At 37.5% G+C, this 72,089-nt stretch overlaps 1 protein-coding gene and 1 long non-coding RNA gene across 4 annotated transcripts; one reads left to right on the plus strand and one right to left on the minus strand.

Annotated features, from left to right (window-relative positions):
- Positions 1-15,561: 15,561 nt before the first annotated feature.
- ARRDC3 (arrestin domain containing 3) lies at positions 15,562-30,854 on the minus strand. 3 transcript variants are annotated; one of them, XM_069085088.1, is made up of 8 exons: positions 30,304-30,852; positions 26,136-26,217; positions 23,873-24,020; positions 22,793-22,895; positions 21,997-22,253; positions 21,399-21,561; positions 20,473-20,627; positions 15,562-18,437 (listed from the first exon to the last, which is right to left on the minus strand). In XM_069085088.1, exons 1-8 carry the CDS (start codon positions 30,581-30,583, stop codon positions 18,381-18,383), a joined length of 1,245 nt encoding a protein of 414 aa, XP_068941189.1. In that variant the 5' UTR covers positions 30,584-30,852; the 3' UTR covers positions 15,562-18,380. The 3 variants fall into 3 exon arrangements, with proteins under 3 accessions (XP_068941189.1, XP_068941191.1, XP_068941190.1); XM_069085090.1 differs by lacking the exon at positions 23,873-24,020 and having other exon boundaries at positions 30,304-30,361; XM_069085089.1 differs by lacking the exon at positions 15,562-18,437 and having other exon boundaries at positions 20,568-20,665; positions 30,304-30,854.
- A 46-nt stretch (positions 30,855-30,900) lies between these two features.
- Positions 30,901-49,754, plus strand: LOC138158836 (uncharacterized). The gene is made up of 5 exons (XR_011167740.1): positions 30,901-31,013; positions 31,982-32,158; positions 32,784-32,903; positions 39,741-39,804; positions 49,625-49,754. It is a non-coding gene; the product is annotated as an uncharacterized lncRNA (long non-coding RNA).
- Positions 49,755-72,089: the final 22,335 nt, after the last annotated feature.

Raw genomic sequence — 72,089 nt, forward strand, 5'->3', positions numbered from 1 at the left:
CTGACTTCCATCATCTACTCTGTATGCCTTCCCCCCCTCCCCTTTTAGATTAAAAAAATAAATTTAAAAATAAAAGGGAAAATTTTTCATCCATGTCTTTGTTATTTTGCTATGGTCATTTTCTGGGGGGAAATATCCTTTTTTCCACTTCTCCAAATGAGTTCTTCCTCATTTTAAAGAAAAGCAATTGGGCAAAATCACCTAATCTGATGACTGAATCTGACAATGTAAACAACATTCTGCCCCCCAAGTTCCCTATCTCTCTGCTGTAAGGAGGGGATATACCTGATTTTCTGTTCTTTGGGACCAGCAATGGCTTTTCACATACTCAGAATTCCAACTTCCCTTTAGTATGCTTTACATTTATATAATTTAGTCATTGTGTATTCTGTTCTTGCGGTGCTACATATTTCAACTGGTATCAATTCACAGGGGCAGCTAGGTGGTACAATGGATAGAGTGCTGGGTCTGGAGCCAGGAAGACTCATCTTCATGAATTCAAATCCAACCTCAGACATGTACTGCCTGTGTGACCTTGGGCAAGTCACTTAGCCCCATTTGCTTCAGTTTTCTCATTTGTAAAACGAACTGAAGAAGGAAATGGCAAACCACTCCAATATCTTTGCCAAGGAAACCCGAAATGGGGTTGCAAAGAGTGGGACTTGACTGAAAGTGACTGAACAACAACAAAGGCATTTCACACATATCTTCCCATATTTCTTTGAATTCTTTACATGATAAGGGCTCCATGGGCTACGAGAGTAGTGGTAGTGATGCCAGAGCTATATGCATCTACATCCAGACGGTCCCTTGCTTTCTACCATCTACATGAAGAGCAGGCTGTCACATAATTAATTAATTACCTAACTAACCAGCAAGGGGGTATGGTATGTATTTGGACCATTAGATGGGGTGCTTAGTACACATGAGCTGAGAGGACTATTCCCCTATTTATAGAGTTTCAAACTCTCTTGTGTACATAGGCAGCCAGCCAGGGTTCAGGACAGATCTGGAGGTACCATCTAGAATATGCTTGAAATTACAAAAATAGAAAATCCTCTCATCTCTGCTCTAAGTCACCATGTCCCACTTTGGGAATCTCCCCATCTCATTACAAACATACTTCATTCCTAGGACTGAGACAATTTGCTTTTTAATAGTCATATGATTTAATGAAATATGGCAAGTTTGCAAAGCAGAACAAAACAGCAAGGAAGCTTTCAATTAGGCCAGCTTCAATGAAGCTACTGCACAGGCTCAATTTTCTCCCTCCCAGTCAGTAGATGGGGGAGGTGGGGAGGGAAGAAGGAGGGGAAAGGATGACTTGTTTTTGTAATTTTTTGACTTTGCCTCACTAAGCAATCTGAGGGAGCAAAAGGAGAAACTCAAATTGGTCAAACTCCACCACAGTGGCTGGTTGGGGAATTCCTAGCATGGTTACTTCCTTGAGTCTCATCCTAACCTGGTTCAGTCCATACCACCTATTTCTATCTGGGAACCTGGGTCTTGAGTCATACTGGCTCCTAATGACCCTTCACTAGGCTCTAACATAAGTCTCATTTTTTGCACAGGCTACAGCAGGTAGAAGCTCAGGTCACGCCTGTGGTGACCATAGTATAAAACATCAGTCTGAGCACAGTACCCTATTGTTCTTTGTGGCTGGTGTGGCCAATAGGGAATGTAGTATTATTTTTTTCCTTTTTTCTCCTACATCCCAAAACTTGTGGCAAAAGATTTGAAAAGGAAAGAAAAAATTAAGGATTTGGGGAAAGGTATGCTGATACACAATTCCTACCTTTTCTTTGTTTCACTGATCTATCAGCCCGAGTCATCTTTAAGAAGCATTACAGAGGTCTTTTAAGCTAACATTTCTCATTTTTTACTGCATAATCATATTCCATTTCATTCATGTGCCATAGCTATTTTTTAGCCATTTATCAATTGATACACACACTTTGTTTCCAGTCCTTTGCAAACACAAAGATAATTGTATCTTCAACTTGCCTAGGGTGTATGCCTACTATTGGGATTGCTGAGTCAAAAGGTATGAATATTTCAGTCACTTTTCTTACATAATTCTAAATTATTTTCTTGAACTGTTAGAACTCCATAACTCTGCCAAAGGTCGCTGCCATGGAGGGAGCAGAGCATACTTCAGTTGGTACCTGAACACAAATTTGTGAAGTTGTTTCTTCTAGTTGCTTTTGGTGCATATGGTAGATTGTGGGTGGGAGAAAAAATAGGGGTTCCACTAATTAAGTGCTCCAGGGTTATTTCATGAGACTTTAACTTTGTGCAGTTTCTGTCCTCTTATCTTATGTATTCATCCTTAGTTTAAATTTGGCTTCTTTTGTGTTTGTTAGGTTAGAGAGTTTTATGGAAATCACTCTGCTGACATCTTGCCAAGCAAGTGACAGATTTACATTCATTAGTCCACTGATGGCTCTTTCCTTTTGAATGTTACTCAGATAGCATGTGGTTCTTTTAAAAGAAAATCAGTCAAAAACCCAAAAAGACTCCCAATCCCATACTCATGGTCTGGTCTGGCCCCAATCATATGGATATAAATGATTCATCTCTTAGTCTTTCATTTCTCCTTAAAAGTGTTTAACTTTGGTATGGTGAGTTTGAGTTCTTTTGAAAGAATCCTTCATCTTTATTGAGAATCCAATTATTTTCTTTGGTGATTGTATTTAGCTTTGCAGCTTTATTTATCAGAATAGCATATTCTTAATTTTTCTTTGATTTCTTTTAAACAAAGAGTAATTCTGTCCTATTTTGATCGATTGTCTTTCACATGGGAAAAGATTTTTCCCTTACTGACTACAAAATGTGTTGTTTGATGTCACAATTATAAAATTTAGGTACATTGTTACTTAAAGAGCTAAACTCTTGGTTTCTCTTTGCTAGTGTCTGTAGCAGGCAATTAATAAATGTTTATAGAATTGAATAATTCTGTGGACTTTCACCATCTGTACTTTGCCATCTGCTTCTAATATTTCTTTTCAGTTTTTCTGTATGATTTTTTTGGGGGGAGGGCAGTTGGGGCTATGTGACTTGCCCAAGGTCACATGGCTAGTTTTTGTGTTGTGTCTGAGGCTGGATTTGAACTCAGGTCCTCCTGACTCCAGGGCAGGTGCTCTATTCACTGCACCACCTAGCTGCCCCCATATGATTTCTTAACATATGTATTCAGGGATTCTTCTTCATGTTTTCTTTTTTTCTGGAAGACTTATGAAATATCTTTAAATTCCTATTCTATTAGCTTTTTTAAATGATAGGCCCTATGGCTCTTCTCTGAGTGGTTCCTGACTACTACTAAACCTCAGAATAGAATGAAATATTACTTATTAGATTTATGGATAGGCAAAGAATTTATGAATAAACAAGAGATAGAAAGCAAAGGCAGGTGTAAAATGGATAATTTGGTTACATTAAATTAAAAAGGTTTTGTACATATAAAAGAAATGCAGACAAGATCAGAAGGAAAGCAGAAAATTGGGGGGAAATTTGTATACACAGTTTATCACATAAAGGTCTCATATCAAAAGTATATAAAGAAATTTGTCAAATAATTAAGAATATGAGTCACTCCCCAATTGATAAATGGTCAAAGGATGTGAACAGGTAGTTTTCTGATGAAGAAATCAAAACAATTTGTAGTCATATGAAAAAATGCTCTAAATCATTATTGATTAGAGAAATGCAAATTAAAACAACCTGAGATGTTATTTTATACCTACCAGATTGACTAAAATGTTTTAAAGTGAAAGTGACAAATGTTGGAGGGATGTGGATAAATTGAGACACTAATTCGTTTTTGGTGGAATTGTGAACTGATCCAATCAGTTTGGAAAGCAATCTGGGATTATGCCCAAAGAGCTATTAAATTTACATATACCCTTTGACCCAGATGTACCACTACTTGGTCTATTTCCGAAACTGATTAGGGAAAAAGGAAAAGAATCTATATGCCTTAAGATGTTTACAACAGCTCTCTTTGTGCTAGCAAAGAACTGGAAATTGCAAGGATGCCCATCAATTGAGGAATGACTGAATAAATTATGGTATATGATAATGAAGGAATACTACCATACTATAAGAAATAAAGAGGTCCATGATCTTAGAAAAGCATGGAATGACTTGCATAAAATAATGAAGAGAGAAGTCATCAGAACCAAGAGAATATTGTATATAATAACAGCAATATTGTTTTAAGAATGTCTTTAGGTGAATAAGTTATTTTGACTATTATAAGTACCCAAATTAACTATGAATAAAATAACAAGATTCTATCTGCATCCAGAGAAAGAATTGATAAATAGAAGTATGTATAAAATGATATACATATATATATATATACATATGTGTGTATGTATACACACACACCTATTTGTGTCTAATGGTGGCCATTTCTAGGGTGGGGGGAGGGCAGAAAAAGAAAAAAAGAAATTTACATGGTAATTTTGTTGTATATTTGAAAGGAATAGCAAATTGTGCTTAGTAGATTAGCAGTTTCATATACAATCATCTTTTTGTTGTGCTATGTTATGGAAATGCTTGTTTTATTAATTTTGTATTAATTATATTAATTACTATATATTATATATAATATATTATAATATATAATATTATTATATTAATTACTATATAGTATACTATAATAAAATATAATAATAATATAATTACATTATATATTAATGTAAAAAAAAAAAGAAGAGAATGAAATACCCAGACACTGCTTTGACCTGTTTTGTTTCATTTTTGCCATTCATGAGATTGTTGCCCAGGGTTACCCAGAGAATGGTAACCTTAACAGAAATGGACTCTCCTAAGGAAAAAGTATTCCAAACAATTTGAGAGTCCCAGAAGTAAGAGGTCCAGCCCAAAATGAGGTAAAAAAGCAAAGGAATTATAGGAGGCCCAAAGAGATGCTGAGAGATAGGGCAAAGTCCTGGTCTTGGGGAGATTTAGAAGCTCATTTGTCTCTGGTGGCACCAGTTGCCAAAATCATAGGGCCTATCATCAAAACAAAAAAACAGACATGGCACCAGCACCAGTCAGTCTTTCAGACCCAAGCAATGCTTTAAAGCTAAGAGCCAAAGGGAGAAAAGTAGACAATTTTGTGGACAGTCTAGCATTGTTATTGTTCAATCATGTCTGACTCTTCGTGACCCCACTTGGGGATTTTCTTGGCAAAGATACTGGAGTGGTTTGCCATCTCCTTCTCCAACTCATTTTATAGATGAGGAAACTGAGGCAAACAGGGTGAAGTGACTTGTCCAGGGTCACATAGAAAGAGTTTGAAGCCACATTGTAACTCAGGAAGAGGAGTCTTCCTGATTACAAGTCTAGTGCTCTTTCCATTGCACCACCTAGCTGCCCCAGTCTGGTCTAGCAGATAGAAATTGGTTTTGGAGTCATGAAGATATGAGTTTGTCTTCTCTCTTATATAAAATGGTTATAAGTGGGGCGGCCAGGTAGCACAGAGAGTAAGAGCACCGGCTCCAGTGTTGAGAAGACCTGGAGATCGAATCCCAGGCTCAGACACTTAGCACCCACCCAGAAACACCTGGCCGTGTAACCTTGAGCAAGTTACTTAACCCCGATTGCTTAGGAGCGGCCAGGTGGCTCAGCGAGTAAGAGCACCGGCTCCAGTGTCGGGATGACCTGGGATCAAATCTGGGCTCAGATACTCAGCACCACACCCAGAAATAATAACTGGCCGTGTAACCTTGAGCAAGTTACTTAACCCCAATTGCTAAATAAATAAATAAAATGGTTATAAGACCTTTGGAAAATCCCTGAACCTCTCAATGCCTTAGGCTACTCTGTAAGACAATACATTTAAAATATATATATATATATATATACATGTTTCCAATGAACAAAAATACTTTTTTTTCCTTTCTCCTTCCTCTGATACTGAAAAAAATGCAATAAATATATATGCTCTTAAAAATTATCGAGGACTCCAAAGAGCTTTTTTGTTTACATGCCTACAATTAATATTTACCACAATAGAAATTAAAATGTCTAAGTATTATTTTGAAATTAGTTTTTATCTTAGGATCTTCATTTGTCCTCAGACCATACTTTGAGAACTGCTGCACAACATTTTCCTGTCTCTTTCCCTCTCTAACACAATGTGTGCAAATATGTTACTCCATAAAAATCACTATTGATTAGAGAAATGCAAATCAAAAGAATTCTGAGGTATCACATCACACCTATCAGATTGAGTAATATGGCAAAACAAGAAAATGATAAATAGACCTTCCTACTAAGTGCCCCCAGAGATGTGGGAAAATTAGAACACTAATGCATTATTGTGGAGTTGTGAACTGATCTAACCATTCTGGAGAGCAATTTGGAACTGTGCCCAAAGGGCTATAAAACTGTGCATACCCTTTAACCCAGATCCTTTGACTATGGACTTCTAGGGCTGTATCCCAAAGAGATCATAAAAATGGGAAAAGGACTCATATGTACAAAAAATATTTACTGCAGCTCTTTTTGTGGTGGCCAAGAACTAGAAATTGAGGGGATGTCCATCAATTGGGGAATGGCTAAACAAGTTGTGGTATATCAATGTAATGTAATACTGTTGTATTATAAGAAATGATGAACAGGGGGTGGCTAGGTGGCACAGTGAATAGAGCACTGGTGTTGGAGTCAGGAGGACCTGAGTTCAAATCCGACCTCAAACACTTAACACAAAAAACCCATGTGACCTTGGTCAAGTCATTTACCCAATTGCCCTCCCTTCTCCCCTCCAAAAATAAAAACAAACAAACAAAAAGATTATTACAAAATGATAAGCAGACAGACTTCAGAAAAACCTGGAAAGACTTATATGAATTCATGCTGAGTGAAGTGAGTGGAACCAGGAGAACATTGTACACAGTAACAGCCACATTGTGCAATGACTGACTTTGATAGACTTAGCTCTTTCCAGCAATACAATGACCTAAGACAACTTCAAAAGATTCATGATAGAAAATGCTATTCACATCCAGAAAAAGAACTGTGGAGTCTGAATGCAGATCTAGGCATACTATTTGCTCTCTTTTTCAGTTGTTTTGTTTTGTTTCTTTTTTTCTCATGGTTCCTCCCATTGGTTCTAATTCTTTATAATGTGACTAATTTGAAAATGTGTTTAATATAATAATTATTATCCTAATCAATATTAATATGGTAAACCAGGCTAGACCCACTAAAAGTAAAGTCCTTTAAATTCTTTCATGTGAAAAAAAGTTTTGTCCCATTGGAGCTGGGCTTATCTTTTCCCTTCTCCACTGGCTATACAGCTCTGGCATAACTCTCCACCTGCCTGACCAACTAGACACCTCAATCAGTCTTAAATAAAGAAGAAATATTTTGATATGATGATTCTTTCCCCTCTGATTCCCAAGAATTTCATAGTTAATGATTTCCTCCTTGAAAAGGGGAAATTGGTGTTTTCTTCAGTCAAATTCTATCTCCTGGCTTCTGGAATAATTGTTCCTATTAAGGGACAAAGTCAATAGTGACCAAAGAAATCTTGCCATACTTTACAGAAAGATTTTTTTTCTATGTAATTCAGGCATACCTCCTGCCCTGAGATACCTGGACCAGAGATTCAGAGGCACTTAGAAGGAATCTGGTTGACCTCCTGCATTTTACAAACAGGAGACCATTAGTACAGGAGAATAAAATGCCTTTCCCCAGGTCACACAGGTTAAGAAGGCACCAGAGCTGGGATTCAAACCCAATTTCTTCCTTTACGCTTATACTCATATACCTTCCTACTAAGTGCCCCCAGAAAGCAGTTAGAATGAAGCAAGCTATTAAATACTTTGTTTCATGGCCACAACAGATATTTTGCAGGTAGACTGAGACTATCATATGAATTTAGCGCCAGTCTTCTAGGAATTAAAGATTTAAAATAGGAGTTCATAATCTATAATTTAGAGTTTATAAACCAGGGTCATTTGGAAGCCTGATAACTTTTTTTGTCCCCATGGAGTACTATTTAATACAGTGTTTTGAGCACTCTATACTTAGTAGCTATGTATTGAAGTAATGATTGATTAAATGATAAATAGCTCCCTAGTGGTATGAAGGAGTGACAACTGTGCAGCTTTCAGAGAAACACACTTTACCATCTGGAAAGAAAAACACATCAGGATGTTTTGCTAGAGCAATCCCAGTGGCCATACATTGAAGGAAAAAAGTAACAGACAGAAGACTTTAAAGAACAATGGATTTGGCGCCAGAAGACCTTGGTCTAAAATTTAGCTCTGCTACTTACATTAGTTTAATAACTGGGTATCCTTGGGCAAATTATTCCTTCTTCCTTTCTAAACCCCACTTCCCTCACTGTAACCCCTGTGCTGGCACTATTAGGACAGACCTGTAAGGGATAATGTGAAGGAGAGGTAAGGGAACTTTCTTCCATGACATCTTCCTGTCTTCCTTCAGGGGCCCAGGTCTGCATATTGCCTTACTCCACACAAGCCAGCCCTACCCGGAACCACCTGCCTTAAGGATTTTCTGATAATTCTTCTTTCCTTTTTTCCCTGGGAATGAAATGAAAAATTAAATAATGAAAATAAACCTTTTTCAAACTATAAAGCACTACATGAATGTTAGCTACCATTATTATTAATTGTCATTATTATGAGGCCTACATCCTGAGTAAACTTATTTAACATATTTTTAATTTAATAGTGATCTTCAAAGGACAATACCTTAGTATCAAAGGAAGAATGTGAAAGCTTCCATTAGGTGAGCTTTTTTATTTCTGTATGTCTTGAAAAAGGGTATGGAAACAATGAGACCAAGAAGAACATAGATACAAGAATGCATTTCAGCCATGGACTCAGAAAGACATTTTCTGGTCTCCTACAGAGAACAGATTTCAGGTTTCTATGGTATTATTTATAAATTATTATATTAATATAGTATTTTGCACTCTATCGGGGGTCATACCAAGAGCATTCATGGGTGAAATCTATGTTTAATCCAGGCATGTAGATTTGAAGTGCTTATAAAATTGGCAGTGCAGAATTTTATGATTTGGCTAGTTTCTTTTATGTTATAACTTTAAGTGTTCTCCAAAATGGAAGTGGGATAAAATATTCTTATCCCCCTAGACTCCTACCCCCTACTCCTTTTCTCCTCTCTTTTAGAAGTCCTAGCTGGCACCAGTAAGCAGTAAGGTCATTGTTGATGCACATGGAGTTAGGACAAATAAAGACAGGTTTGACCCTTTCTGGGGACATGTTGTTAGCCATCCCTAATGCCCATAGTATGCAAGCCAAAGTCATCAGCAGCAGCACCTTTAGCATAAATCACAAGAACCGGCAGGTGGCTTACTTTGCAGTCGCTCCTGAGTGTCAGCCAGTTCTGTCTGCCATAAATGAAACTCTGGTGGAAGTTATCCATTTTCATTCTTATTCCAGTTAAGTATTGAATCTTCTTTTTTTATGAATTGTAATGTTCTCTACAGTAGGTATAATTGATGACTATTCCCTTTTTAATAGCTATGTTCCTGAAGAGATGTGCATAGTGCTTTATGTTGGTTCTGGGGGTGCTTAAGCATCCTGAAGAGTATGTTTAGGATCCTCCATGGACAACTAAACTACTATTCTATAGTCCATGATTTATTTCATGGAAATCAAAAGGATTAGCTTTGCTTTATTTTCTTTCTTTCCCTTCCTTCCTTTTCTTTCTTTCTCTCCTTTCTTTCTCTTCTTCTTTCTCTCTTTCTTCCTTTCTTCCTTCCTTTCTTTCTCTTTATTTCTTTGGGAATATGACCTATGATTTCATTGGTTCAGGAAATTCCCCCTATCAGTGCAGATTAACACCTGCTCTGCAATGCATATATAGTCTTAGAGAATTAACTAGAGCTCTGAGAGGTTAAGTGATTTACCTAGGGTTGCATAGCTATTATGTGTCAGAGACAGAACTATAATTCAGGTCCTCCTAATTCTGTGGTCAACACTCTATCTACTAGATGATACTACCTCTTTGAAAATAGAAAAACTTTTACATAAAATGTAGTGGAGTTATACAGAGGAAAGATTTGGAGTCAGACAACTTGATGAGAGGCATGAATGAGTTAATAAGGTTTCAACAAGGTCCAACAACTTTTTCTTTATTATACCATACCTAACTCACTGTATAATTCAGGAGTGTGCAGAATGCTGTATTTGAAATGCCTGAGTTTAAATATTGTCTCCGTCATTTACTACCTGTGCCAACTTTGGCAAACCACTGTACTGAGTCTCTGGTTGTCAGATCCCTCATCTGTAAAATAAAGGGTTTGGTACTTGGTCATTTCAAGGGTGGTTCTATGGTACTTGGTCATTTCAAGGGTGGTTCTATGGTTAGATTAGAATTTCAATACAGCACAAGGGGTGAAGTTGCAGCCCAGGTCTACTAAACGTTATCACCATCCAGGCAAAAGGAAAATCAGGAAACCCAATTCTAGGAGCTACGTTTAGGATCAGGACATTCCCTGGGTTCAGAAGAATTCCTGTGGTCGTTTTTTTTCTTTTTGGAGACGGGAAGGTAGGGCAATTGGGGTTACGTGACTTGCCCAAAGTCACACGGCTAGTTTTGTGTTAAGTGTCTGGGGCCAAATTTGAACTCAGGTCCTCCTGACTCCAGGGCCGGTGCTCTATTTACTGTGCCACCTAGCCTCCCCGAATTCCTGTGGTCTTGAATAGGGAAAGACGATAGATCCCAGAATAAGGAATGAACTTCATAGGAAAAGTGAATTATTATTAGTTGGAGACTACAACTCCCAGAATGCCACACACTTGGATCCATTTAAATCTTTTCCTTGCTAAAGCATTCGAATTCAGTCCTGGAAGGATTTGTCTTTATTCTTTTAATTTATTAAAGGAAATCAACTGAAAAATTAGATTCATTTTATAATGCTTTGCTTTATATCTAAATTATCTGGAACATGTCAATTCTAAAAAATGAGGAATACTTATAGTCTTTATTTTAACTAAGTTGGGAATTTTTCCTTATAGATACTGTATTCTTTCTCTTCCTTTTTCTTCCCCTGCTTCTCTTTCTTTTTGTCCTCCTTCTTTTGGGGAAGTTAAGAGACTACAGTTTTCCTTCTCTATTTTTAATTATTATCAGTCTACTCTGTCTCTCCAAGATGTGCTTAAGAATATTTATGATTCTTGAGGCATTTGTTTTCATAGGGGCTTCCCTGGGATACCAACTCTCCCTTCTTCCAGAAGAGAGCCACAATTTTCTCTCTGTTCCTGTCAGTTAAAAGTGACAACCCTGTTGTATCTGACAACTAGACAGGGTAGGGTGAGTTAGTTAATTTCAAGCCTGCCACCACCGACAAGGAGCTTGTCTGCAGTAAAAGTTTGGAATAAATTGACAGGAGCCATCAATTTCAACTGGGCTGAAAAAGAATGATATCCTAGGGGTATCCTTGTTGACTATTGGTCAGCATACTAAATTGTTTGCTTGTTTATTTGATCTCCTTCCCACTCCCCCACCCCCAGCATCCTAGTAACTACGGTATCTGAATATGACTTTTGGGCACCAAGTTTACATTTAAAAAATTTAGATTTTAACATTATCATTTGCACAAAGCTGTTTGCTAAGTATTTGTTGATTTGCTTTGAATTTTTTTGCTGGTTACAACATGAATTTAAAATTGTTTAACTCATTTATCTGACTAATATTTATTGAGTGTTTACTATGGACAAAAAATAAATAAAATAAATATCAAGTTGTTTTTGCCTTTTGGGGAAAAATTCATATTCTTTAGAAGAAATCCCATAATAATGCCTTGAATTTTCTTATCAATTATATCTCTAAATTTGGAAATATCTATGAGTTAGTGAAATCAACCATCTTATAAGGTTAAAATTACATTACATTTGTCTTTGGCATCTTTCTTTAACTGGAAAAAACTTTTATTTAACTAGTAGATAGACTATTAAATAAATTGATGCTCTAATCCCAAATCTACAGTAACTTCCATGTTCTTTCCCTGAACTCTACATGTGTAAAATACTAATTAATCATTCCCTTCAGATGCAAATAGTATATTAGTGGTGAGTTTAAAAGTAGTGAAGTTGGTTCTGTTTTAACTTATTTTTTCCCAGTTCAACACATTAATATTTATTTTCTCACATTGGATTCTGCTACTATTTTTAAAATATACTCAAATAATAGGTGGTTTTATTGGCATGTGGTATGGCATTTAGGATAACTCTTGCTACTAATTCAGGTCATAACCTGCCTATGACTCAATAGATAAAGTTTAATGAATTGCCTTACTTGTTAAGAGACTTGTCTAGGGTCAAACTGCTAGTAATTCTCTGAGGCCGAATTTGAACCCAGGTGTTCCTGACTTTTTTTTTTTTGCTTTTTTTTTGAGAGGGCAATTGGGGACTTGCCCAAGGTCACACAGCTAGTTTTTGTGTTAAGTATGTGAGGCCAGATTTGTACTCAGGTCCTCCTGACTCCAGGGCCAGTGCTCTATTCACTGCACCACCTAGTCTCCCCTTCCTGACTTTAATTTAGCACTATCTGCTGTACTCTTTAGCACTACTATACTGCCTTTAATTTTAAAATATGAATTTGGAAAAAAAAATACATCTTGAAAAAAACTCATTGCTTCTTGATGTACATAATGTTTGGCCATCTTTTGAAGAATAGTTATTATACCTGAATCTAGGCTCCAAATAGCAAATACTTTGACTTCCAAATATTTCACACGACAAATATTAGCCCACTATGTATAAGGTTGTTTCGTAATGGAGAAAATTTTGGACTTAGTGTCAACAAGATCTGGGTTCAAATCCTACCTCATACACTTACTAGTTGTTTTGATTCTGGGCAAGTTTCTTGATCTTTCAGTGTCTGTTTCCTCATCTATAAAATAAAGAATTTGGACTCACTGGCCCTCAAGATCCCCTTTTGACCCTAAATATATGATTTTATGACCAATCTTTCCTTACCTACTCTTTTTCCCAGTCCCATGTCGATTTAATGGTATGTGAGACAATTGGCCAAGGTAAAACATGATGGGTGAATTAAATTCACTCATAATAAAATTATTCTTCAAACCATACAGCCATATTGCTTAATAACATGTGGAATAAGGAGTGGGAGATATTACCAAACTCATAGGTTTGGGACCTGGTAATCAGTTTTGATTCCTTTTTTTATACCTAACCCCAAATTTGAATACTTTAAAAACCATGAAATCACTCTTAACTAGTAGCATGCCACCCTGTTTTGCATTTTTAAAAATAAGTGATTATCATATGTGCCACAAACATCAAGATGAGCAGATTTGGTTTGTCTCTTGTGAACTTTTTTTCTCCCTTATAGAACTAATTGGTTACAATTTAAGAAGCAATGATTTTCTTTCATCCATATTCCTGTTTTCCTCTGTTCACTGGGTGTTAATTATGTAGTCCATCTATTTCATTTTCTGAGCTCACTTATCCTCATTTTTGTTTCCTTGTAATTTTTTTTTTTAAGATCTAAGATCTATGACCTATTAAAGTTAAAAAAAAGTTACTTGGTATTGTCCTACATATTGAAAGTTTTGGCTCTACCCTGGCTCTTTTTCAATTATGAAATTAATAACCTGAAAGGCACATAGTTCAACTAGAAGTTTATGTGAAACATGAGTTGTTGAAGTACAAATTCAGGCTTTGCATTAATTGTCCACTATTTCAGGAGTTACAAGGATCTAGCTCTAAAAATAGTAGGCTATAAATTTTCTTTTGAGTTTCAAAATGGCACGATTACTTTCCACACACTGAATACCATATAGCTATCAGATACACATTTGTTTATAGCACAAGACTCAAGAGACTGTAGTTTTAGGTTCAGCACTCACATGTGGGCCAATTTGTATCCTCATCTGTGACCTTCAGACTACTATACTCAACAACCTGGTCTTCTGTTGGTGTTGGAAGATTGGATTTGAAGTCAGGAGACCAGATTTAGAATCTAACTTCAGATTCTGTTAACTACCTGTGTTACTCTGCACAAATAATTTAATCTCTCTGGTCCTCTATTTCCTCATCTCCTAAATGAGTTGGTTCAGGAAGATTAATTTTTAGAGTCTACCTTAGAAATCCTATGATCATGGTCAGATCAACAAGTAAATTGTAAAATAATTGCAATTTTTGCAAATGAAAAACAGGAAGAATCTAAAGTCAATATATTGATAAAACTAGTGAATAGACATTTTTCTATTTTTAGTATCACAAGAGATCCCAAACAACTTAGTAGTGCTTTAGAGTTATTCAAGATGTATTTTTTGCCATTGTCTTCAGGCCATTTGGAGTATACAATAAAGCTTACATGTAAACTCTAGAGTTCTATTTCCACGAGTAGGGAGGAAAAATAATGTATATTTTAATGGTTTTCCTAAGTATATCAAATACCTTTCATGACTAAAGATTTATCATTGAAATAATTTTCATCTCATTAAATAACCCATTGGGTAATCCTAATTTTTATTGGGTTTCACTTTTATCATAGAAGGCATCTACTATTTGGTCTAACTTCATTTTACAGATGACAAAACTGAAGCTCAGAAAAGATGTGATTTGTATGGTACCAGAGAGAAGACCACAATCTCCCAACTCTTTCCGTTTCCCCATGCTACCATTCTTTGCTCATCATGGCTTATTTTTGTATTGTTATTAGTTGCTAGAATAAAGACAACAAAGGGTTTTGGTTACAAATTTGGTGCAGCATGCTAGAACTTTTCAGCATCAAAGGAATTAAGAGCATGCAAGTTATCCATATAATGTAACAGTCCCTTTGATCAGCACCAATATTAAAAAAAACCCTGAAATATTAATTAGAAAAAAATTACATAGAAACTATTGAAACCTACAAAAAAAGATAAATTGAGGGGAAAAAAATCTTATTTCCACTCCATATTTAGATACAAATGTCCATTGGACATATAGACAACAACCCTTAACTAGGGATTCCTAGTCCATGGATTTGCATTACCACTAAATAGTATGTACCCAAAGGTTTTTTTATAGAAGGTTAATTTTTCCACTTGAACAAAAACATTTTTGGCCATTCATTGTAAAAACCATAAATTCTCTGAGTTTCTTCTGTAAAAGGGGCATCTTAATAAAATTACACAAATACCAACGTAAGCATTCATTCATATGCTCTTGTGATATTAGGAATAAAATCCAGAAAGTAAAAACTAACCCTAGTTAAATTCATGCAAAGTACTGAATGGCAAAAAAAATAGAATTAAGAAGGAAGGTTGACTTGCAAGGCTAAATCCTAATTTGGACAATCTAGCAGTTTAAATGAAATGTTTTAGGTTTTTATTCAAATGAACCAGTGTGAAGTAACACTCGAATATTCTCTTTAGTTCGAATATGACTTTAATCAGGATGATTAGTGTCTAGTGTGAACCTAGCAAATGGGTAGGTAGAGATAGAGACTTCATGGAGGGTGCAGCTTTCTTTTGCAAGTACTAGTGAATAATGAAATACTGTTTCTTAAGACGGTTACAAAGAAGAACTCTAAACACAATTTTACAAAAAAAAAACCCAAAACAAAAACTTTATTTTCCACAAGGAAGAGCAATAGGAAAAATTATCATTCCCCATGTATTCTTAAAACAGAGCCTACAAGGACACGTTCAGCACCAAAATAAAAAAAAGGGAAAAGGAAAAAAGTACAAATGACCATAGAATATATTCTATAAAGCAAACATTTAATATTGCACTTTGTTTCTTTAACATTTTGGATTTAACTTCTCTTTCCTAATTGGAAAATCAGGAATCTCAAACACTGGAATACATTTATGAATATAATGCTTTATGTCAGGAACTGACCAATACCTAGGAAATAATATAGTAAAGTAATGCCTCTAAACAACAGAGTATAGAAATACTTTCATGGAAAAACAAAAACAAAAAAACTTTATCTGATACAGTTTTTAAAATTTAAAGTGATCACATTTCTTCATGTGGTCTGGCGCCAATTCCTACTGGTCATCCCTGCTCTCTGTGTAACTTAAGGATTACATCATGTTAAGTATTCCAATGCTATGCATATAGTAATTGTTCCCTAGTTAGTGAGACAGAAGAGGAAGAAAAAAATAAAGGGGGTCATCTGACAACCCCTCTCCCCAACAAAAAAAAAAACACAACAAAACTAAACAAAAACCACCAAATGCCCTTTATGCCAAATAATCCATCAGTTTTTTTTTTTGGGGGGGGGACATTCACAAAATTATTTAACAAGAATAAAAAAATATTTCACCCCCCATTTCCTTGTTATCCAGTATTAATTTTCTTACTGGAAAACCCTTTAACTGAATCACTTAAAACGTGATTCATTTTTATGCTGGGTTTTCTTCACCCTGTCAGCATTTTTCAAACATGAATTATCTTCCATGTTTTCTTAAAGGCCACTTATGGAAAAGCCTATTTTGTTTTTTGTATGAAATTTTAAGACAGTATTTAACCAGGTCAAGCACCATACCAGTTTCCAAGGTTCATAGCCACTTTGCTAAGTCATGGGTTAGAGGGCAGGATAGCTATAACACACCCTTCACTCATCAAAAAATGTTAATTTTGGTAGAAAAAAATATTAACTTCTTTCTAAAATGGAAAGTTGATATATACTCTGAGAATGTAGGGTTATCAATGATTTTACAAATGCTGGTATATGTATTAAGAGAGCTAACCATAATTGTATTCAATAAATTATGCTACTGATTTGATCACTGTTCCTTGTTTGTAGAGGATGGAAGCTCCCTTTCTATAGATCCTTTCAAATTTTGCATTTCTTTTTTTGTCTGAACATAAAGCTGACTTCTAAAAAACCCAAACAAACCGTATTGCTGGTATAGGTTCCTCAGTTGATGGAAATATACCTTCAACAAGAGACAATTCTGCCAGCAATTAGTATTCTGGTGCTGGCCATTTGGGGTGGGTTTTTGTTTGCTTTTTTGATCAATTTCTATTAAAAAAAAAACAAAACCCTCAACACCCTTTTAAACTTCAACAGACCAAAAAGCAAATTGTTTACACCGAGCCCTTTTAGCATAACAGTATTTTCTTCCCATTTTTAAAACATACTTTCTACCAAAGATTTAAAATGTATAAGCATTTTTTTGGTGATTCACTTACAATGTATAAAAATAAATTTACTTTCTCTTCCTATCCCTAGTGGCTGAGATACTTCCATACTGTTTGGATGGTAAAAGACATTTCTCAAGAGCAATAGCCCTTACTTAACCCTGGGTTGGTGCCTGCTGATACTGCCTTTATTATTCCATTTTCAGCTCTTGCTAATTTCTTCTTCCATGTATCATGATAAAAAGGGAATGTGGGTGGGTTTTTAACTTTTGTGTATGTCCCTTTTCCAAATCTCCCTCCCCCAAAAGCAACCAAATAAACAAAACAACAACAAAAGAAACAAAAAAAAACTAACAACAAAAATTCAACAGTGCAATAAAACACAAATAGCATTCCAACGGTTTGGCAAGTGATGCGTTCACCTGAGATTAAGTGATTTTAGGCAGTCTGTAACAAAATGCTGCTTTGCTGTAATAGTAGAAAGGCAACACATTCTTAAAATAAATCAAGGTTTATACAATCTTGACAGTCTCATGAGTTTTCTCATCTTTTTTTTTCTCCCTACATTGGTGTTTGCTTATCTACTACAGTAGGCTGCAAAACATACAGCAAAAAGGATTGGCTTGAAGGCATTTGATGTTTGTAAATAAATCCACAATTGGATCCAAGCTGAAGAGGTGATACATGGTCAGCCTAGGAGGACAATTCTGAGCATGTGCTACACAGGTAAAGTCCAGGCTACATTAAATTAAAAAAAAAAAGTCAGTGCATTTGTCATAATAAAGTTTTTTTCAAAGCTTTCTTTTTGCTCCTTGTTGTGCTGATCACAAGCAAGTTTTAAAAGAGCATCAAGAGTCTGGCATAAATGAAAAAAAAAAAAAGCTGTAGTGACACTGAACCGCACAATGTAAGCATTGAGCATGTGCAAATTTTCAAATCAAAAGAAGGAAATTTTCCCTCTTTTACAACGTGGTATCTTGACACGTACGATCATAGGCTAGAGGCTAGAATAAGGCTGCCCCGTGTATGTGCCAGTTTAAGGGGGAAAAAGCTCACGTCTTCAAGCATGTGGGAGCAGTCCTGTGATGTTGCTATAAGGCTTCAGAAGCATGATCACTGGTGGTTTCATGTATTTGCCATTTTCTGGGCAAGAGTAATACCACTTCCTCTGAAAACGTGTCTCCAGGATTCTTTCTCTATCCACAGCAGGGCAGAGAGGTACAGTTCCGGACCAAGGTCAACTTATTTCAATCAAGCTTTCCTTCAGCGAGAGGGGCAAGATGGTCTGTCATCTGTGTGCTGATCTGGATTGGGATCGATCTAAAAACAAAGAAAAGGAACACTAAGCTATTTTGAAAATACCTGTGTTATATCAAGCATGGCAATGATGTATTTGGGAAGACACACCTAAAGTTTCTAGTATAGAGTACTGTCTTTAAAAAAAGAAAAAGAAAGAAATTTCTTCCCAACATTAAGCTTTAGTCTATCATATACAGAAATTAAGAATATAGGAAACAGTCAGAACATTTTCATAGACGTTATCTCATTTGCTAAAAAGGTCACATGAGTGTTTTGCTTTAAAAACTGGTGTAACTCTCAAGACATTAGGAAGACTGCATTTGTATAAGCAATGCCCTGGGAGATTGTCAGGGGGCGCAGTAATAATCTCCAAACTAAGCAAATCTGTGTATGCAGATGGCAGAAGGGAGAGCACACAACTAGTCATTTCTTTTACTAATGGTCTTCATGGTCAAGTACTGTGCAATTTCATTTCAACTGGGGACAATCACAAAAGGTTGGAAAACAATCAAGATACTGAAGATAAAATGAATCAGGCTATTTCCCTCCTATGTGACCATGCCTTAACAAAAGAATAAAAGTGGCAGCAACTCTAACTTTAGAGATCATATTCTTTTGTGTTACAAATGGTCTTAATATTCTTAGACATTTTAAACATGCTATTCCAAAGGGGCGAAATAGAGGAGAAAACAAAACCTTTCTCCAAAACCTGTGTTATGAGGTCATTCCTAAGTCATGTAAAAAGTATCACTACAGCTCTTGAATTCATCAAAGACAAAGCTGTTACTGATCCTACAAAAAAAATTCACTGAAAACTGATTTTACATAGATTGTGGTAACTGTAAAAAAGTTCCTGGTACTCTTGCTAGGCAGGAGTTAAATCCAACAGGAAGAGATGAAAAGACAGACACAGAGCTAATAAATACCCAACCAAAATCTGACCTGATTATAGAGTGTTTGAAGGAATATGTCCAAAACTATCAGAAACAACAGGGCAGACCTCATATTAACTTTTTAACAATAGAAGATAGGGACAATCAACTTAGTTTATTTAAAAACCATAGACAATTGGTCAGTAAAATCATAAATCGAGTGGTGAAAGGGCTCTAAATATTAGTGGCTTTTAAGGATTCAGGGAAAAAAATCTTTGAAGTCCTCAAGATGAGCTCTCATTCTATCAACACTTAAATTACTGGCATTTCAGCCAGAATAAACAGCGAATTATTTTAAATGCCAGCATTTTTTTTTAACATGAGACTGACAACACCAAGAACTGGCATTTTAAAAACAAAAGGAGAAAAAAGTTGATTAAAAAAAAAGTTGATAATCCAATGTCATTAAAATAATACAATGCCATTAGAATACCTGGATTTTTTTCCTTAGAAAAAACTAGTTTGTTTCCTTTGACCACTTGTCAATTGAAGAATGGCGTATGTGTGTATATATAATTCTATTATTATATTACTTAAAATACATATTAAATATTTATTTACACTTAAAATTCAACTTCCTGCAAAGATTTTTTCTCCCCAAATTGTCTCATTTCCCTTCTAATTTCAGGTGCATGGATTTTGCCTGTAAAAAAGTTTTTTGAATTTCATGTAATAATTAAAATTGTCCATTTTGTCTTTTTGTGGGCCTCTTTTATCTTTTGTTCGGTCAAGAACTGTTTCCCCATCCATAGAGCCATCTGCAGAACAATTTCTTCCTTGTCTCTCTAATCTGTTTATGATGTCACCTTTTACATCTACGTCACTTGGAATTTATCTTGGTTTAACAGAATATGATATTGGGTTGATAAAGGCAGTGCTTTTTTCAGCTTGTGTGTGCACTCAGGAAAATGAATTACAGTATTAGTCCAAGAGGAATGTTATCAGGTAGGTTGCATTTCTTGTAGAATAATTCTATTTCATTCTCAAGCCCCAAAGAAAATACTTTCGTGTTATCTGCTGCTTGTGGGGTCATTTGTATCTCCTCTAGTATAGAGAAGAGTTGAAGGCACTTGGTCAGCAGTTTTCATGACCCAGGAGAAAGGAAGCCAGATGTTCAAGCTTACCTCTGAATAGAGAGGTGGTGGCAGAAACCGGAACTCCTGAATGTATGCAAACAGTGGTCCTTGGAGAGCCCGCTCAAAATCATCATAGGCACTCATGGGCGTGAGATGGTTCTGCCTCTGTTCCTCTGTGACAACTTCGGCATAGCTGGGTGGTGCTAAAGGATAAAGATACACGCAATTCGAACAGCAAGTTCTTATGCATGTCAAAATACAAAGTATTACAGATAGTATAGATGTTAAAAGGACAACTGGGGGATAAACTAGGTAAGTAAAAGAGCTGAGGGCTAAAAAGTTAAAGACTAATTGCTAACAAAAAGTTTCATTATAAAAAAAAGCATCATTTTAAATTGAAATGCTTGGGAAAGATCTGCACTTTATGAGGAATAGAAAACTATTAACTCAAAAGATTTACAAAGTACTTTCCTCCTGACTATCTTGTGAAATAGGGTTGTGCAAGTTTTATTTTTACACACTAGGAAACAGAGGCCTGAGTCAGTTGTGACAGAATAATAACAAACATGATAGTACTTAGCATTTATATAATGCCTACTATATACTGTGCTAAGTATTACCTCACTGGAGCCTCACAACAATCCTGGGAAATAAGTGCCATTAGCCCCATTTTACAGTTGAGGAAACTGAGGCAAACAGAGGCTGTGACTTGCCCAAGGTCATAGCTGCTAAGTATCTGAGGCTGTTTTTGAACTTAGGTCTTCCTGACTCCGGACCCAGGACTCTATCCACAATGCTACATAGCTACTTGGGAGATACACATCTAGTAAGGGGCAAAGCCAGGGTTGAACAAACCCAGATCCACCATTTCTTAGTCTGGTCTCTTCTTTTCTACTATACCACCAAATAGATAGTCCTATCCTAGAGAAAACAGGTTGCTCAATCAAGAGCTTAGAAATGTATTAGCAAATTACCTTCAGGTCTTTCAGGCAAGGATAGACCAAGCCAGTTCATATTTATGCTACACTGGCTGCTGACGCTGGACGTCCTGCTACCAAATGGATGCAGAGGAATAGTACCGATGACAAGTGGCAAATTAAGAAATAAGTCCATGGCTCCAGGAATATCCACATAGACCTGAGAGGTGAAAGACAAAGGCAGGTGCACCCTTTAGGGATGTTCAGATGTTGCATGCTTACTTAACACTGGTATCTAATTTTTATTATAGATAAAATTTTCTCTGTAGTCATCTACTACATCACTGCTGTTAAACTCAGGTTACATTTACCCTTTGCAGAATGAGATTAAAATATAACTGGAAAATATTTAACAAAATAAATAAAAATACAATGCAATATAATTTAATCTGTGGATTTCTACATCAACATATGACCTGCACAGATCCTTATCTATGCTTTAGCAGCCTGCTGCTCTGTGAATCATTATAATACAATAAGGCATTTAAAATGTGAAGTTCATAGGCCTCACAGAACAAAATTTAAAAGTCAAACTGTGGTCTCTTTAAAAAAAAAAAGGCTAATAATAGTCTGAAATCTGTGCATCTGTGCGTACCATGAGTGAATATTCCACCCGGATTATACTACAGTCCAAAATAGAGGGGGACACCGGTGGGATTTTCAGCAGCCTTCCATTCCAGGTCTCTGTCTTCCCAGATGACAAGGACTCCCCTCGCAAATTGGCCACAAGTTGTTTGACTTCCTTCATTTTCCCTTTGGCATAGAAGGCCTGTGTTTGGTAAATGGCTGCCTTTGGCACCACCATTCGAGAAGAGCAGTTCTCAATTTCAGCAAATATCTGAATTGATTCACCTAAAATAAATGCAAACAAATTTTAAAAAATCCACAAAAACCCAAGGATGATTAGTGATAAGACAGCTGAGAAAAAAAAAATATTTACTCATTTCTCTGACAAATACTAAAAGTATAAGAGACATTTCACAAAATGAGAAAATTGTCCCCAGAGTGGCAAATTTTAGCACTAACAAATATGAACCAATAATATTCATGTAGTCCTCTAAGTTTTGCAAAGAGCTTTACATGTTTATCTCACCCGATCTTCACAATAACTCTGGGAATAGGTGCTAATATTATTCGCATCTTACAAATGAGGACACTGAGACCAAAGACGTTAAAAGTGCCTTGCCCCAAGTCTCACACAGTTATTAAGTGTCTAGTCAATAAGATTATCTGCAGAGATTATATTTTTGATGGAAAATTTGATAAGCATAATGTATGCTATTCTACTGAACAGAATTAGGTTTTCAGCTGGTTTACAATCATCGAAACTGTATACCACAAAAACAATATAGAGAAAATGTTCTTTCATGGGTTAATTCCTGAAAACATACCTGGGGTGTAGCCCTTCCTTTCAATTTTGGCACTTAAGGATATTGGGCCTGAGGTACAGAACCAGCAACACAGAGTCTTTTCTTTTGTGCCTGCTTGGGGTGACTGTAAGAAATAAAAAAGAGAAACACTTAGAGGTTGGTTTGACAGCACACTGTTTAGAATATGACAAAGAATAGGCTTTAAAAAAATCATAAAGTGGTATTTTTCATTACCTAGAAACATATTTTTTCCATTATTCTTCATTGTGACGATTCTTTTCCATTGAGGCAATACCAATAAATTAAAAATTAAGGTAGATGATTTATTAAGATCATGTAATCTATACATGATTTTGGCATCTCTATGTATAGTTAGAAATTAAAAAAAAAACCCTTTCCACAGTCCATTTAAATTTTCTTTTTAAAGAAAATAATTTGGTTATATTCTCAAACACAGATTCTTCTCTTTCTGAGAATTTCCTTTTTCATTTCAATCTACATATTAAAATAGAAAATACAACTCTGTGTTGTGATAAAATATATTCTTTAATGAAACATTTTTGGTAAATCAAATAAAGGCTTTGAAGTCAAATTGAAATTTAGGTCTCATAGAAAACATTTCATTAAGATGCTTACTTTTTATAAGGAATTAAAAACTGCTTTATGAGACTAATGATTTCTCCATTAATAACTATCCTTATATAGCAATAATAATGCAATGCAGTACGATTTCTTAAAATTGGTTCTTTTAAGTTTTCGGTCTCTTTATAAGAAACCCTTTTCCTCTGCCAATAAAATAACTGGTCAGGAAACAGTTCAAAGGTTTGTTTTTTGTTTGTTTTTCCCTCTGGAATGACATATTTCATACAGAAGTGCTGGTTGCCCATTTCTTTTAAAATGAGTAAAAAAACACAACCAAGAGCACACAAAGAATATGCTTATCATTTCTGAATTTTGGTGCTCTAATAATATGTCATTAATATTCACAGCATTGGTTTTCTAAATATATTGATTATATAATAAAGATTTTGTAGTTTAGGTGATTTTCCTTTAGTATTTGTATGCCAAAAACCAAGAATGAAGAATTCAGTCCATTCTTACCAGTAATGAAGGAGTGTTGATATCTATATGTTCAAAGACTGTAAATTCCTTCTTTAATTTTACTGGTAGAAGCCAAGGCCTGTGCAATTCGGCTTTCACCCAATAGCGCACACTACCATGTCGGCCTTCGAATGAGGTAGCAAGTGGTCTGTGCAGAACACAAAGGTCAAAATATATTATTTTTATTTCTCTTTCTAATAATTATACATTTGGTCAGAGCATAAGTATAAATATATTGATTGTGCTGTATTGTTTATGCATCATGATACATGAAACATTATTTTCTGGCAAGAATACCAGAGGGAACAATCTTTTTCTTTTTTTTTTTTGGGGGGGGGGGGGGGTAAAAAAAAAATTCCTGTTATCCAATAGTAGATATGAATATTTTACTGTAATTACAGGGATTTTTCTAAAACATGCCATAAGAATACAGTTCTTTTAAACATGTAAGAGGCTACTTTTATTATGTGCAAAGTTATGAAAGTGGAGAATAAGCAATTCTAAATAAATAGTAATTTCCTTGAAAATGGCTTTTAGTAGATAGCCACCTATTCTTTTATTGTGGTTTATTCTGTTAGCCAACTAATATAAAGACATTTAGTCCAACTGTTTTGAATGCTAAACTTCATTAGCCAAGGGTTATGACCCCTTGTGGTTATTAGTTAAGCGATAATAGATTACATATTCAATGTTGTAAACCTGTTTGGGGTAATTTTTTTCTTCAATGTCTGTCTGATCATTATATAACCTAGTTAGATTCTCCACCCTGCTCCCCCCCCCAATAAAAACACTTTCCAATGATTACTTAAAATCTCAATTGCTGATTTCTCGCCTTAATTTCTGCATCTTAGAACCATATAAGAATATATACATATATGTGTATATATCTATTATTTTGAACAGTTCTATCTTTGAATTCTCTATTTTATTTCTATCAAACTATTTAGATAACCAAAAGTTCACATAATTGTCTGTTTTCTCCTCACCCAATTCCTAACCTAGCTGCACTTTATCTTTTTTCAATGCTATATTAGATTTTTTCCCTTAATTTTTATTCTTCTAAGAACATTTAATCAATTAAATTGTTTTATGTTAATTTATGTAAAATACAAATTACAAAACAATGTTTCTAAACTCAAATCTTTGCAATGATATTCTAAAGTTAATTTTAGCTTATTATAAATAATTTATATGATCATTGGTTTTAATTAAGTCTATTAACTAAACTTATTTGGTCTATATTACTAATCATACTTAAATTTTGTTCTTCTCTTTAAAGAGATGCACTTTGCTCAATCTGAGGTTAAAAAACATTCTCAATTATTTTCTTTTATAAATTCTCTTTACATGTAGCAATTCAAATATTAAATTTCAGTATGCAGAGATAGGAGTTAAATATTATGGGCACCTGATTAACTTTTATATAAGATAAGTTTATTCTAGGACAATCAGTAAAAGTGCCATTTTGCAATATCTGTGAAATGCATACTCCTTTTCCATTAAGTCGAAAAATTATAAAATTCCTTCACATCCCTCAATATTCTTCTTTCTGTTAATAAGAAAACAAGATTAAAATTCATATGCAAATATGAATTTATTTTTCTATGTACATTTTTATTACTAATTATTTTCTACCCTCTTACTGACTGGGATGTGAATGTCCTCTACTCCCACCTCACCCTTAGTCCTTCTACTTAACTGTTTCATCTTGATTTTTTTGTGCAGTCATCATTTTCTTTACATTTCCATTTTGTCCCATTTAATTTTCTCCCAAGGCTTTCCTTTCATTGTGATAAAGCTTATAAATTTGACTTACATACCTTCATAGAGCCATATAAGACTTCAGAGAAGAAGTCTAAGTATTTCACTAATGCTCAGTCATCAGGCAATAGGTCAAACGTCTACTATACTAGCAGCAAGCTGGGCCCTATTCCACCCTAGTCTTATTCTCCTAAAATAAACGAAATATTGTATTTCATATTCAAGCACTGTAACCCTTTGGCAGGTACTAGGAATTCATATTTTATTTCCATGATTTTATCATTGGAAAGAAAAAATAGCCTCTTAAGTTTAATGGGCTGTTTTCCTATATCAGGTTTTAGTATATTTCCTCAGTAATGAAAAGGGTTTTTTTTTTTTTGTTTGGTGTGTGTTGTATTTTTTGCAACTATAAATGTAAAAATGTAGATTATTGAGAATTTTTTAAACTTTAAAAAAATGCTTTTGACTATTTGGTGAAATGTGGATTATATGTAATACTTACGTCTGTGGAAGCTCAAAGCTGAATGCATATTCATGCCTTCCTGAATGAATAGTGTGGAGGCCTTCTTCTGAATTGTCATCATCTATAAAAAAAAAATGCCATTCTGTCTTTAAGTATTAAGTATGTTGTTATAAATTATAAAGAAGTGTCCACTTATTCAATAAGGCAAAATTTTAATTTAATTCTCCCCTCCCCCAAAGTCTTTTAATTTGCCATATTAAGGATCTATTTTAAGAAAAAATTAAGTTCTTAACCTGGGCACTTATTGGTTTGCCTCTTTTTGCAGTATGTATGTGAATATAAACTTCTCTATTTCAAATTACTGAAAAACTTATACACGTCTTTTAAAACAGTGGATTTCTATGTGCTTCCCTGCCCCCATCTTTAAAATGTGACTTCTGAACTAAAAAAATCATTCAGTCTGTATAGTTTTCTTCCTTATTTCTAACAGCAGCAAACACTTTCCATGCTATCTGACAATATCAAGTTATGGAGTTTGAGGAGGAGGCAACTTATTCCAAAACAACTACTATTGTTTAATGTGAAGGGTCTAGTATATAGAGTCCCACCCTTTGGAAAGATGAAACCCAGGGAGGTGTTTGTAACTTTCAGACAAGCTAAACAGGCCTTTCCTTTCATCCGATCCATATTGTCTTATTACTAATACACTGTAGGGCAGCCTTTCACCCAAAATGGAGGGGATTCAGTCTTTGGTCCAAGTGTTCTCCCTACTTTATACTGGGTGATGGCCATAAGGGCCACTTTTCTTTCAAAAGCCTGTAATTCTAGCGCTGCGACCCTAGTTATTACTACATTCCCCTAAATAAACTTATTTTCTCCCCCTCAACTATTTTAAGAACCCATACACAAACGATTGGTTCTTATTCTTCCATTATATCTAAGGTAAGGTTAAAAAAAATTCTACCCCCCTCCAGCTTTGCACTTTTCACACAAAATGAAAGAATCATCGTGGTTTATCCATTTCACCCCAATGATGATTTCATTGCAGCTCCATGGCTTGCTAAAATGGCCATTTCTACATCTCTGGCCCTCCAGCAGCCCCAAGACCTCCCCCCCCCACCTTCCATCTCTTGCTGCTCGCTTTTTGTGCCAGCTCAGCAGTCTTAGGGAGGCTCGGCACAGCGGCAGCAGCGGAGGCAGGGGCGGCAGCAGCAGCAGCAGCAGCCTGAGCCCGAGCCCAGTGGTAAACAAGTGCTGAGCTGTCAATCAAAGACTAGACTCAAGCAGGAGAGGACCGGCCTAAACCGGCGCGAGCTGAGCCCCAGCCAGCCAGCCAGCCTCCAATATACATACAGTATACATTACACTCTAGCGCATTCGCTCACGCGCAACCTAGCCTGCTAGATAGACCCAAGAAGGGGAGGGGTGGAGGAGCCGGGGTGGGGGTGGGGAAGGGAGGGGGCGGCGTGTGCAAAGACACCATCTCCTCTTAAGCTTCCGGTTTTGCACACTCAGGCCAGTGTGCCCAAGAGGTTTTGCCTACGTTTGGCCCAGACACCTTTAGGTGCTAGTTGTTACCGGCTTTGGAAACTGGAACAAAGCGGAAACAAAAAGGGTAGGGGGTGGGGGGGGGTCATCAAGACAAAATATAATGATGCAACCCAAAACGAAATGCAAAGGCTCCCTTGGGTAGGGAAGGTATGAGTGCACACACACATACATATACGAAACCCTGGTGTAATTAAAATGTAATACTTCAGCATGGTTTGTCCCCCCACCCCCAGCGATTTGCCATCTTGGGTCCTGGCTATCCTGTCTCTTGGGTCATAGCAAGGTAACGCGCTTTGTTATCAAATGGCAAGGTGGGTGGGAAACACCCTTCCTTTTCAACAAAATTGACACTCTTTTGGACCTTCCTCTACGCCTCTGCAGAGGGAAGGATTTCCCCCCAAACCTGCCTAGTCCGGTTATTTCCAGTTATAAGCGGGAGGGTCCAGGACAATCCCGGTATCCTCAACGCCATGGGGGAAGGGGGGGGGTAGAGAAATTAGCATTTTCATTCCACGAAAGCCTAATTAGTTAAGGGGGGGGGGGGCAACAAAGGGGGGGGGGGGTTAATGCAAGGGGAAAGAGGGCAACGCAGCATAGCGGGGTCCGGAAAGGACTACGTGTGACTGCACAAGGACATGGATGAGGACCGCAGACAGTCTGATTGACGGACTGCCCAGGAGGAACCTTTTACCGGCGCGCGCCGGAATCCAGGAACTGGAATCCTCAAGCTTCGCCCCCTCCCTGCCTTAATTCCCTCTCCCCACCGGCACAGGCACCCAATCCAATCAGCAGCTGGCATCGCCTTAGCAACAGGCTAACAAACCAAACTCCGCCTATCGCTGCCGGCACGGGGCGTGGCCTCAGTTACCAGGCTAGTTTGAGAGGTCCCTGGTCTAAGTCATTGAAACTATTCCAGGTTAAGGTCCGTCCGCGTTTGGCTGGACAGGGGGTGGTGAGTGGGTGGGTGTGGGTGATAGCAGGTTCTTGTTAATGAAATATGGCAGACACAAATTAAAATATATTCTGCTTTCTATTCCCCCCCCACATTCTTCCCTACCCCCAACTATTGCGAGGCTCCCTTAACTACATCATATCTTTTATATCTACTTAATAATTTACCCTCTTCCCCCCGCCCACCACCAAAAAAAAAAAAAAGACTAGATAGCTGTTAGTTGCAAACTCTGGTGGCTGCTTTTCAATAAGCACCAGCAATGTGATTAGGCATTTGCTCTCTTTGGTTTGGTTTAATGTTTGAGGGCCTTAACAATTAATGGATGCAAATCATGGGCAAATAGATGTTTTATTCTTATATGGAAATTTCAGTTTTCCCTTAACACCCTGACATGCTGCATCATAGATGGAAGTTATATCATCTTTCATTTATTCCTACATTTGACTGAGACTTGAAATGGCTAGGAATATATATTTAAAAGAGGGGAAAAAAGGCAAAATGTCTCAAATTATTTATTTTATCTGCAAAATCGTCAATGTCTGAACTAAATACTGCATTAAAAAGGAGAAGGACCAAGAATTACATAACCAGTTTTAACATTATAGTCTTCTGGTGCTAGGAATTAAGTCATCGCCACCACCTGACGCGTGTAACCAATCTGCTGAGAGCAGAACAGGCGCCCCTCCTCACCCCCCCCAGTACTGGTCCGAAACAGGATTGAACCGCTTCTAACAAAGGGTGGAAACTTAGAAAAACAAGCTTAGAGTCTGATATATTTCCACAATGTATCCATTCAAACAATAGATTAGCAATCTCAGGACCCCTTCCCCCTTTGACAGTCTTTTATCTTCCTTTTTTAACCAAAATCAGAGCGAGGGCGAGAAGTCCTTTACATTTCCTTTTGACTGGCACCGGTTTCATTCAATGTATGTTCCAAAGTTAGGAATGATGCTCTCAAAAGAAAAGAATTGACCCCAAATGGCCTCTTGGTCAAATTTTAAACCTGCCATGATGATACAGTCTTTTTTCCCCCATTTTTTTTTAAGAAAAGAAAAAAAGGTAGCTTGATGTAAATTTTGAACTGAATTGGAAAGAAGAGAAAAAAATAACACGTGGGGTGTTTGATAGCATATGTCAAAATAAGCCACGGGAAACCTTTTATCAAGGAACAACGATTAATTCTGAAATCATTGCATGTCGATGTTATAATCTAAAATGCACCTCTAAGCGTTCATTAAAAGATGCTACTCCATGCTTTTATTGCAACTCATTTTGTAGAACCAAGGTTGCAAAGTAAAAAAAAAAAAAAGAAACAATTGATATTTGACTCCAGTTTCTAGCAATGCGTTTGGAAACCATATTATTAGAATGACTAAATCTGATGGAAAGAGCTATTAGAAATAAGGCACATATGAATTGCAAGTGCGTATTGCAAGAGGCTGATAAAGGTGTGAGAGGTAGTTAGCAAAGTGCTATACCAGTCAGTTTGCAGATGGCTCGAATGCATTGCTACTTAACACTCGATAAATGTCAAAAAAAATTCAAATTTTCAAGTCTGCAAAAATATTTTCTACAACAAATGTTCAGATTTTAACCTGCAAAAGCCAAGAGTTAAATTGCATCAATTCATAAAAAATAAGAGGGAAGTTAAAGAAAATCCATATTCCTTTATGACTTCTGAATAATGCAAAAAAAAAAACTTACCTCTTTCATGCCCAATTAAGATGTCTTTATGGTTGAAATATTCTACTTCTTCAGTGTAATTCTGTGTATAGGCAGTGTTGGATCCAGCATTTCTAGATTCAGTCCAGCGTACTTTCGCATGTCCTCTTGCATGAATTTTGAGAGATTTTACTCTGATTTCCCCAGTAACTTCTAAATTCACTCTTCCTGAGACTGTATCCCCACTAGAATATACAGGGACATTACTGTCATTAAGACAGTCAAAGCTTATTGTCAAACTCTTAACCTTCCCCAGCACCATGATTATAACAAAATCTATAAAAAAATATAATGTAAGACAAAAAAAAGTCAAGATCACATATAAAATGCGATCTTCACTAAACACTGATCGATGTCTTTGCCGTGCAAAAGGCTTGCAGGCAGGATCAGTGCATTCTTTACAAATAGTTCATTGAGATTTCTTAAAAAGTCACAGCACTGGATGCTGCTCGCTGCTACTTCTCAGATCAGTGGTCTCTGTACAAAGACGGGTGGCTTCTGCTTGCCAGCTCACTTTAAAACCAGCTTTGTGAAAAACAACCCCACAGAGCATGCGCACGGCTCTGCTGCTTTTTCTTCCCCCTCCCTCGCGTCCCTCTTCCTTTCTGGTACAGTAGGTGTAGAACAGAGGGAAGAAGACTGCTGTAGACGGAGAGCTGAACCTGACTTCTCTTCATTGAGTGTTCCTATTGGTGGGCAGGCTACCGTAAAACTCCAGAAGTGGGATAGGAGGCTTTACTACCGAGCAGATTCTAATAGCCGTGATAGAACGAGAATGGCAGAGCCGGGGACACGAGGGGACGCAGGCTGAGAGGGGATGGGGTGGCTGCTGCTTCGCCGCTCGCCCAGGGCGTGCATTGAGGGCAGGGCTGAAATGTGCCCACCGGGAACTATTGGAGAAAGTAGAGAAAAGGGGGAGGGGGACGGAGAAAGGGAGAAACCTGTTGGACGGGCCAATATGACATGATCTAATGAATTTCAAGAGAAATTGCGATAAAAAAAATAATGCAACAAACCTAGGCTTAAGAAATATGATTAACAGATAAATTTGGGGAGGATGGATTGGAAACTTTGTGAGTATTTGATGCTGTTCAGGGTAGGGTGGAAATCGACTCAATGGAGGTCAAAGGAATCCTATCTTTCCATTGAGATTATTGCCACGGACAAGAGAGAGAGAGACCAGCTGTATTTGAGCAGAGCTGTGTGCAACAGGAGCGGCTGCCCTCTCTCCATCTCTAAGCTCCATCGCCATAAAAAACAACCAACAGCCAAATCATTAGGGCTGACCACTTCCTTAAAAGAGAGAGTCCTGTTTAAAGGAACCACCTACAAGCCTTATTTTAAGGGTTTGACATGATGTCCCGCGAGGGCTCCAAGAATTGTCTGGTTTAAAAAAAAAAACAAAACGAAACCTTGAAAAAGAAACACAAGACCTAGTGCTTATTTAGACATACTGTTTTCAACAAGAACAAAAACATTGTAGGGAGAAATGGTGTGGATAATGGCTTTTTAAAAATCCTAATTCTGGATTAGACGACATTAAACATAGTCTTTATAAAAGCACTAATGTGCCTTTGAAGGCCTTGAATTATTCAGCAAGCGTATTAATTCTCTGTGTACATCTTCAAGGTACATAATATTGTTCCCATTTTTCCCCCAGAAGTTTAGAAACACAGTTGAGCTACCAAGACTTTCTTTCATAACATAGTGTGTCTGATTTCCTGATCTCTCAGACCGAAACAACATTGCTTAAAAAAAAAATCTTTGAAATTAAAGCTTGGCTTTAATGAAGTCCAAGAAAGGAATAAACTACTGAGGATATTTACTAAATATGCAGGTAAGTTTAGTGGCAAAACAGTATTTTCTAACTCAAAATGTTCATCTTCCCTCCCTTTTTCTTATTTTCTGCCTCTAACAAAAAAAAGTGACACCAAAATAATAATACATTTGGTCATGTATTACCAAATGTAATTGGTAATCTTTGGTCATCTTTTGGTCATCTTTTCTACATTTATAGTTCTACATTTTAGATTTTTTTAGTGTAGCATATCTGGATAAATTGAGTAGATAAGTCCCAATGAAGTCAATGTGTTAGTTCTGCTGTCTACTTCTTTGTGAAATACAGACATAGCCTATGTAACTATTTCTTGTCACTGGATCTTGTTTATGCATTTTGGTTATGTATTTTTCTGAAGCAGAAAGCCGTTTAAGGGCCAGGGACTAGGATTTATTACCATGATTTGGAGAGAGAGAGAGCACTGGTTTTGGAATAGAAGGACCAGAGTTCAGGTTCTAGCTTCTTACTTTGTGACTTTGGGCCAGTCTTTTGAGTGCTATGGGCCTCAGATTTTTGGTCTGAAAAATGAGGGAATCAGAACAGATAACCTTTAAATTCCCATCCAGATAGAAATCTTTGTTTATGAATATATTGTTCATGTGACTAAATATCTCTTCTGACCTAGGACAGGATACAGTGCATCGATGGAGAAAATTACATGATATAGTGGGACAGTGTACTAGACAAAGTCAAGACACCTAGGTCAGACTCCTGGGTTCTATCCTCATTAACTGTGTGAACATATGTAAGTCACTTAACTTGTAAGACTGTAAAATGGGACTGAAATATCTATGCTTTCTGCTTTACAGGTTTTCTGTGAAGAAGGTGTTTCATAAACTTAAAAGTTTACAAATTTTCAAAGTCTTAATAAATATTTGTTGAATTGTTTTTAATTTGGACAGTTATGGTCAGAATAGTGGGTCTGTTTTTCGTAGGGGAAAAATATATTTTCTCTTGGTTGACACCTGGTGGAAATTCTATGGGTCTTAGAAAATACTTTGAAGGCTAGGCTAGTCTTGTAGTACAAATAATACTTATGTTTCTGCGCCACCTAGTGGTAAAGCTATTGAACTTGCCAAAATGCCTACTCTCTCATCTTCCTCAATATTACATGCTATTTAGTTCAGTAATGACAGAAAGAAGTGCTGTACACTATGAGAAAGACTCCAATACTAGTTGGAATTTTACATGATTAAATACAATTTATCAGTGACTGGATGTTTCAGAGCTTGTAGAGAAATTTCTCTTGTGAAAATACAGATATTTCTGAAAACCATGGTTAAAGTCAATTAAAAGAGACCCAGAAACATTCATAAGTGGCTCAGTAAGTGGTCTTTAACATATACGCACAGTTTATAATTTATTACTGATTTTATAAAATCCTTAATATTTGTTGCTTTTAGATTGAATAAATTGCCAGTATTTCTTTTTAAATCAGGTTGAGTAAAGGCTTATCAATTTTGTTAGTCTTTTCAAAGAACAATCTTTTAGTTTTGTTTTAGTAGTTCTAGAGTATTTTTGGTTTCCAATTTACTTCTCCCCTATTTAAAAAAATTTTTTTATTCTGTACTTATTTAGAATTTATCTGTTGGGTTTGCAAATATCTGGTTGTCTTTTGTTTTAAGTTTTTGTTTTTTTGTTTACAAAAATACTTCTAATAAATGCTAATGAAATACTAAATTACTATTTATTGCTTCTCCACTAATATTTTTATTTTAACTCCTGAAAGATGTTATGTACTAATCTAATACTTAATACCTTCTCTTTCTTCAGAGTACTTTTTTCTCTTTTTATTTTTTTGGAGGGCAATTGGGGTTAAGTGACTTGCCTAAGGTCACATGGCTAGTTTTTGTGTTAAGTGTCTGAGGCAGGATTTGAACTCAGGTCCTCCTGATTCCAGGGCCAGTTCTCTATCCACTGTGCCACCTAGCCACCCCCGAGAGTACTTTTCCCTTGCATGATTTTCAGGTGAGAAACTTTAAATGAATTTTAGGTTCACTTTTGCTTTTCTCTTTCCACTTGTTCCAGGGTCTAAAACTAAAATGCTTCATTCAGAACCTCTTTAAAATCCATGTCTACTTTTCCATTTCTTCTAAAAAAAAATTATCCAAAATTTGGATATATTTTTTTCCTTTTAGGACTTCTTGCCCAAATTATCCACCATTTAGTCAGTGTAAAATGCCACAGTCAGAATAATATTCCTTTCCTGTATTATACTCATTATGTTATTCTTCTCAAATAGCTTCACTTGGTCTTCTTTGTTTTTTGCATAAGTTTAGGTTATTCCTACTCACCACCAAGGCTTTTCCTCTACTCTGCCCCAACTTAAAACTCATGTGTCATCTCCTCCTACTCATCTGCTAACTCTCCATACTCCTGTCAAGCCCATCGTTCTGCCCCCTTTGTTAACTTGTCCTACTGTTGCCTCTGTGCACAGTTACATGATGCTTCCTGTCCTCCAAACAGCCTTCCCCTGCTGCAAGGCGCCTCCTTTCTCTTCTGAAAACCCCTACTCTTGCCTCACTTCTGGCCAGCAAGCTGACAAAGAAGTAGAGGTTCCAGTAAGATAATATTTGTAAAACCTTTAACACAGTGCCTGGCATATAGCAGGCACTGTCAAGATGCTTATTCTCCTCCCTTCCCCCCAGTCTAGTTTACAAACCTGTACACAGGTCCATTTAGACAAAATAATTATTTTTTTCCTTTTTTCTGATTATTCAGAAGATGCTGAATGATGAACAAAGCTTATTAAATTTTAAGTATCTTGGTAGAACTGATTTTTATAATCAAAGCTGAAATATTCATGAAATATTTATGAAATTATTAATAAAAGAACAATAGGAGTTGAAGGGCTCTTAATTTCTCTTCCCCTAAAATTCTAATCTGGTAGGTCACGCAATAGATAGAGCACTGGCCCTGAAGTCAGGAGAACCTGAGTTCAAATCTGGCCTCAGACACATACCAGCTGTGTGACCCTAGGCAAGTCATTTAACCCTTTTTGCCTCAATTCTTTATCCGTAAAATGATCTAGAGAAGGAAATGGCAAACCATTCTACTATCTTTGCCAAGAAAACCCCAAATGAGGTCACAGAGAGTCAGACATGATTGAAATGACTCAACAACTACTACTACTAGCTCAAGTTTATATAGTACTTTACTCTTTTTATTTAATTTGATCCTTACAACAACCTCGGGAAGTAGTAGTTATTTATTATGATACTTATTTTATAGTTGAGGAAACTGAGGCAAACTGAGATAAGTTATTTGCCAAAGGTCACATGGCTAATTAAGTATCTGAGGTGGGATTGGAACTCCTGTCATCCCAATTCCTGGTCCAATGTTCTATCCACAGATAATTCAGAGCTAATGACAGCATAAAAAAATTTTTTTAGTAGTTCTGTGATTTTGTTAATATAGAAAACTTCCAGTGAAGAGCTTCTTTCACCAATGCAAATTGGCATCTTTTCTGCCATTTCCTGTCTTAGAGAATAGTTTAGGGTATGGAAGAATTAAATGAATTACCCAGTCCCATTACCATATGTCAAAAGTGTGGTCTGAATCTAGGTTCTCATTTGTTAAACTTGTTGGAAATTGCAAAATGCCATATACTAAAAAAAAATATTAAGAAACTTTGGCAGAACTACTGCCAGTTATGATTTTCAACTCTTTTAAGATTATGTTAGTGTTAGATATTGTTATAGAAAAAGACAACACTGACTTATTTCTTACAAAAACCACTCAAATTGGAGAAATCATACTAGGAAATGAGATGTAAAGAACCATTTAAACTCTTCATTCCTCCTTGCTAGGAGTTCAGAGGCAGAATTTCATTTTGTAAAGTTAAAGGTGGGATTGTACATTTGCATATTTCTTGATTGCATTGTTTAAGAGTTTTTATGGCTCCAGCTTTGAGAATCCTCTACAAATTCAACAAATGTTAAGTGTTTATGCCAGTTAGACAACTGAGATTGCTGTTCACTTTATGACTTGAAAATATAATAGTTAAAATTTTAACTCAAGAGTTAGTTTTGTTTTTATTCTTCCTCATTAAAAAAAATTAAAATTAGAATAATCAGCTCTTCAGTGACTTGAGTAACAGGTTGTGAACAAGATACTACTTTAGGGAGCCCCAGGAGGTCCTTGATGGAGGCTGGGATGCCATCTTCCCTTCCTTTCTGTAAATTACCATGAATAGTATTAATCCCCTGCCTTGTGCCAATCACCGTATTTTGTACTGGGGATCCAGAGACAGAAAAGAAGCAGTCTTTGCCCTCAAGGAGTTTATTCTACTCCATCAGAGGAAACAATACACACACAATCACACACACATACATACATACACACACACATATATATATATATCAGGGTATATTAAATACATAAAAGGTGATTTTTGTGGTGAGATACTAGCAACTGGGGAAATTAAGAAAGACTTTATGTAAAAAGTGGCCCTTGAGCTAATCCTTGAAGGAATGTAGGGATTTTTCAGAGGTGGAGGTAAGGATTAAGTGTATTGTAGGCCTTGGGGAGAGCTGGTGAAAAAGTGTAAAGATGGGAGGTGTGGCTAAGTGGCACCATGGTGCACAGAGCCCCTAGACTGGAGTGAGGAACCCCTGAGTTCAACTCTGACCTCTGCCTTTACTAGCTCCATGACTTTGGCCAAGTCATTTAACCTCTGTTTGCCTCAGTTTCTTAGTCTGTAAAATGGGGATAATATTAGTACCTACCTCCCAGGGTTATTGTAAGGATGAAGTGAAGTACTAATTGGAATGCGCTTAACACAGTGCCTTACACATAGTAACTATGATATATATATATGTATATGCATATACACACACATATATGCATGTATACATATATATGTATATATATATATATATATATATATAAACTATAGGCCCCCCATATTAAGACAGTCTAAGACATTCCTTCCCACTCCCTTCACATTCCATCCCTCCCACCTTAGAAAACACTATATAAATGTTGGCTATTTTCATTATTTATTATGAGGATGAACAGGTACAATGTGTAATAAGTCTGGAAAGACAGGTTGAGAGGTGGGGTGAAGAGATTTAAATGCCAAACAGAATAGTTTGTATGTGATCCTAGAGGCTCAGAGAAGGGACTCGTTCCCTGTTATGTAGGTCCTAAAGCAGAAGAGCTGGGATTTGGTCCCAGGGGCTCTCACTCCTCCATCTCCTTCAACCCCCATATCCAGTCAGTTACCAAATCCTGCGGATTCTTTCTCCACATAATTTATTGAATCTGTCCCCACCTCTCTAGTCATATAGCCATCACCCTAGTTCATGCTTTCATTATCTCTTATATCACAGAGGAAAGAATAGAATATGAATTACCCATGATGTATACATTCTCCTAAATTTTCTAGTCCAAGTATTTGGGCATATTTTTAAATAATTGCATAGACATTCAAAAGGCTTCGGTTACTGTGAATTATGCTTGGTTAACGTCTGTCAAATATTCTACACATGCTCTATGGATAAATTCATAGAATGAGGAGAAAAAAATATTTATTTCAACGTAAAAGACAGAAAAAAAGTAAATCCCCAAAGACTTGTTCATACATGCTTATCTTGTTTCATCCTTTCGGCTGTGCCAGTATAATCAGAACAGTAGACTTGTAGTCCATTGACACTGACTTTGAACCTTGGCTCTGCCACTTGCCACCCATGAACAGGCCTCCTCCTGACCTTTCTGAGCCTCAGTTTCCTCCTTTTAGAATGGGATTGGTTTTTACTTGATCTTTGCTAACCTTTTTGTAGTTGTTCCTCCTTTGTTTTTGAAGAAGACAGTACGGGAATCAGAGCAAAGTGTTTGTGTTCATCTGTGGCTAATCAGCCCAATATGAGTTCAGCAGGCACCAGCACAGATTGGGCACAGATTAGGACAGGTAGAGGAGAAGTGGCCTTGGATTTGCGCAGCTCATATTTACTTTGTTTCTGTAATTCTGCTTTGTTCACGGAGTACAGTGCCCTCTTTGATGCAGGCGTACCATGATGGGTGCAGGGCAGTCCTATGTCAGTGCTTCCCATTTCTCACAGTCAGTATTAAAATTCTTCAGAGACAGCTTGAGAGTGCCTTATACCTCTTCTGACCACCATGTGAGCACTTACCTCATGGAAGTTGTCCATAAAATAGTCTTTTGGATAAGTGTGCCTTTGCCATTCAAACAGTGGCCAGCTAACTGGAATTGTGCTCTCCTCAATAGAGTTTGAACTCATGGTGGTTCAACTCTAGAGATGACCTCAGTGCCTCCGTGTTAGGCACCTTATCTCACCAGGTAATGTTCAAGATCTTCCTGAGACAACTCAAGGGGAAGCTGTTCAGTTTTCTGGCATGGCACTGATAAGGCAGCAGGCAGCTCTGTAGAGCTTCAGTTTGGTAGGCAGCCTGATACTTCTCTCCTACACTTTTAGAGCCTCCCAAACACTGTTCTAGCTCTGGCAATATATGCATCACCCTCATCATCTATGTGGACATCCCAGGAGATGGTACTGCTAAGATAAATGAAATTATCCACAGCATTCAAAATTTCTCCATTTCCTGTAACTTGCCATTCCACATATGGATGGTACAGTGCTAGCTGGTAAAGAACCTTTTTGGGGGTGGGGAGGAGGCAGGGAAATTGGGGTTAAGTGATTTGCCCAAGGTCACACAGCTAGTAAGTGTTAAGTGTCTAAGGCTGGATTTGAACTCAGGTCCTCCTGACTCCAGGGCCAGTGCTCTATTCACTGTGCCCCCAGCCACCCCAAGAACCTTTGTTTTCTTGGTGTTAATTGTCAGGTTGCAGAGAATCGATCCATACTCTGTTGCATCTTGACCTTAGAAGGTGTATTGAGTACACAATCATGTGTGGACAAAAAGTTGAGCACCAATTCCCCCTCTGCTTTAGTCTTGGCTTGTAGCCTTTCCAAATTAAAGAGTTTATACCATTTTGGGAGTTGACCTTGACACTGCTTTTATCCTCATTGAAGACATCTGACATCGAGGAAAACACCAAAGCTCATCAGCATTGTATGCCCATTTCATGATGGCATGCTTGCACAGCTTTTGGATAAAGGACGATGTTCCCATGCTTTCCCAGTCACCAGCAGAGTGAAGCAGGATTTTGTGCTTGTTCCCAGGCTCCTCAGCATGATGCTAACCTTAAAGTGCTAAAGAAATGTAAATTAATCACTATTATCTGCTTCAAACCCCATGTTTACTTTAGCTTCATCCTAATTACATTACCTTGCTGCTAGTCCTATGGCCAGGTTTTTCATAATTCTGTCTATCCACATTTATCCAACCAACCCAAGTTAACTGGTGTAGATTTAAAAGATAAAGAGAGACAGCTGATAGGAAGAGATTGAAAGGAATGTATATTTAGGGAATTATAAAAACAGTGGACCAGAATTCATCTGCTTCCTGTGTCCTTTCTTCTTGTGACCTAATCCACATCCATGAGGACTTTTTTGAGTACAAAAACCACATACTAATAGGGTTAAAATAAGATGAGAAGTAAAGGAACATTGGTGCAAACGTGGTATTTCATCTATTTTTTCATTTTCTCATATTTCAGACATTATTCTCATTCACTTAGAGAGAAGATGGCGACAGACCACAGAATGACTGACTCAGAGGAGGTGGGTAGTTTGATTCTGGCACTGATTTTGTTTTTAGAACTTAAAGGAAATAGGACTTTGTTTCATGAATTAAAGAATTATCATGTTTCATTGCTTTGGTCTTCTAGTTTTTTTTTAATGCAAATATGTATTTTTGTCTCTGAGAATATCTACTATGTGTAGAATCTTATAAACATGTTAACCTTAGTCAAACTGTAGAGAGAGGTACAAGTGGAAAGTAGGGACCATAAGTGGTACTTGTAACATTAAAAAGAAATTATTCTAAATTTAAACACCTAAAAAGAGAGTGCATTTCCATATGAACAGCAGAACACAAAGAGAATGTTCTGTGAAACTAATGAATCTCTATTTCATGCCATTTGCTTTTCTTGTAAAAAGTATATAACAAATTCTACCTATTACTTTTGAAAGTACCCAGCTGAGAGAAAAAGGGGGAAAAATCTTTTTATAACAAATTAGCACATACAAACAAAATAAACCCATGTGGTGGCCATGTCCAAAAATGTATATCTCTTCATTTTATGTCCATCCCCTCACTGTCACAGTGTGAGATTATCCACCACTGGGATTATCTTTCCTCTACACCCAATCATGCCCTCTCCTCAGCACACTTCCCTCAATAAGCCAAGTCAACAAGCTTTTATTAAGCACATGCCTGAAAATGTGCTAAGCTCTGAGGACACGCAGAAAAACAAAAACAAAAATCCAAACAAGTCCGTGCTCTTAAGGATCTCATCCTCTAGCGGGGGAAACAACATGTAAATAACCATACAAACAAAATATGTGTGGGGTAAATTGGAGATAATCTCAAAAGAAAGGAACCAAGATTAAAGAGGGTTAGAAATGGCATGTTTTAGAAGCTGGGACTTTAGTTGATACTTGAAGGGCGTTAATGACTCTAGGTAGTAGAGGTGAGGAAGGAGAAGCTTCCTGTAGATGAGGTAAAGAGTTCCAGGCATGAGCTGGGAGAGAGGTATCATATTTGGGGAGTAGTAAGGAAGCAAGTGTCACTGGATCATAGATTATGTGGTGAGAAGTAAGGTGTAAGAAGACTGGAAAGATAGGCAGGGGCTGAATTATAAAGGGCTTTAAAAGTCAACAGAGGATTTTATATTTGCTGCTGGAGGTCATGGAGACTAGGTGGTACAGTGGATAGAACCCCCAACCTGGAGTCAGGAAGACATCTTTTCTTTTCTAATCTGGCCTCAGATACTTCCTAGTTTTATGACCCTGGACAAGTCACTTCACACTGTTTGTCTCAGTTCCTTATCTGTAAAATGTGGTGGAGAAAGAAATGGCAAACTACTTCAGTATCTTTGCTAAGAAAACCCTAAATGGGATCATGAAGAGTCAAACCCAACTGAAATGACTCACCGAAGACAATCTATAGGTTATTTATTGAAAGAGGGGTTGGGGGAATGGGGGCGGGGACTGACATGATCAGACCTGTGCTTTAGGAAGATCAGTTTGACAGGTGAGTGGAGGATAGATTGGAATGGGTTGAAACATGACATAAGGAGACCAACCAGCAAGGTATAGTAATGGTCTAATACAATGTTCCAAGCTGAGTTTGAGGTATTTAAGTACTAAACTCTGTGTGCATGTTTGTTTTCAACCCTCCTTTGTCTATTTCAGATAAGAGTGAAATTCATCTGATGCCTACTCTCCTCCCTTCTTCCATGTTAATTTACTCTTCATGCATTCCAGCTGTAGAAATAGCAAGTTCTACATTCGTAGTATATTCCTTTTAATTTACCTCCTCTTTCCCCTCCTAAAATCCTCAGAACAGAGCCAGTCTAGTGCTAGGGCCTCCATTTTTCTTATTTAACTCCATTAATACCCTTAAAAAATTAAGATTTTATAGACCCTTATTTCTTCTCCCCTTGTTAAAATGGATATATTATTTCTTATAATTGCTGAAATCTGGGGCGGCCAGGTAGCACAGCGAGTAAGAGCACCGGCTCCAGTGTTGAAGACCTGGAGATCGAATCCCGGGCTCAGACACTTAGCACCTACCCAGAAACACCTGGCTGTGTAACCTTGAGCAAGTTACTTAACCCCAATTGCTTAGGGGCAGCCAAGTGGCTCAGCGAGTAAGAGCACCGGCCCCAGTGTCGGGATGACCTGGATCAAATCTGGGCTCAAATACTCAGCACCACACCCAGAAATAACTGGCCGTGTAATCTTGAGCAAGTTACTTCACCCCGATTGCTTAAAAAAAAAAATAATTGCTGAAATCTAAGTTTCTTCAGATATTTGTGTTTGCATTTTTAGAGTTCCTATTTAACTCTTGTCTTTTCATCAACAATGCTTGAAAGTTCTGTTTCATTAAGGGTTATTATTTTTTTTGTCCTCTACTCAGCTTTGTGGGCAAAGTTTTTCTTGGTTGTAAGCTTTTGCAATTTGCCTTTTAGAATATTGTGTTCCAAGATCTCCTCTTGTTTGTAGTTGTAGCTGACAGGTCTTGTAGGACCTTGACTTTTGTGCCTCGGTGCTTGAATTGCTTCTTTCTGTATGCTTGGGGTATTTTTTTTCTTTGAGCTTTGGATTTTGGTGATCACATTTGTTGACATTTCTGAGACTCTTCATGTTAAGGTTCTTTTTAGGAGATCATTAGTGGATTCTTTCTATCTTTACTTTGTCCTCTAATTCTACCAGATCTGGGCAGTTTCATTTATGGTTTCTTGAAAAATAATGTTCAGGTTTTTTTTAAAACTATAGTTTTCAGGGAGTTCATTGATTCTTAATCTATCTTAAATGTAAACTATTCTCACTCATTCTTCACCTTAACCCCTACCTTCTTTAATTTATTGCTTTTTCTTTCTTTCTTTCTTTTATCTAATTCTTCCCTTTTCCTACCTTTTTCTTTCCCATTTAATTAAAAATTCCCCATTCTCTCTTTCCTTTCAACTTAAAAAAAATATTTTTGCTCTTTTTTCTAGAAAGCATTCCTTTAACTTGTGCTTTTCATTACTTTTCTACCTTTCTGTCTATTCTAAACTTTAATTCTTTGAGTCATGATATTTATTCTTATTTATCCCTACTTAAGTTTGTTTGTGCTCCTATGGAGGTGAAGCTTCTGAAGTACCAAGTTTGAGTTTCCTCTTCTAAATATTTTCTGTTATTAGTTTGTAGATTTTAATCCCTTCCCATCCCCCCCCCCCCCCCCTTAATTCATCATCAAATCCTTTAGGAGGTAGTGAGGTAGTGAACATTATTACCCCATGGTAGAAATTTCCTAAAGTCTTGTCTTTTTTTTTCTTTTTGGAGGGTGGAAGGCAGGGCAATTGGGGTTAAGTGACTTGCCCAAGGTCACACAGCTAGTAAGTGTTAAGTGTCTGAGGCTGAATTTGAATTCCTGATTCCAGGGCCAGTGCTCTATTCACTGTGCCACCTAGCCACCCCAAGTCTTGCCTTTCTTGTGATAATTTTCTTTCCTATTTGCCATGGAGTCTCCACTCTTAGTCTATGTCTTTTCACCTTCTGGATACCAGCTGCCCCTTGTTGTTCCAGTTCTCTTTTCTTGAAAATAGATGTTATGCATGAAGGCATAGTACTCTCAGAGGAAGAGGGAATCCAGTGATTCTTACATTATTACTCCTTAATATTTTCCAGGGAAGTTATTGTTGATATTACATCTTTCATTTTCTTCTCTTTTAAAAAAATCTTTTCATTTTGTTCTAATATTTCTTGTTCTTTCTGATTTCTGTTTGGTCTATTCTAATTTTTAGGGAGCCTATTTCCTGGGTATAATTTCCTGTTGTTTTTTTTTATTCTTTCCTTCAGAGTTTTTATTTCATTTTTCATCTCTTGCTTCATTTCTTCCAAGTATTCATACAGTCCTTATAAAATCTCAGCTTTTTTTCTTTAAGTCTTTGTAGTTGTTGTAGAACAGCTTTTTGGAGAATCTCTAGATTTGCAACATGGTTTTTTGTCATATTTGGCGTTTTCTGTGATTTCTCTCCAGCCAGAGTTGGGCCCTGCTTCCTGCTGTACTTTTGGGTGCTGTGGTTAGACCTACTTGGTCTCACTCTTAGTCTCTTGGGTTCTTGCACTGACTATGTATCTTGGGATTAATATTTGAGGTTCAGAGCACTGGGCCTTCAGGGTGTTCTCTTCAGTCTTAGGAGAGTGTTAGGAACCTTACAGCCCTTGGTCTGAGTGCTGCAACACTGTGCTAGTCAGCATTTTATGAATGGTTGCTCCTGCTCCCTGAAGCTTCCAAGATCCCTAGTCTGAGGCTTTCTTACCACCCTGGGATTTTTTCATGGGAGCTCTTCAGATCTTCCTGACTTTGGACATAGAGCTCTGTAGGGTGCATGTGCCCTATTGGCTGTATTGTCATTAATTTTGGTGGAAAGGCTCCCATTGGGCTTCTGGCTGATTTTTTATGCAGTTCTGTAATGGAATAAACAAGTAACTTATTTTCTTATTGGATTTCTTTGGACTGATGTGAACTTTGGAGTTTTGTTGGAATAGGTATGTAAGAGCTAGGAGGTCTGTCTCAGGCAGCCATCTTGGCAAGAAGTTATACTGATAACATTTCATTGTTGTTGTTGATGGAATATTATATTTGTTTTGTAAGTCGTGATCTACCTTGTAACTCTCCCACACTAACACCCTCCCTTATCCCAATTGAGAACACTAGAAAAATATAAGCTATTACAGATGTATCTAGTCAATCAAAATCAATTTCCACATTGACTCTGTCTAGTGGAATTACTTTTTGGAATATCACATTCTAAATTTTCCACTCCTTTATAGTGGTGGCTGCTAAATCTTATGGGAGCCTAATTTTGGCTCCTTGGTACTTTTTCTTTCTTTCTAGCTACTTAAGAATTTTCTGGCTGCAAAGAATTTTTTCTTTGACTTGGAAGCTTTGGATTTCGTCTGTGACATTCCTGAGAGTTTTCTTGTTTTTTTTTTTTTTTAAGAAGTGATAGGGAGACTTTTTCTGTTTCTACTTTGTCCCCAGCTTCCAAGGGATCTGGGTAGTTTTCTCATAAGATTTCTTGAAATAGGATGTATAGGCTCTTTTTTTGTGGGGGGAGGGGGACCTGGTGTTCAGATAGTCCAATGATTATTCAGTGTTTTCTCTTTGATTTATTTTCCAGGTCAGTTTTTTTTCTTACATTTTCTTCTATTTTTCCAGACTTTTGATTTTGTTTTATAATTTATTTGTTGCTTCATGCAGATGAAGTGGTAAAATTTTCCCACCCTGTGTCATGGAGCCCTAGCCCACAGGAAGGAGCAGAATTGTAGACTTAGGCCTTTATATCCTGAAATATCTAATGAACTTTATAATAAACAGAACCTTATGTAGTAACAGTAAAAAGGGTTCATTTCAAACCCACTATAGTATTTTTTGATATGTGTGATTTCAAATGGTAAAGAGGCATTGGAATACCACATTTTTTTTTTTCCTGATTAAATTCTCATTTGGCTAAATAAAATTCATATCAATGTCTTTAAATAGTCTTTTTTAATGTTAAAGAATGTGGCCCATTGTTGTTATAGTAGTGTCCTAGAGATAGAACTAGAAGAGACCTTAGGCCATACAGTCCAACTGCAGACCCTTTCCCCCCCCATTCAGCAGATGAGGAAACTGAGGCCCAGAGAGATGGGGTGACTTGACCAAGGTCCACAGGTAGAAAGCATTAGGGGTAGGATCTAAGCCCAGATATTTAGTTAGACTCCAGAGTTGGTGTTCTTCCCACTGTAGCATGCTACCTCCTTTACATACAATTTAAACTCTCAGCTCTTTATACTAATTACTGGTGGTGTTATTCAGTTGTTTTAGTTGTACCTGACTCCGTAGTTTGTCACTTCCTTCTCCGGCTCATTCTAAAGATGAGGTAACTGCAGCAAACAGGGTTAAATGACTTGCCCAGGGTCACACAGCTAGTGTCTGAGGCTGGATTTGAACTCAGGTTTTCTTGATTAGCACTCTATCCATTGTGCCATGTAGCTATCCATGTTTTGGTGATTATTGCTTTGTAATACAGTTTGAGACCTGGTACTGCTAGGCCACCTTCCTTCACATTTTTTTCATTGATTCCTTTGATATTTTTGACCTTTGATTCTTCCAGATCAATTTTGTTATTATCTTTTCTAGCTCTATAAAATATATATATTTTGATAGTGTAGTATGGCACTGCATAAGTAAATTAATTTAGTGAGAATTATCATTTTTGTTATATTGGCTCTGTCTACCCCTGAGTTATTAATATTTCTCCAGTTGTTTAGATCTCGTTCATGTAGTTCCTGGGTTTGTTTGGACAGGTAGATTCCCAAGTATTTTATATTGTCTGCACTTATTTTAAATGGACTCTACAATTAGGAGGGGTTGGGGAAGGCTTTCTGATGATGTGATTTTAGTTGTAATTTAAATCTGGAAGTCCATAGTTGGAACAGAGCGGGAGAGTGTTCCAAGCATGAGAAAATGCTGAAAACTGAGAGGTAGAGTGTTTTGTTCATGCCAGAAGGCCAATGCCCCCGGATTGAAGAACGCTTGTTGAGGAGTAAGGTGTGAGAAGACTAGGAGTCTTGTGGTCTGTGGTATCAAAAAGGGAAATGAAAAGAAAATCTGTGTTGATTTGTGTCTGCTCACTGATGAAATTAATTAGTCCTAAAGGGTTAGGGGGTGAGACAGAGAGGGTACAAGAGTGACATTTTGTAACAAGTTCAAGGGAAAGAAAATATATGTCTGAACTCTTGGAGATCTTCATCAATGTTCCTCTACTTCTGACTTAGGCACACCCAATAGAATATAGTCAGCACTTAAAAAATGTCTGTTTATTGACTGATGATCACCCAACCAGCTAATACTCTTTGTGCCAAAGACTCTACAACTTGGTGTATAACGCAGCAAAAAAAAAAATGTTCTCCAGAACATATAAAACGGGAACACAGACGCAAGAACTCTTCCTTGACCCTGCTGCTCTGCCACAGAGAAGTCATCAAGTTAGAGATTTAGACTTGTAAGGGACATGAGAGACCATCTCAGTCCAAGTCCTCGCTTTTTTTTTAAAACATATAAGCAAATTTAGATGAAAAAAAGATTAAATCACTTGTCCAAAGTCGCTTAAGTAACAGCACTAAGTTTGAATGTGGTTTGTCTTATTGTAAATCCTCACTCTCTTTCTCCTGGCGTCCTCTCCTTTTCTAAGAAAGTCATCTCTGAAACCATCTAACAGGTCAGCCCATGGGGATTGTTGCTTCTTGGTGGCAGCATCAGAGTCAGGAAAGTGACCTTGTTTGGGCTATTGCAGCAACTGTATTTACCACAGATCCCAAAGAGACCTCTCCTTGTTTGGGATAACCTTATGTATTCCTACTAATTTTATGTTTAGTTGCAGCCTCAAGGTCAAAATATTTGACATATTAGCAGATATGTGACTTAAGTCTTCTGACATGTAGTCAGTTGTTTTGCATGAGGTGTATTGACATGTACTAGCTGAATCACCTCCCCTTCTGTACACTCATTCTATCTGTCTGTCGCTATCATCTATATAAATATATATACATATTTATATACCTATGCATATATATGTACTTATACATGTATGTATTTGTGTGTATCTATCTATATATTTTCTTTATTTGCATACATTTTAACTGGTAATAAAAGCTAGAGGGAAGAAGCACTAGATTCTAGTATTGTAGAAATGGGGGACTGAGTTGTAAACTGCTGTAGAGTATTTGGAGTCATAAGAAGCTGTAACTAAGGTAGGGTGATTAGGGCTTTGCCTCAGGACATCAAAATATTGAGTGTGTGAAAATTTAAAATATCAGTTCTTTAAAACTAAAATTTAAAAATTTGTTGACTTTGCAGACTGATAGTACATTCATCAGCACAGGAATAATTGAGATTAGGACCTACTTAAGAATAATTAGTTAAAACAGGAAACTATCAGTGCATATTATTATTAACACTTATCTGTGAGTCATTGTAGCAATTTCCCTTCTTGCGTTACCAAATTTGCTTTAATTACTTCTTTTATCATTTTTCAAAACATGATTTATAAAGATGATTTGAGGACATTTGCCCTGGATATCCTAATTACACAAAAATGACTAATTATGGCTAATTTACATTACTGTATCTAAACTGAGTCCTCTCCACAGCAAGGCAATACTTTTTTAACTCTTGTCTAATCATTTCTTTTTAAAAACATCTAACATTATTTTCAATTAACATCTATTTTCTCTCCTTAACTGATTCTTTATCCCACTCTTCATAATGGCTGTTCTAAACTCTGTTTCCCAAGCTCCTATAAAACCTTTCCCCTGCCCACCCCAGCCCCACCTGCTGAGGACCTCACTTTCTTCTTCTTTTTTTTTTTTTTAAAGCAATTGGGGTTAAGTAAGTTGCTCAAGGTTACACGGCCAGATGTTTCTGGGTGGGTGCTAAGTGTCTGAGGCCGGATTCAATCCCAGGTCATCCTGACTCTGGGGCCGGTGCTCTTACTTGCTGAGCCACCTGGCCGCCCCCTCACTTCATTCTTTACCAAGAATATCAGTGCTCTCCATTACCAGCTCCCTCATTTCACAGACTTTTCCTTTTTTCTTACAATTTGACATTATGCTATACTATTTACCTCTCTGTTCCAGGCTCATGAAGAAGTGACTCTTCTTGCTAAGTCAAATCTTTGACCTTGTCCTCTCCTGTCTTCTTTTGTAGATTGCCCCTCACCCTTAATCATCCCGTATCTCTTTATAATCTTCATTCTTTCCCTAACTACTGGTCTTATTCCTACTTCCTTTACACATCTGACTCCTTGAAAAGCCTTCTCTTGATGTCACCATCCCTATTACGCTATAATCTTCTTCCCTTCCTTAGTCAAACTCCTTGAGAGGGCCATTTTCAATGGAGGCCTGCACTTGCTCTCTTTCCTACCCTTTGGTTTCCAGCCTCATCACTCAACTGAATCTGTGCTTTTCAGTTAGTTAGAAAGTACCTACTATGTGCCAGTCACTGCTAAGTGGAGGTAATGCAAATACAAAGATTGAAAGAATCTCTCCTTATAAATACCTAACATTTCAATGGTGTTTGGCATGTAAAATTCTTTAACACTTATCCTTATCCTATACATTATTACCTTCACACACTGTGGTCCAGCCATACTGGCCTACTTGCGGGTCTTCACCTTTGGCACCCCTTCTCCATCTCTGTGCCTTTGTAATGGCTTTTCCCCATACTTAAGTGTATTTCCTTTTCACAGTTGCCTTTTGGAATCCCAGTTTCCTTCCAGACTCAGCTCCAATGCTTCCTATTCATTTCTGATACCCGCATGTGCAAGTATACTCCCCCAAATAATCGTATAACACATGTTTCACATATGCACATGTGACTGTCTCCCTTGGTAGACTATTAGTTCTTCGCAGACAGAGGCTGTTTCACTAGTGCCTTTTTAACCCCATTGCATAGCATGTGGCATTGATACTTAATAAACTGATTAATTGATAAAAAATGGAACAAAAAGCTTTAAATTTGTTTTATGCAGTGGGTAAGTCAGTTGTCTTGTACACAAGACTTAATGTGGGGCTGTATGGATCACTTCTTAATTTAAATTCAGTTATATGTAGTTGGATTCGTATTCTTTTTTAGTTGACAGGCCTTTTTATAACAATATTTCATAATTAGTGCAAGTTTATTTACAGTAAAGAAAACAAAGTTGTCCCCAAAATCTCATCTTCTAACAACTTATTTGCTTTGCTCTGTGTTTAAAGTTCATTTTACTATAAATAAATTCTGTTTATATCTTGTAATCAACATGTGTAGATTTGGTACAGTAACTCTGTTTTTGTTTTCTTGTAGCGAAAAGGACCAGTGTTGTATGCTTGGGATGGACTAATTATTTCTGCTATTATCTCATCTCCCAGAAGATCACTTTCTCTAAAGACACATGTTTTCTTTATGAAAGGAAATAAATGAAATTTAAAAAGAATTATATCATGGAAAGAATTACCATTGTGTTTGTGTTAAGAAGAAACAAATATTAACTCGGATTGTTTGGGAAATGGGACATATATTAGGCAAGTTACTCTGACTAAAAATGAAAAGAAAAATTTTTAAAGGAAGGGCACTTTAAACAAAATGAAATACACTTGTGTATTATAAAACCTGGCATAGTTTTTATATAAAAACAAAGGTTGAGTCAAGTTCAATTTAATTCAATTCAACAAATATTTTTTCAAATGACCGTTATGTCCCAGGCACTGCTTGCTTGGCCTGTGCTGGGGATTCAGCCCCTGCTTTTAAGGAGGTTAAATTCTGCTAGGACTTTGAGCTTCATCAGTTATTGGAAAGAGTCTTTTAGACTACGGAAATAATAGAGGGATTGTCTTCAGCAGCCTGGCCTACATTAATGTAAAAGGCAGAATGTTTAGATGTTTAAAGGTAGGACTCAAAGAGCATGAAGATAGTGTTTAGAGGATCCACAGTCGGCAGCTATTGTATGAAATTTGTGTGTCCGTGTGTCTTACACACGTATTCAATTGCCCATTCTCTCATGAGTGACTGTGACAAGTTTACTTGGAGTTCTCATAAAAAAAAAACACCCCATTACTTCCATTGTAAAGCTTCATTAAATTAAGTTGTCTTTTTTCTCTCTAGCTCATAAAATTCTTTCCCATATTTTTTTATGTAAATTGTTCTTCATACAGATACTTCCAGTACAGTTTCTTAGGTACAGATGGGCTTAAGACCATCACAGACACATCTTTTTATTTCTTAATTTTTGTCATTTTTCTGGAATCACAGAATATTATAGCTAGAAGAGACCTTAGATCACTAACCCAATCCTCTCATTTTACAGACGATGAACCCAAGGCCAATATGGTTAAATGACTTCTTGTATTTGATGCTGTTCAGTTGTTTTAGTTGTGCCTGACACATCACTATTCCATCTGAGGTTTTCTTGGCAAAGATATTGGAGTGATTTTCCATTTCCTTTTCCTGCTCATTTTTCAGATGAGGAAACTGAGGCAAACAGGGTTGCCCAGGGACACACAGCCAGTCAGAGTTCTGAGGTCAGATTTGAACTCAGGAAGATGAGTTTTCCCGATTCCAGGCCTGGCCTCTATCCATTGTTCCACCTGGTTGCCCCTTTTTGTGTTTATTTAGTCCTATTTTCATGTATACCTATGTCTGCCCTTGTGTCCTTGTTCTCCATTCTTTTATTTCCCTTTTTAGTTAAGATCTTTCCTGCACAATTCCTAATGTAAGTGCTAGCTTGTATAACAATTTGTGTGGCTAGTGAAATGTGTTCCATCTCTTGGCTTGTTGTTCAATGAGGACAATTCATTAGTTCCTATTTTTGTATTTAAAGTCATACAGGATAAAGAAGTCTTGGCCTCTTGTCATCATATCTAAATAGGATTTCCTCCCTACTAATAGTATAAGTTGTAATTATGTCTGGCAAATCAGCATCAGTATTGAGGAGAAAATGACCCTCTGGTTGGGTCACTGCCATAGCTATCCTATAGAAATCAACTAATTGCTTCACTCCTTGTTTGGCAGCATAAACACTGTCATATATAAAACTGGTACCATTATAGTATTTCGATTTATACTTGCAGTTGTTGCTGAAAGAAAACTGTACACAACCGATAGTCTTTTTTATAGTATGTAAATGTGAAGACTGGCCTTTTGTTTCGTTGCCCCAGTTTGACAGATGTTAGTGAAGCATGGGACTGTGCCTTTTCATTTACACTTTTCCCTAAGTCTCCTGTCAGAAATGAAGCCCCATCTCTGAACCTATGCCTCAATTTCTATCAAATACAAATCTGAAATTTAGAAAATGTTCCCTCTTGTCCCCTTATCCATACTACTTCTTGCTTCCATTATTATGGATAGTTAAGGGTTTCTTTTCTTTATCCTTTGTTTTTGAGGTGATCATATACAAAACTAAGGAAAACCTATTTGAAGCTATTTAAGAAGCTCAACTTTTTAAATGATTTGTATTTTTAATTTTACTTTGATGCTGTCATTTTTTTTCTCAGTAAATGAAAGAGAGAGATGTGATAACAGAATCTCACAGGACATAATGAAGCCCGGGACCTGTGTTAGTCCCTGCTTTAAGTATTACACCTTTTAAAGCAACATTTCTTAGCTAGAAGTACTGGCTATTAAGTTACTACTAAATGAGAAAAATTGCATTATCTCTTATCAATAATAATGTGGCTTATAAAAAATGAAGATCAGAATGCTTAAGTTATTTTTCTTTTTTTTTTTTTTTAGCAATTGGGATTAAGTAACTTGCTCAAGGTTACACGGCCAGGTGTTTCTGGGTGGGTGCTAAGTGTCTGAGCCTGGGATTCGATCTCCAGGTCAATCCTGACACTGGAACCGGTGCTCTTACTCGCTGTGCTACCTGGCTGCCCCTAAGTTATTTTTCTTGTGTCATTTCAGTCATGTCTGACTCTGTGACCTCATTTGGGTTTTTGTGGCAGACAGTGGAGTGGTTTATCATTTACTTTTCCAGCTCATTTTACAGATGAGTAAACAGAGGCAAACAGGATAAAATGATCTGCCCAGGGTCACACAGCTAGTAAGTGTCTGAGGCTGGATGCTGGTGCTCTATTCCCTGGGCCAGGTATAGCACCCATTAAGATTTTGTCTAAGAACATAGCTGTGTAATTTTCTATTAGGAACTAGGTTTATTCTTCCTTTCACTAGAAGGGTACTGCATTTTAGCAGGAATGGCGTTTAATATAAATGGACTGAGTTTTACTTTTCCTGTAGATGTTTGTACAGGACTCATTTTTAGCTCTAGTTAGGTGTCAAAGCAGATTAGTTAATGCTATGTTAAACATTATGTTCTCCTAAAACAGAGAGTTTCAATTAGAAAGTATTTCAGCTTCTGTCTCAAATGTAAAGATGATTTTAAACGTCCCCAATGGCTACCAAATATAATGATTATCATTCCCAGAGGGGTACCATCTTCAGACCTGCTTAGCTGAATTCTTTCTAACTGTCATTTTTGCCATCTACATTCTTCATGTTAAGATCTCAATAATGTGCAAGGTTAATTAGAGGAAGATAATCTTAGCCCATGTTAATCATTCTTCTATTCGAATAAATTAACCTCTTTAGCTCCTGTTTTAGGGAACTCCTTACCTCAGCAGAAAACATTCTTGAGGCATTGAAGATCCACATATATTTTTGAATGCCTTTGAATGCAAAAAAATTTTTTTGTAATAAAGTTATAACATTTAATCATTCTAGAACTGTTCTTTATGATAAACGAGATAAATCGCGTTCCCATGTCAATGGGATGTCAAAGCCACCAGTGGTAGTGATGCTAGGCACACAGGATGAAAGGTAAGGGAGAAGTACCTTTCCTAGAATCTCTGTTCTTTTGTTAGGATACAAGATTATATTTAATTGTGAATGTGATATTCGGAGGGGGCTTCTGCCAGTAATTAGATACACTCCCATCCCACAAATATTTGTTATGCTTATCTTTTATCTAGGCTGTCTCCTATTTCCAAAGATTTTGTCCATTTGCAATGCACAGGGCTGGGCCTGAGAGGGAAACAAAATGAAAATAGAACCCTCATTAATTACCTGGAGGAGTTTATAGTCTAAACAGATAAATCATACATAATAATAGGAGGCGGAATAAGAGAGTACAGACAGTTGGGGATATCTTGAGAGGCACTAGAGCAGAGGAATTTGAAATTACAAGATTGCAGATTTAGATCTGAAAGGGATTTTGGAAGCCATTTGACTCAGTCTCTTGTCCCTATAGATAAAAAAAAAACCCAAAGCCCAGGGAGGAGAAATCACTTGCCCAAGGTCACACAGTGACCTGAATCCAGGTACTCTGGTTTTAGATCCAGTGTGTTTTGTGTCTTCTTGCAGGAAGGTAGAGATTCCCAGAGATGAGGTGAAGAGGGAGTGTATTCTAGGCCTGGGATAGATGTCTATCAGGTTGGTATTTCAGGCCTAGGGCTTCAGGGACAGGCTAGATATGAGTGTGTAGATCTGGAAGTCATCTTCTTTGAGACAGTAATTGAACTCCTGGGAGGTAATTAATCAATAAGCAGTAGTTTCATTTACTACTGGCCAAGAGGTGATGATGTCATCCAGAAAAAGGGTAGAGTGAGAAAAAGAAGAGGGTCTAAGATAGTACCTTGGGAGTGAGTGACATGGGGGATAATCCAACAAAGAAAAATGAGGAAGAGTTTGATGGGTAGGAGACAAAATCTGTATCATGGAAGCCCAGGTAGGAAAAATTATTCTGGAGGAAGTTGGTATCCCGCAGAGAAGTAAAGAAAGATAAGCACTGAGAAAAGGACAACTGGACTTAGCAGTTTGTATGTTATTGGTAAACTTGGACAAAGGTTTCAGCTGTGTAATGATGTTGGGGACAAGATAAAGAAATGAGAGGAAGGGTGAGAAGTAGTCAGTAACTGTCACTCCTAAATGCCTTTTTTAAGGGAGTTTGGCTATGAAAGGGGAAGAGTAATTAAGATCATAGTTCTAGAGCTGGAAAACAACTTAGTAGCCACCTAGTCCAACCTCTTCATTTACAGCTGGGCAAACTGAGGCCTAGAGAGGTTACAGGAATTGCTAAGGTCACTGAAGAGATAAGGGTCAGAGGTGGCAGTCAAATCCTAGTCCTCTGACTCTAGAGCCATACTCTTATTTTTTTTTTAGTTTTAAATATTTTATTCCCCCCCCCCAATTACGTGTAAAACAATTTTCAACTTAAAAAAAAGTTTACAATTCTAAATTCTTTTCTCTTCCTCTGCTCCCCCCTCCCTGAGATAGTAAATAATGATATAGGTTATATATGTGCAATTATGTAAAATACTTCCATATTAGTCATTTTGTGCAAGAAAACTAAAACAAGAAAGAAAGTGAAAATAGTATGCTTTGGTCTGTATTTAGACATCTTCTAGAGGTACCGTGTTTCCCCGATAATAAGACACTGTCTTATTATTTTTTTTGGACAGAAAAACACCAGAGGGCTTATTTTCAGGGGAGGGCTTATTTTAATGAACATTGACAGCAATTTTAATAAACAGGTAAATGTGAACAAAAAAATGTACCTTTATTCAATAATGAATTCAATAAAGAACAGGATGATGCGCTCACTGCTGCAGCTCTGATTGGATGCAGCTCAGAGTGCGGCGTGCGTTTCGGGGGGGGCTTATTTTAGAGGAATCTTACACAGTAAGGGGAGGGCTTATTTTCAGGATAGGTCTTATTATCGGGGAAACACGGTAGATAGCATTTTTCATCATGAGTCCTTTGGAATTGTCTTGGATCATTGCTGTTACTGTATTTAATGTTCTCCTGGTTCTGCTTCCTTCACTTTGTATCAATTCAGGTAAGTCTTTCCATTATTTTCTGAAAATCATCCTGCTTGTCATTTCTTATGGCACAATAATATTCCATCATAATCATATACTACTTTTTGTTCAGTCATTCCCCAACTGATGGGCATCCCTCTCAATTTCCAATTCTTATTTACCACAAAAAGAATTGCTACAAATATTTTTATACAAATACCTTCTTTTCCTTAAAAAAAAAATCTCTTTGGACTACAGACAAAATAGTGGTGTTGCTGAATCAAAGGGTATGCACAGATTTATAGCCGTTTGGGCATAGTTACAAATTATAGAGCCAATACTCATAAAAAAATATTTTATTGATCTTTTTTTTAAACATCACTGTCCTTCTCAAAGAATAACCCTGCCCCTGGATAGAACACTCCTTTGCAACAAAGTTCAATTAAGCAAAACAATTCAATACATTTGGACACTATATGTCCCCTTTCACATCCATAGTCCACCATGTTCTATGCTGAGAAGAAGGAGGCACACTTTAACTTTCTGAAAGGCATAATTACTCACTGCATTTTATCTCATTTTTTTTCACATTATTGTGGGCATTATGCATATTGTTCTTCTGGCTATGTTCACTTCATTCTGCATCAATTTGTATAAGTCCTCCAAAGTTTTCCCAAATTCTTCATAATCTCTTTTTTTCATGGATTATAATAATTTTATACTACATTACATTTTTATGCCACAGTTTGTTCAATCATTCCTGATTTGCTAGGCACCCATTTTGTTTCCAGGTTTTTTCTAGCACAAAAAATGCTACTACAAATACTTGAGTTTATTTGGACCTTTCCCTCTATCTTTAATCTTCTTGGCACATATGCCTAGCAGTACTGGGGCAAAGGCTATGTACAGTTTAGTGACTTTTCTAGGATGTTGCCAAATTGGTTTTCCAGAATGATTTTTTTCCCAATTCACAGCTACACTAACTGGTCATTAGGGTGTTTTTTAAAAGTTCGTTTTTTCATTTATTCTCTTTCCTTTCCCCTTCCTCTCCCCACCCATTGAAAAAGGAAACCTTCATAACAAATATGTAAGATGAAATAAAAAATATTCCTACATTAGTCATGTCCAGAAATGTATGTCTCATTCAGAATTTTAAGTCCATTACTTCTCTGTCAGGAGGTATGTGTCTAATGTTCTTTTGACTATACCAAACCACCTCCAATAGCTTGAGGGGATGGCAGGGTTAAATGAAAGTGTTTAAAATATATATTTTTAGGATGACACCATTGTCCTGTTATTTCAGGTTTGATGTTGGGATATGAGGCACTCACAAGTCAATTAATAAAACAATTAATAAAAAGAGGTTTAACTCAGCAAGCTTGCACTAACTCAGCAAGGATACACAACAAGAATGCAGTGACATTTGGTTTCTGGACATCCTTTGCCTTCCTCCCCCCCTCCTCCCCCCCATCTGTCTTCTGGTCAGCAGGGCAGAATATGGTGACTTGTGTGGCTGGGACTTTTTAATGTCCTTAGGTGACCGGGAAGCTGCATGAAGGGAGAAGGGGCCAATCAAGTTCCAGGGACAGCTTTGTTGCCTTTTAGGGAAAACTTATCCCTGTTAGGGGAAAATGTGAACTCTGGTCCTATCACAATAGCCAATACTTATGCAGGTTTGCAGAGCACTTTGTATACATTTGAGTTTTATAATAATCCTATGAAACAGGTGTTATTATTATCCCCATTTTAAGTTGAAAAAGTTGAGGCAAGCAGAGGTTAAGCTATTTGCTTAAAATCACCCAGCTAGTTGTCTGAGACAGAATTTGAACTCAAGTATTACCAAATGAAATCCCCAGCTCTTTATCCATTTTGTCATCTAGCTGGGTAGCAGGGGTAATGCAGATTTAGTTTTGGAAAGGGATGAGATATGATGGGTCAAGACAGCAAGGGATTTTTGAGAATAGTGTGAATCAAAGTTAATCAGTGATTAACTACAGGGTCAGAATTTTGAGAAAAGGACTGTAAAGTCCCATCATGAATAATTCAGGAGTAGAGGTTATGGTTGGGATGAAGAACCTGTTTGGGAGGAGGAAGGGACAGGACAAGATAGAAGGATTGGAAGCTGTGATCAGATAGAAGACTGGACCTGTGATTTCTTTGGTATAGGGAACTCCTGGTTGAGGAAGCTCCCTCCACCAATGCAAATCAGCCCCCTTTTTTTTTTTTTTTTTTTTTTTTTGCAATTTACAACCTTAGAGTTGTATAGAGTACTGAGAAGTTAAGTGATAGCCAGTAAGGGTCACAGGTGAAACATTAATCCAAGTTTTCCTGACTTTTAAGTCCAATTTTCGATAGATTCTAATGACTATCCCTTCAGCTATTTGAGGTCTCCAGGGGGAAGGTTTTATAGGACTATTGATATATAGCTGGGAAGAACCTCACATCTTACAATCCCAATGCTTCCCCCCATCTTTTGTGGGGTACACCATAAGACTGGAGCATACTGGAGGACCTTCCAGAGAGGGAAAGAGTATTGTTTTAACAACTTACTAGCTCAGGTGTGTGAGTCCCTTGCATATTTTGTTTGGTTAAATAAAGCCTTTCATATATTTAATCTTTTTTTGTTTTGTTATCTGGAAGACTGCCTGTGTTTAAGCAAGATTAGACTTGTGCTTGGCTCTAGAGTACAGAGTTATTATTGGGAAAAGAAGGGAGATCTTCTTGGCTGGTCTTAAAGGTCAAAACAAAACAAAGCAAAGGACAATTAGCACTAACAAAATACTAGCCAAGTGATAGGGGTGTGCATCTTGGGGTCAGGATTTTTTTTTGTGGGGAGGTGTTGCCTCTTGAATCCCTGGACCAGTGCCAAGAAACTGACCTTGGATTGTTCCCTGAGCCCAGAGGACTGAAAGTGAAATATATAGTCCATCCTCTACCAGAGATGTCATGATCTTAAAATTCAGAGATATGTGTTTTTGGACATGGCTAACATTTGTTTTGCTGGACTATGAATATGTGTCATGATGCTTTTCTTGTTCTTTTAAAAAAAATTTTCAAATGAGAAAGAGCCATGGAAAGCAGATAGAATTAGTGCTTGTAAAAATAAAAGAATAAAATTTAAAAAGAAAAATGTAAACATAAATCAATAAAAATCTCTCTTCTATATAGCTCTGAGCTCCCATTGTTCCAGGAATGGCTCCAGGAATAATAAACTCCATCTTTGTGCCACCTGGATATTTTAGGAAGAAAAGAAGGAAGTAAACATTAAGCACCCATTATAGGTCTATAGGCTAGACACAATGCTAAGTACTTTACAAATATTATCTCATTTAATCACAATAACCCTGGGAGGAGGTACCATTACTATCCTCATTTTACAATTGAGAAAGATTTCCCCAGGTTCTTGAAAGTAATAAGTGTCTGAGGCCATCAGGTCTCACTGATTCAAGACCTAGCTCTCAATCCACTGTTTATCTACTCCTCTGATATCATTTGTACAAGGACACACAGAGATCAGCAGTTCAATGATTAATAGCTTTCTTTCATTAAAACTTCAAAATAGAAAGCAACCGATCTTATAAGAAAAAGGAGTTGAGAAATAAGCTGATTTCCCTGTCTCTGTTTCTGTCTCTTTCTCTATTTGTCTGTGAAGTAAAAGGATGACAAAATGTAGATTCCCTGGGTCCAGGTCTGTTCTCAGCGGCAGGAATGATTCCAGCCACTCTGAGTCTTCTGCAAAACTCAGTGACAACTTTTGTTTGATATTAGCTCCCTTGCTGGTTAGTTCACAGCTCTTGTGGCAGCAGATGGGCAGTAGTGATAACCTTAAATCTGGGGAGCCCAGGTTGCACGATAGGACTCTCTCAGGTCTCATGAGAGACTCTCAGGTCTCTTTGCCCTTTCCTTTGGATGAGATAGAAGCTAAACTTTCAGCCACAGTCTCCTGGTTCTCCAGATCCTTCAGTGGACAAACATTAGGAAATTCTTGCTTGCCAGTAGACACTGGGGTCCAACATTCTGCTACACTTACATGTACCAAAACTTGCTTAGCCATTCCCCAACCAATGGACATGTACTTTGTCACCCTCTGTTTTTTTCTGCTACAAATAATATGGTTTATCTGATATTCTTTTTACCAATTTAAAATTTATTAATTTTAAAAACAGAGAAAGAAAATTATAGACCAATTTAATTAATGAATATGGATGCTAAATAAATAAAATACTAGCTAAAAGATTACAACAATATATTCCAAAGATTATACATTATGAGCAAGTAGAATTTATACCAGAAATGCAGGGATGGTTTAACATAAGGAAAACTATTCATTTAATTACTTATGTTAATAATAAAAGTTTTAAAAATCATGATTATATCAATAGATACAGAAAAAACTTTTGATGAAGTACAACACTTAATTCTATTAAAATCATTTGAAAGTATTAGTATAAATGGATTTTTCTTTAAATTGATAAAGACCAATAAATCATGTCTTAAATACTAAATCCTTGACTTTTTCTTAGTCCCACTTGGACACCCCTCAACTTTGGATATTGTGGACTCTTTCTTCCCCTTGTATAACTCTTTTCTCCTTGGATTTTTACAAGACTTCTTTTCTTATTTGTCTGTCTGCTGTTTGTCAGTCTCCTTGGCAGGATTACTCTCCATGTTTTCATTCCTCCCCAGGCTGTACTACTGACCCCATCTCTATAGATTTTCTCCATACCCCTCCATTTCAGGATAAGTTCAAACTCCTCTATCCCTTTTATTATTTATTTTAAAGCAATCAGGGTTAACTTGCTCAAGGTTACACAGCCAGTTATTTCTGGGTGTGGTGCTAAGTATCTGAGCCCGGGGATTCGATCATCTCACTGAGCCACCTGGCCGCCCCTACCTCTATCCCTTTTAAAGCTCCCTTTTATGTGTTGTCTCTCATCATGATGTAAGCTCTCTGAGAGCAGGGACTGTTTGTATTTGTATTGTCAGCCTTAGTACTATACTTGGTAAGCTGTAAACTTTTTAAAAAAAAAAAAGAAAGCTATCTATTTTTAGTTTTCAACGTATAGTTGCACCAGCTTTAGAGTGTTAAGTTTTCTTCCCCTCTCTTCCCCTCCCCCCCAAGACAGTATGCAATCTGAAATAGGCTCTAATATAGATACATATTAAACATATTTTCACATTAGTCATGTTGTAAAGAAGAAATAGAACCAATGGGATGAACCACAAGAAAGAAGAAACAAAATGAAACAAAACAAAATAAAGAGAGACAGAGAGAGCAAATAGTGTGCTTCCATCTGCATTCAGACTCCATAATTCTTTCTCTGGATATATAGTAAATTCTTGATAAATGCTTGTTGACTAACATGCCATGCCTGCTATTTGTGTGTGCACTCAAGGGCTGTGTCTAGAACATTTGACAGAATCCAAACTTCGCAGAACAAATCCCCTTAATAAAAGGATTTATTTGTTCTGTAAAACTTGGACTCAATCAAAAGGCTGCACCCAAGGACCTAGAAGGCCACAAGTGGCCTCTAGGCTGCAGGCTCCCCAGCCCTGGTCTAGGTCCTCTTCTCTCTCTCTTTGTTGTCATCAGCCCCTGTGAGTTTGGTTATCATCTTGATGCAGATCACCCTCCAATCTACATATATAGGTTTAGTTTCTTTCTTGACCCCTGGTCCTGAATCACAAATTGCCTTTTGGATAGCATCACTTGGGTGTTTGCTTTACATCTCAAATTCATCATGGGTAGCTAGTCTCTGAAGTCAGGAAGATCTGAGTGCAAATCCAGCCTCAGTCACTTACTATCTCTAGCTTTTTTTTTGGAAGGGGGAAGGCAGGGCAATTGGGGTTAAGTGACTTGCCCAAGGTCACACAGCTAGTTAGTGTTAAGTGTCTAAGGCTGGATTTAAACTCATCCTCCTGACTCCAGGGCTGGTGCTCAATTCACTGAGCCACCTAGCTGCCCCAGTCACTTGCTATCTATGTGACCCTGGGCAAGTCACTTCACCTTGTTTACCTGAGTTTCCTCATCTGTAACACAAATGATTTGAAAAAGGAAATGGCAAATCACTCCAGTATCTTTGCCAAGAAAACCCCAAATGGAGTCATGAAGAGTACTATAGGTCTAAAAGCAAGTCAATAACAACAAATTCATCATCTAAAGCAAAACTCACTTCGTTATCTTAATCTTGAATCTCCCACAGGACTTTCCGATTTCCTTTGAAGGTGCCATCCTCCATTCCACCTTCCAGTTGAGCACCAGAATTGTCCTTAGCTCTTCAGTCTTTCAACTTAATAGCTAACATCATCAAGTATTGTTGATTTGACCTCCCGCAATGTCTATTGTGTTCATTCCTGTTCTTTCACATGGTTAAGTCCCTAGTTCAGGTATTCATCAGCTCTCATCTGAACTATGACTGTAGCCTGTAGTCTCCCAATCTGACCTCCCTGCTTTCAGTCTCTCTTCTCTTCAGTCCCTTCTCCACATAACTATGCAAATGGCCTTCATGAGACTAGGTGTGACATTGTCATTCTCCAGCTCAAGAAGTTTCAATAGCTCCTTGTTGCTCCTAGCATAAATTGTCAGGACTCTTCTGTTTGGCATTTAAAACCCTTCTCAGTCTGGCACCAGTCTGTTTCAAGCCATATAAAATATCTTTTCCCTCACACATTCTACCTTTTAGCTGTCTTGCTGTTCCCTCTCTGTGGCATTAAATCTCTTCCCTCTAAGTCTTTATAGTTGGCTTCCGGGATGCATGGAATGGAAGTTCCTTGAGGACAATGATTGTTTTGCTTTTGTATTTCTATCCCCAGTGCCTACCTTGGTGGGAATGGAGGGGAGGGGGCGGTGGTTGACAGTGGTCTGAAGCATTGTTGATAGTAAGTCGATACTTAATAAAGTATCTAAATAATCTTGATCGATTGATTGGAATATTCTCCTTTCTTATCTCTGACCCATGGACTCCCAAACCTCTTTCTAGTCTCAGCTCAGAGGTCACTTCTTACATGAAACCCTTCTTGAGTTCCATGCTTGTTAGTGCTCTTCATACACTCTAATAACAAGTATTTTACTTTGTATATATAGACTTAGTATTTAGTGATCCTTCCAGTAGACTGTAAGTTCCCTGAAGGCAATAACTGATTTATTCTTATCTTTGAAACTCTAGTGCCTAGTGCAATCTCTTACGCGTAGTAAGAGCTGAATAAATGCTTATTGAATTAGATTCAGTCTCTAAAAATCTTTATAAGAATGAATGATCCACATATGTATTTTTTGGCATATTTGATGAAAAAAAATAAGGAGCCACAGCTGGACTCAGATGATTTTCTACAAAAGATCACATCTTCAGTCACAGTTGGGGGAGGGGGTTTAAAGGAAACCAGCATCCATTATGTTTATTGTTTTTTTTTTTAATTACCAGGAATCCCCCCCCCCCAAAAAAAAAAAACACTTTTAACTTGCTAGATCAAAATGGAGCCTTAAAAGCTTTCTTCCAGTAAGGAGTCATACTTGTTTTTTGGGATCAAACAAGATTCATCAATGGTTGCTACTATAGAGCCAACTTTTTCAGTGATTCCCCTGAGTGTGAACTTAAAGGGAGACATAAGACAGGGAGAAATATTCTTGCCAAAGATGCTTGCCAGGGCTATGGAGTACATTCTGCACAAAGTCTAAAGGGAAGAGTAATTCTGATGAATGGCGATATTTTCCATAGTATCCCATTTGTCAAGGACTATACTGATTACATGAAGGCCTAGAACATTATCAGTTGTCTTCAGGGAAAGGACATGCAAAGGGAAATTTCCACATAAGAAAAAAAAAAGAAGTAGATGAAGAATGTTAATTCCACTAAGCATAACATAATTATGTAGTTCATAGACTTGGGTCTTCTAAACATATATCTTGGATAAGATCTTCAGAAAGACAATGAACTGCATCCAAAATAGAATAAAATAAAAGCCTAGATTGTATTTGAGAAATTGAATAGCATTTTCAATGGTCATAAGCTCCTCTCTTCTACAGAAGCTATCATTTCAACCTAGTGATGCTATAGGACTTCAAATTATGGCACGTCGTGCTCTTAGGAGAATAAAGACCAAAGGAGATTCCAACATCAACATATTAGGCCAGATATATTACTAATGATGGTTTATGCCCAAGAAATAGCATAAATTACGTCATGTTATTGTTGAGGTTTGGGGTTTAGGGGTGCTGGACACCCCAAAATGCCAACACACCAGGTCCTGCCAAATCAATTAGACTCAAGCCTTCTCTCAGCCAAAGTAAAACTAAGTTTATTAAAGAGTTACCATATTGGGTAGACTCTTAAGGAGCCAAAGCACTTGTGACACTTGTATTGACAAGTGGGTCAGAGCAATCTCATAGACTGAGTCTGCATTAGATTGAATCTGAGCCCTTTTATGGAGACAAGATGGATCTTATATACAGAAAGACTGTGGGAGGGATCTAGGGATGATCTAGAGGAGGGATTTGGGGAAGTATTTGAGGAGTCTAAGGAGGTTTTTTTTATTGCTTTTTTTTGGGGGGAAGGCAATTGGGGTTAAGTGATTTGCCCAAAGTCACAGGACTAGTAAGTGTATTAAGTGTCTCAGGTCGAATTGGGGTTAAGTGATTTGCCCAAAGTCACAGGACTAGTAAGTGTATTAAGTGTCTGAGGTCGAATTTGAACTCAGGTCCTCCTGACTTCAGGGCTCATACTCTATTTACTGAGCCACCTAGCGCCTTCCCAAGTAGGTTCTTGATGGGACTGGAGTAAGACTCCATGAACCAAGAGAATGGGATATTGATGGGATCAAGGATGGGAAACAGCAGGAGGCAATCCAGAGGTAACAGACAATGGAGGGCTAGGCTAGGTTAAAGGTAGCCCAGATTCACTCATATTAATAATGGAAGGCTTTTGGTCTCTAGGGAGCACCAGATCAAGTGGGAAGATTCAAGGGGTTCCCCATCATTATCATTTTGTGAGAAAAGTGCTTTTAGATTTGCAAAGCGTGTTTCTCACAGTACTATGAGGTAGATCATGATTATTACACCTTTATAGACAAGGAAGTAGAGAATCTGGAGATTTTGTAACCTCCTTGTCTTCATAGAGCTAATAAGTGTCTACAGAAGGATTTGACCATGAGTTTCCTGACCCAGGATCTATCCACTATGCCACATAACTGTCATCAAGAACATATCTAACCATAAAAACAATTGGACTAGTAATGTAGTAAGTTTGAATGCTAATTGTTACGCAGTCACACTGGCTTATTAACCTCCTTATATATGACATTCCCATCTCACACCTTTGTGTCTTTATACAGTCCCCCCAATGCACTTCCTCCTCACCTCTGTCTCGTAGAATCTTTAGTTTTCCTTAAAACATTCCTCAGGTTCCACTTCCTATGTGAGGCCTTTCTCATTCCTCCAGTTATTAGCGTCCTTCCCTTTAAAATGAATTCATGTTGCTTTTACTTCCTTCTTTTATTCTCCTTTCTCTTCCCAGCTAGAATGTTAACTCCATGAAGGCAGCAACTGTTTTTTTTTGGTCTGGTTCCCCTAATAATTAGACTTTGCCCACAGTAGCAGCTTTACTGTTGTTCAATTGAATTGGTTCCGAGAACTGGCCTCTGATTATCCAGGGAAACATTTACATACTCAAAAGAAGCTCTTCACAATTCATTGAATAGATCCATTATGGATGATTTCTAAAAGGATTTGGAGAAAAATGGAATACTACTAGAAGATATGGGCAGCTTGGTTGCTCACTAGATAGATCACCTGGGCCTGGAGTCAGGAAGACCTGAGTTAAAATTTGGCCTCAAATGTTCACTTGTGACCCTGGGCAAGTCACTTCACCCTTTTTGTCTCAGTTTCCTCATCTGTAAAATGAGCTGGAGAAGGAAAAGGCAAACCACTTCAGTATCTTTGCCAAGAAAACCCCAAATAGGGTCATGAAGAACTGGACAGGACTGAAAGACTGAACCACTAGAAGATACAATGAGGTTGTAAGCTGCACTGGAAGGCAGTGCCTTGACCAAGGACATCAAAGTGTCTGAATTATACTTACAATACAGTATTATGATACAGTACTTACAATTAGCATTATAGAGAAACCAACTTAATTTTATGTCTTCTCATTCTCCTAGAAATGTACATAAGAAACTAGTAAAAATCTTTTGGCACTTGATAAATATTCACATCTTAAACAATTTAAAATCTTTGTCAGCTTATTTAAAATAACTCTTTCAATTAAGAATGGAAGCATTGCAGGTCCAATAGAGTTCAAGATTGGTTGAACTCTGAAAAATTAATAAAAGCCAAAAATGTGCCCCTTTTTTCAAATACTCTGAAATCTACATTTAACTCTCATGTGTTTTCCTCAGTAGAGTGATACCTAGACAGATAATGAAGTACTTAATGTTGAAGTCTTACCTGCTACACTGTAATATCTTTGAGATCTGGGATCATGATTTATTTATCTTTGATTTCCTTTCAGTGTTATACTTTGCTTAATGCGAGCAAGACCCAAGTAATAACTTTAGAATGGACCTTTTATTAAAAGGCCTGTTGGCTGATCAGGCCACAAGGCGGGCTGAGCAGTTACTACCACATGTCCCAGATACGGTAACAGCAGTAGCAGCAGCCAGCATCAGCCTCGATCTGGGGCAGAGACTTAGCTTATAAAGGGCGTAATGTAAGCAGCAACTGGTCTGTACACACCTTGAAACTCCCTTGCCTGACCCAGAAGCCCTCCCACTTCTAGGCAGGTGAGCTGACTGGGGGAAAGGGCCGAGACCCAGTGGGGAAGGGCAGAGCTGACCTGGCAGTCTGCTCACCTCCTTGAGGTAAGGGGGTAGGGAAAACCAGGCACTACATCAGCAACCATAAACATTATCATTACAAATGAATGTTTATTATTAACTAATAATTTCCGAAAGTAAAATAAATCTCCAAAAAGATAGAGTGAATGGAATTTAATCACTAAAAATGGCAGTATTCTTGAGTGGTTTTTAGAGTAAAATAAAAAACACAAATGTGAGATTAGAATGACATAAACAAGGTCATTTTTCTGCATTCCCCAGAGGCCAGATCTAAAGAGATCAAGGTTTGAGAGATAACCTCTTGCCAATTGGGAGACATCAGAATATTTCTGTCAGACACAGTCACATAACTTTCCTTATTTAGAGAGCATATTCTAGATTTAGAGGGAATTAAATGTGAATTCCGAAAACTGTAAGTCCAAAGTACATTCCTCCAAAACAAACAAACAAAAAAAAATGAGCGTAAGAAAGACAATTTCAAAATGTCAAGGCCTATCAATTCTTCCTCCATTGTGTCTTTCCATTTCCCCAGCCAATAGGCTTGATTGCCTTCCTGTCTTTACTCTGATCCCTTTTGGATACTGCTGCTGCTAAATTAATTTTCTCAGTTGCTATTTTCAAAATGATTATTTTTCTGTTCAAGAACCTATACTGACTTTTTTTTTTGCCCAGTCAAATCCAGATTGTTACACTTGTTTTATAATGAACTTCAACTGTTGCCATTTTATTTACCTTTCCTAGACAAACTGTTCACTACCAAACAGTCTTTTTGATGAGGTGTGGGCTCCGGGAACCCCCTTGAGTTCTCCTTGAATCTTTGAGGTACAGGCTCTGGGAACTCGCCTTGAACTCTGATTAAATTGTCCCATTTGATGAGGTATTTGCATGAGGCCATAAGCCTTACTTTGTGGCTGGGCCCAAACCTCTGTTACCAGACTTCCCACCTTTGAGCTTATCAATATCAACTGAAATATCAATCCAACCCTTGAATTGGCCTAGCCCACCATTGTCTGTAGTCTCTAGGTAGCCTCCAGCAACTTGCCTCACTTAATCACTCATTGACCTCATCTGATTTAGCAGGATATATTGCTATGGGCTACAATTCCAGTTTCCCAGTTTTTTGTAATTATACTGTTTTATTCTTTTCTTAAGTTTCTTATGACCAGGAGTAATATCCAGTTATTCAAATTGGTATTCATTCATCTCTGAAGGTTTCCCTTGGATACTTGCAACATTTTTAAAAATTAAAATTGTGACATTTGGCCACCTAGGAATTTTTAAGTATATGTGGTTTTTTTGTTTATTTGTTTGTCTTCTAGCAATATTCTATGGATGCAATTGATGAAGTACTTTGACATCTTTATGCAAAATTTGAGCAGTTGACTTATATTAGCTACAGTACTATTTACATTCTTTGAAGTATCAGTTCTTCAGGGAGACCTAAAATCCTTAAATTATCTCTTCATCAGTTTTCAAGGTAATTTGACTTTGACATTTAGAATTTCTCTTACAGTTTTTGCTTTTCTTCTGCCACATTTTCTTCCACTTCTTTATTTTTGTGTGCTAAACCTATTTTTTCCCCCAGAACCTCTTCTCCATTAGTGAGATCTCCATTATGTCTTATAAACTCTATATCTTGCTTTTCTTTTTGAATTCTTCTTTGAGGACTCTGATTTCTCACCTAATTTCATTTCTAGTATTTTCATTTAACATTTTATTTTTCCTTTAAAGTATCCTGTAGTTTCTTGCTATTATTCCAAGATTTCTAGGTATTTTTCAGGATTCTTTTTTTTTTTCATACAGGAAATTTTGCTAATTTTCCTTAATTTTCTGTTTTGTTGTGGTATTTTTATTCATTTTACCTTCTGTTTTTATGTCTTCTTGTTGGTTTGGCTGCTCCCAGACAGGGTTTTTAATTGGGCTTTCTCCCTCAGACTTTTGGTCCTTATTTGTATTCCTAGTCCCTTATTTCTGGTTTCTCCTCTCCTACTTCCTCCAGTTCTCTTTCCTCTGTTGCACAGACTTTCACCAAGACTGGCCTTCTCAGCTTGTTCATGCTGGGGGAGATGACACACGGCCCAGGAAGGAATTCTGGAGAGGTCTGTTCCCAGCTCCAGCTTGGTTTCCAGCCCTTTTTCCTTCAGATAGGCTTCCTCCAGTCTGGCAGTGCCCTGTGCACTGCTCAAGCTTCCATATTGCTCTCCCTTTCTTTAATCTGGTTGGGCAGAATCCGTTTCTGTCATCCCTTGTGGGATGTTGTGGGTAGAGGGGGCTGCTAATGCCATAGCTGGTCCCTGAAGCACAACCTTGACAATTGTGCTTGTGCTGATTGTGTCTGGGATGCAGCGTGGGCTGTAGGTTGGGGAGCAATGAGTGGGAGCTCTTTTATTTAAATTGTACAATGTCATTTCATAAGGTTTTAAACCTTGTATAGTCTTTCTGTCATCTAATCTTGTGTATTTATATCTTTATTTCTGGGCCATAATTTCTTTTTTTCAGAGTTTTAGGGTTAGAGATGTTTGTCAAAAACAACCACTCTACCACCTTGCTGATTATTCTTTTAGGTCTTTTGGCATGGCATGGACAAGGATGTAGCACTTAGTCAGTCATCTCTCAATCTAGCTACATGACTGTCCCATCTTCTTTATTGATTATCCTTGTTTGATATCACTCATACAGTTGTTGTTTTTAATAGAGCTCAGGATTAGGGGCAGTGTGATACAGTGGAAAGAACATTAGCTATGGAATCAGGAGACCTGGGTTCAGATCCCACCCCTGACATTTCTTGTTTGTGTCACCGTGGGCAAATCACTCTGCTTTTCTGGATCTCATTTCCCTCATTAAAGTTGGACTAGATGGACTCTCAGCTCTCTTCCAGGTTTAGATCTGTGATCACCTTATTAGAAATATGTTCCAGCCTACTTATATCCTTGAGTAACGTACAACTTTGCTACTTCTCAGTCTGCTGTCCATTGGCAGGGCTTTTAAGAGCACAGGGCTACCTACACATCATGATGAAGTATTGGAATGGGACTTGGGTGAGTCAGTCAAGAAACATTTATTGAGCACCTACCATGTGCCATGCCTTGTATAAAGCACTGAGAGTAAAAATAAAAAAGACAGACCTTGCTGTCATGGAACTCACAGTCTAACAAGGGAGATCACACATAAACAAATATGTATACTTCATATAGAACAAACTGGAAATAACAAATAGACACTAGAAGGGGAATATGAAAGACTTCCTGTAGAAAGAGGGATATTTTCCTGGACCTTGAAGGAAGCCAGGGAAGCCAGGAGGCAGAGATGAAGAGGAAGAGCATCGCAGACATGGGGGCTAGCCAAATGAAAATGCCTGGAGTTGGGTGATGGAGTGTCTTGACCCAGGAATAGCAAGGAGGCTAGTGTTACTGAACTTCAAAGGACTTGGTGGGATTTAAAATGTAAGACTGGTAGGATGGGGGTGGTAAGTAGGCCATGAAAGGCTTTGAAGGCTGAGAGAGATGATTTTAATTGGACCCCCATCTTACTCCAATCAGTATTAATCAGTTTGATGTGATTCCTTTGCTATAGTGATTATAAGTAATTATTAGCATTATACTTGTCTATCAATACATATTTGGCTGATTAACTAATATTAGTATAGAAAAACCCATATTAACACATATTTAACATTCAGGGATAATTAAACATGATAGGTTCTTTCTTATAATAGGCCCCAAACTTTAAATTATAAGTTCTCTATAAATTTGCTTGCTTAATCATAGGAAGCTATCTAGAAGACCTCCACCCTTTCTTCCCACTGAGTAGGGGACCAAGCCCAATGTGGCAGAGATGACTCAATGATATGGAAAGTCCCCCAGCTATTCTTTGAGCACTAGCTTCCCCCCCCCCCACCAGCCCTCTATTGTTCACCATGGTGAGATGGCGATGGACACTTGGCCAACAAGTAACCCCATTTTCTGGCATGTGGCCTGTCTTTCTCCTGGCACTTCAGCCCACTGGGATGTTTTGACATCTGCTTATCATTCCTGTCCATGGGTCTGCTTGTTGGCTCAATAGGATCTCCTAAAAGGTCAAGATCTGTCAAGGTCTGCTCATTGGCTTGTTTGTCAACCAATGTGATTCTGTATTTTGTATAGATCCTCCTGGAGGGTCAAGGTAAAAATCTATCAACCAATGAGGCTCTGCATCTTACCATGCCTCTTCTGTATCATCTGGGTATCAAGCATTATAAAATTAAGAACCTAGAGGAAGGGGGCATCTCAGATCATGAGGAGGATCTGGGTTCTATTCATTAAAAGGGGCCAGGTCCCTTTAATAATTGGTTATTGTCTTGGAGCTTTGCCTCAGTGGTGTTTCTTGTAGATTGGACATTCTGGAGGCCACAATACCAAATAGGGGATTTTGTATTTGAATCCTGAGATTATCAGAGACACATTGGAGTTCCTTGAGTGAGATGGTGGTGATTTGATCAGATGTATATTTTATGATCATCACTTTGGCTGCTGAATAGATGATGGACTGAATTGGGCAGAGATTTGTGGCAGAGAAACCACCCATCAGATAAATAAAAATAATATAAATTATAAATAAAATAGTTCAGGCATGAGGCGATCTAGGTCCACATCAAGATGGTGGCAGTGTCAGAAGAGAGAAGGGAACATATGTAAGAGATTTCACAAAAGTAAAATTGACAGACTTTGGGCAACAGATCCTCAAAGGATGGCGGAGACATAGCCATGTTTGTAAGAAGGGAAACAACCAGTAGACAGGCTTGGGACTGAAGTTTAGTGAAAGAATGAGGATGAAAGAAGGGACAATCTGTGGAGAAGACAGGATGGAATAGGATCATTTGTTCACAGGGTTAGCTCATCATGTGAAGCAGGAATAAAGGAAGAGATAGTGGTGGAAGGCTTCTGGGTGATATGAGACAAGAAGGGGAGAAGAGGGAACTCTCAGAGAATGGCCTGAATTTTTTCAGTGAAATAAGAGATGAGGTTTTTTTTTTTTTTTTTAGCAATTGGGGTTAAGTAACTTGCTCAAGTTATTTCTGGGTGTGGTGCTAAGTATCTGAGCCCGTATTCGATCCCAGATCATCCCGACTCTGGGGCCGGTGCTCTTACTCACTGTGCTACCTGGCCGTGCCAAGAGGCGAGGTTCTCGGCTGAGAAGGTGAGGGTCAGGAGAAGCCAGGAGAGGCTTGAGAAGGGATGAAGAGGTTTGGAAGAGTCACTGTGGAGAGTGAGACAGTGAATTGATAAGGGAGGTACAGTGGGGTTGCCTTGCAGCTGTGAAGATGCAGTAAGGATATATAACCTAAATTTATAGTGGATCCTGTCAGTCTGGTTTTGTGATTTTTTTCCCCACTTTCACTGAGTAGCATTTGTGTAGGAGCCAATGCAGCAGATCCTGGCAGTTACCCTAGGCCAAGGCTTGGCAGGGAAGAATCAATTAAACGATAAAGGGGCTAAGGACTCAAGAAGACATGTGGAATTAAATTGATTCAGCAGGGGGTCAAGATGGGCCACAGAGGACAGAGTGGTTAGTGCAGGGGAAATGGCCTAGGAAAATATGAAGGGGTCAAGGGATTAAAGGTCAGGATGTGGTCCAAGAACAGGGTTTTGTAAAGAAAGACAGAGGGAGGGGTGAAAATCCCCCTAATAAATTATGACTGGCTAAGGGGATTCTCAATTTTTGAATATGTGGAGGGCAAGATAAAGTATTTAACCATTTTTGTGTGGTTTAAGTGGGATGGAGAAACAGGTCCTGGAGTAGGGGGAGGAATTGAGTAGAGTGTTTGATGGGGAAAAGGGGAGCAAGGGACTCAAGGAAAAAGGACAGTACAGAGTTGATCACGTTCACCAAGGGTTCAAGATGGGGAATAGAAGAAAGGGTAGCTGGTGTAGGGTGATGACTTGGGAAAGATTGGAGGGTTTGAAGGACTGGAGGTCACACTGTGCCCCAAAAAAGAGTTTGGTGATACGAAGGGGAGGGAGAAGTGGGATGATGATAGATTTTGAATTGTTTTTCAGTCCTTGTTTGACTTTTAATGATCCCATATGAGGTTTTCTTGTCAAAGATACTGTAGCAGTTTGCTATTTCCTTCTCCAGCTCATTTTAAAAATGAGGAAACTGAGGCAAACAGAGGT

Source organism: Petaurus breviceps, unplaced genomic scaffold, assembly GCF_028583685.1.
Source record: "Petaurus breviceps papuanus isolate PSGF00001 unplaced genomic scaffold, PetGlider_PUasm1.0 175, whole genome shotgun sequence".
Lineage (NCBI taxonomy): Eukaryota > Metazoa > Chordata > Mammalia > Diprotodontia > Petauridae > Petaurus > Petaurus breviceps.

Coding starts and splice junctions, on each gene's coding strand:
- ARRDC3 (XM_069085088.1), bottom strand. CDS start 30,583: ATGGTGCTGGGGAAGGTTAAGAGTTTGACAATAAGCTTTGACTGTCTT. Junction 22,896..23,872: donor TCAACACTCCTTCATTACTG/GTAAGAATGGAC, acceptor TATTTCTTACAG/TCACCCCAAGCAGGCACAAA. Junction 18,438..20,472: donor CACCACCTCTCTATTCAGAG/GTAAGCTTGAAC, acceptor CTTTGTTTTTAG/ATCGATCCCAATCCAGATCA.